The 71,454-nt window shown below is 36.3% G+C and overlaps 7 protein-coding genes and 2 pseudogenes across 8 annotated transcripts; 3 read left to right on the forward strand and 6 right to left on the reverse strand.

Moving 5' to 3' along the window:
* Positions 1-3,708: 3,708 nt before the first annotated feature.
* LOC137714422 (cyclin-dependent protein kinase inhibitor SMR9-like) lies at positions 3,709-4,119 on the reverse strand. Its single transcript, XM_068453643.1, has one exon. It carries the CDS (start codon positions 4,117-4,119, stop codon positions 3,709-3,711), a length of 411 nt encoding a protein of 136 aa, XP_068309744.1.
* A 4,380-nt stretch (positions 4,120-8,499) lies between these two features.
* Positions 8,500-12,243, reverse strand: LOC137715232 (uncharacterized). 2 transcript variants are annotated; one of them, XM_068454481.1, is made up of 3 exons: positions 12,105-12,243; positions 8,890-9,678; positions 8,500-8,740 (listed from the first exon to the last, which is right to left on the reverse strand). In XM_068454481.1, the coding sequence occupies exons 1-2, from the start codon at positions 12,116-12,118 to the stop codon at positions 8,916-8,918; spliced, it is 777 nt and encodes a 258-aa protein (XP_068310582.1). In that variant the 5' UTR covers positions 12,119-12,243; the 3' UTR covers positions 8,500-8,740; positions 8,890-8,915. The 2 variants fall into 2 exon arrangements, with proteins under 2 accessions (XP_068310582.1, XP_068310581.1); XM_068454480.1 differs by lacking the exon at positions 8,500-8,740 and having other exon boundaries at positions 8,748-9,678.
* A 3,946-nt stretch (positions 12,244-16,189) lies between these two features.
* On the reverse strand, positions 16,190-19,945 carry LOC137715651 (DNA-directed RNA polymerases II and V subunit 8A-like; annotated as a pseudogene).
* A 4,590-nt stretch (positions 19,946-24,535) lies between these two features.
* On the forward strand, positions 24,536-27,100 carry LOC137715028 (chaperonin-like RbcX protein 2, chloroplastic). The gene is made up of 5 exons (XM_068454233.1): positions 24,536-25,202; positions 25,983-26,074; positions 26,220-26,277; positions 26,623-26,688; positions 26,782-27,100. Exons 1-5 carry the CDS (start codon positions 24,864-24,866, stop codon positions 26,899-26,901), a joined length of 675 nt encoding a protein of 224 aa, XP_068310334.1. The 5' UTR covers positions 24,536-24,863; the 3' UTR covers positions 26,902-27,100.
* Positions 27,101-28,111: 1,011 nt separating this feature from the next.
* Positions 28,112-36,691, reverse strand: LOC137715027 (uncharacterized). Its single transcript, XM_068454232.1, has 9 exons — positions 36,153-36,691; positions 32,637-33,356; positions 31,913-32,008; positions 31,753-31,836; positions 30,308-30,542; positions 30,050-30,210; positions 29,019-29,297; positions 28,774-28,935; positions 28,112-28,415 (listed from the first exon to the last, which is right to left on the reverse strand). The coding sequence occupies exons 1-8, from the start codon at positions 36,537-36,539 to the stop codon at positions 28,879-28,881; spliced, it is 2,019 nt and encodes a 672-aa protein (XP_068310333.1). The 5' UTR covers positions 36,540-36,691; the 3' UTR covers positions 28,112-28,415; positions 28,774-28,878.
* A 12,030-nt stretch (positions 36,692-48,721) lies between these two features.
* LOC137715631 (zinc finger CCCH domain-containing protein 30-like) lies at positions 48,722-51,121 on the forward strand (annotated as a pseudogene).
* A 127-nt stretch (positions 51,122-51,248) lies between these two features.
* On the reverse strand, positions 51,249-55,501 carry LOC137715630 (protein DETOXIFICATION 42-like). Its single transcript, XM_068454975.1, has 14 exons — positions 55,333-55,501; positions 54,622-54,824; positions 54,061-54,182; positions 53,768-53,977; positions 53,449-53,639; positions 53,197-53,332; positions 52,995-53,091; positions 52,763-52,863; positions 52,475-52,638; positions 52,222-52,293; positions 52,020-52,136; positions 51,823-51,918; positions 51,596-51,717; positions 51,249-51,513 (listed from the first exon to the last, which is right to left on the reverse strand). Exons 2-14 carry the CDS (start codon positions 54,696-54,698, stop codon positions 51,471-51,473), a joined length of 1,548 nt encoding a protein of 515 aa, XP_068311076.1. The 5' UTR covers positions 54,699-54,824; positions 55,333-55,501; the 3' UTR covers positions 51,249-51,470.
* A 4,116-nt stretch (positions 55,502-59,617) lies between these two features.
* LOC137714423 (putative F-box protein At1g67623) lies at positions 59,618-60,247 on the forward strand. Its single transcript, XM_068453644.1, has one exon. The coding sequence runs from the start codon at positions 59,618-59,620 to the stop codon at positions 60,245-60,247; it is 630 nt and encodes a 209-aa protein (XP_068309745.1).
* Positions 60,248-60,957: 710 nt separating this feature from the next.
* On the reverse strand, positions 60,958-64,819 carry LOC137715242 (dicarboxylate transporter 1, chloroplastic-like). The gene is made up of 3 exons (XM_068454495.1): positions 63,623-64,819; positions 62,178-62,399; positions 60,958-61,665 (listed from the first exon to the last, which is right to left on the reverse strand). The coding sequence occupies exons 1-3, from the start codon at positions 64,745-64,747 to the stop codon at positions 61,303-61,305; spliced, it is 1,710 nt and encodes a 569-aa protein (XP_068310596.1). The 5' UTR covers positions 64,748-64,819; the 3' UTR covers positions 60,958-61,302.
* Between the last annotated feature and the right edge of the window lie 6,635 nt (positions 64,820-71,454).

The raw sequence follows: 71,454 nt of genomic DNA on the forward strand, positions 1-71,454 counted from the left end.
TGGATTTGAAAGATTAACCTCTCCACTTTAGGGGGGGGAGAGAGAGAGATGCAATTTCTACGTAGAATAATTAAGGGACCATATGATAATCCTTGTTTTAGTTCCTCATTCCAATGCCCACCTGCCTCCTCATCCTACTCCCTTTCCGTCAAACCCACACGTACGACAATATTATTCCATTTTTTCACTTTTAAGATGTCCCTAAAGTATAAGTGTGAACATTAACGAAATATGGTTCACCCTATATGTCCGCACGTAATGACAATATTTTTAATTTCTCTGTGGAGGATGTAAAAACGGATTCGGATTAACTTGGATCTTGTCAGCCTTGAGTAGTGACGGATTAAACTTTAGGAATCCCAATGATAAAGATCAAAAAATTAAAAAAAAAACAAACTAATGAAAATAGTTTGAAAACTTTGAGTTTTAACGATAAGGACAAAATAAAAGGTAAAGTGAATAGTACCATGATTGACATTTTAATGTAAAAATGTGGTTTTTCGTTAAAATGAACAGTACCAAGAGTTTTTTATTTAAGTTCCCAAAAATTTATAAACAAAAATAACATTGAAAAGTTAAATGATAATACATTTCATTCATAATCATACTCAAAACAACATTACAAGCTACCAAATCCTAGTTAAGTCGTTCACGACGAGGTTTCATAATTTGAAAATATTCCATGATAGCTTCATTACAAATACAAGAAAAAATATCTTCCTCAATGTAGACAACTAAGCTGTCACTCAACCATTGATGTCCCTTTTGTTGCTGAGTGGACCTTTAATGATATTCATACCGAAAAAATGCCATCTCCACTATAGTAGTTGCACTAGTAAAACCAAAGTCAACACAATAATGCAAATGTTTGATGCAACTCTTGTTTGATGCAACTCTTTCTCCAACTTTTTTTTAGCAAGATCACTGATCCTTCGCAATTGAGAAAAATCATTATCAAAATGTGCAAATTGAATATAAATATCAAGTTCATCTTCAAGTGTCAATCTATCTCAATCGTGAAATCTTTAGGATACAATTAATAAAAACATATATCAATTAACCAACAAACAAATACTATCCAAATTCCAACATATCAAATGAGTATACAAACATAAAATATCAATAATAGACTATAAATCTCCATCAATCTCTAATATAATTCAATTGAAATTGGATTAGAATACTAAAAACTTGCTTGAATTTTGAAACAAATTGTGGGGGTATGGAGAATTTAAAAACAAATTGAGGTATGAAATTGGGGCATAATTGGAATATGGAATTGGAATTGAGAATTTAGAGATGAAGGAATTGTGGAATTGGGGAATTGGAGAAATTTTTAATTGCGACGGATATACAAGTGGTACACCACGTGTTTTAATAGAAGTGGTGTGAAATTTTATTTTTTAAGTCATTAACTTTTTAGTACACATATCCCACCATTTGTATAGTAACATATGGTGTACCACCCCGTTTACCGGTCACACTGAAAAATCTCTCGGAGAATTGAGGGATTGGGCGTTGGAATTGGGAAGGGGTGGGGGGAGGGAGCGGGATCTGGGCCTTTAAAAAAATTACCCAAAAAATTAGGTTAAAATCATTATTTAATAATCTTGATCAAAAATTTTAAACTAAAATTAGTAAAAGATAAAAATTGTTTATGCGTTATAACCTAAATTTTTCAAGCTAAAGATTTAGGTTTTAAATTTTAACTTGCACCATATTGTACAGTCTAAATAAATAAAAAAATATCATTAAACTACAATACTAATTAATTACTAACGACAAAGTAATGTAGAAGAGAGAGTAACCCCTCACTTCTTAGTGTCCAAATCGATTTACAGTCTTATCATGAAGGACAAAGTAACAAAGTGTATAGGTAAAAGAATGATGAGAAATTTCTTGAGATTCTGTAATATGAAAATGATCCGAACCCGCACGAGCCCCTTCATTGGATTCTCTGTTTGATGTCGGACTCAGCTCAGACCCAAGTGTCTGACAACATGATCTCACCGTTGAATATACAACATAAAACCAAACCAATACACACAGAGTCGTAGTCCCTTTGTGTCCCTGTTAGGCCATTATGCAAGCAGTATTTTATATTATACAGAAATTACGTTTATAAATTATTTAATTCCAACCACATCATCCATTCGTGACGGTACTTCTCTCATTTTCGGGCATTATTTCATCGTATAATAAATATTATATGAATTATTATTTTATATTGAATAGTATTGAGGAGATTGAAATTTTAAATTAAATTTTGCAAGTCAAATAATATGAATGTTGATAATTGAATTATTACTTAAATGTTAATTAACGTGCTTATTTTTTATTGGTACCATATCGTTTGGTTTTTAAATTTAATTTAAAATTTTGATCTTCCTAATATTATCCTTTTGTGTTATACAGAAATTGCATTTGTAAATTATTTAATTCCAACCACATAAAACATTCATGACAATACTTCTCTCATTTCCGAGCATCATTTCATCGTATAATAAGAATTACACCAATAATTATTTTACTTATCGTGATTTTGATATTATTTTGCAAAACAATAAATTTGATTTGTAGATTTGTTTAGTTTCTACATTTGTCAAACAAATTAGCGAATATGGTAACAACTAATATTTTTTAATAATACAAATTAATTGTTTTTATTTATAAAAATTAATAAACTTCAAATTAAATGAATTTTTCTAAAAAATATGATACGAAATTAGCCAACCAGGAATGAGGAAAATATTATCCATCCATAAATCACAAGTACTGAAATATTCTCCTTGCTGCATTCCAAAAGTGACGCAGGAAGGGAAGACATGCATTTGTGGAAGTACTCTTTGACAGTAAAAAGATAGACGCCTGATCACTTGTTTTTCCATCAGAATGGTGGACCTCATCAGTTTACAATTAGCCGTTAATATAGACTATATAATTTTGTTAGACTGCAAATAGTGGTGCCAAATGATTAGTTAGTGGGGTTTAAGAGGGTACCCACAAATTGAATTTCGAAGAAATTATCACTTCAAAATTATATCTTCTCCGTAAGAATCCAACGTTCAAAGCGGTATGTCATGATGCAATATATTGATACAATATTGTCCACAAACATCCTTTTCGTATTCCTAATAATTTACACCATGCGGACTTTAGTTTAACTAAATTGGATAGAATGTACTTTTCGATCTGCACTTAAGTTCGAATTTATGGTCTACAGTTTAAAAAAAATTATTATAGAATATCACATGTAAAAGATATACTAAAAATGGCCACATAAACTTTCAATCTTCATTAACTTAAGAAGGGTTTACACACAATAAAAGAAGTGTCTATGCTTCTCTTACTAATTTGACTTAACAAACCACACTCAAACTTCGAACCCTTCCATTACATTTCACTCACCAAACTCAGCGAAGGTCAGCAATACATTAAAAAATAAGCAAAAAAAAAAAAAAAGGCTAAAATGAATTAGTTGGACAGCCCCAGCTAATTTAATTACTGATTAGTATACCCTAGAAATTGAAAACCCAACTTAGATAGTTGGCAAAGAAAAAGCAAAGGCCAATAATTTGCTTTCTCCCAACTCAAAATCTCATCCATGAGACTAAACTAAAACTAATTTGATGGTAAAGATAACAACCTTCTCTTAACTACGGAGATTATTTATGTATATATTCCACGAAATGTGACACAAAGTTTGATTTAAACTGAAATACCGCCATTTGCAAAGCAGAAGAAGAGCTCTAAATCCGGCGGAGCAAAGAAGGCGATTGGAGATCTCCGAAACAAGAAGTCTGATGAAATCACCCTTTTCTTCTTAGGCGCCGGTGGACAGGTCAAAATCTCCGGTATCCGAAATCTCTGAGCTTTCGGTGTGGAGCAGGCACTTGTAGTAGAGACATCGTCAACAGCTTCCAAATCATCTACGCCACCTTCAATCTTCGGAGCATCGTTGCAGACCACGGAAGATGAATTCCAAGGCGAAGTCGTCGGAGTTGCAATATCTTGACGAGTAGTAGTCTTTGGCCGGCCAAGCTTCTTCTTGAAATGAGTTCTTGTTTTTGCCTCTCTTGTCGTTTTTGTCTTTGATCTTGTTCTTGCAGACGGAGTCATTGGTTGAAAAGAGCAAAGAAGAATTGGGGAAGGATTTGAAGGTGGCCAAGAAGCAAGAGAGAAGAAAAAAAAACTTCAACAAACAAGTACAGAAAAACTAAACCCTATGTATTGGATGCTTTATAAAACAAGTAAAATTTGACTGGAAAAGTGTCCAAAAAGCTTAAAATGATCAAACACGCCTTTGGAAACAAAGCCTTTTCAATCAAACCTTACAACTACCTACCACTTCAAGAAACCCCACTAAGCATGGAGACTGCAACTCAGACAATTTCTGACACAAAAGGAAAAAAAAGACACAAAAACAAAATTAAACCTGATATATTTTTTCAGATGTAGAAGAAGAAAAAAAAAGGCAATCTGGTTAATTAGCAGTAATACTAAAAACCCTGGCTACTAATTTTGGAAGGAAAAAGGAACACAGAAGATAGAGAATTATTGGAGTGAATAAGGTAAGAGGAGGGGGAAAACCCACCTCTGTAAGGGTTGAAAAGCCCTAAATAAAACCCTAGAAAAAGGATGGAGGGGGAGGAGAAGAGGCGGGATCTAACACTTACGAATACATATGTTGCTGGTAGGGCTTTATATTGATTGAGAAGTTGAGAGATAGATAATTTGGGCAAAGGCTGCCCGCTGCCCGAAGCAAAGCCCAGAAACAGAGGCGGTAAGGGGACAAAAACTAATATTATTCGTATTATATTTTTGTACTATATTTTTATATTATCTTAGGTGACATTTAACGTAGACAACCACATTATTTGAATTAATCAGATTTTTAAATTTAGTTCATTATTTAATAAACTAATAATTAAGAAAAACTAGTTAGCTAAATGATGATTGTAGTATACGAAAAGTCTTTCTCTTTCATTTCTTTTGGTTTTGCAAATTTTTCAAATGATTTGGTTATTCATATCAGATGTCACCTAAAATGGTATAAAAACATAGTATGAATAACATTACTTAATCCCTTCCTTATTCATTTTAGTTTTCCTTCTTTTAATTCTGTGAACACTATTCCATTTAGAAGAACGAGTAGGTTTCAAAAGTAGATTTTATTTTTTATTTTTTATTTTTATAGCAATACAAGGGCAAGGAGAGTCTAACTCGGAAAAATGATCTTAACTAATTAAGTTACATGAAATTCATTTGGAAATACTTTTAAAATGATTGAAAGCGATTTTGGTGAATTTTTTTTTAAATCAACCTTTAGTAAAAATCCAACTAGATCCTGAAAAAACACTTTAAATACTCCATGCAAGAAGCACATATCTAGTGCTTCTTCAAAAAAGCACTCAAAGTGCTTCTTCTAACTCAAAATTAATTTCACCAAAAACGTTTTAAGTTATTTTAAATGCACTTCCAAACCAACCTACAGTCTTTTGCGTATAGTTTAATTACAAAAACTTAGTTCGGCTCGTTGTGGATTGTGCTCGGTCGAGCTTGTGTTTAACTCAACTCAACTCATAATCAAGCAAGTACAAATAAACATAATAGCAAGACGTGTCTTAAAAGAGATGTATTCCATAGATATTTTTGTTATCAATCCAAAGAAGGTTAATTATAAGATTAAAATGTCTAATCTCTATGAATTAAGTTTTAATAAACCAGGTGAACGTGAGCTATCTCATAAAAACATACGAGCTGCTCACGGGCTTTATATGAAACATGTCAAAGCTCATCAAGTTCGGCTCAATTTTTTAACAAGCCTAATATTTTGTTTGAGTTCAACTATTACTTTTGATGAACCTAGCTCGAACAAGCCAAAATGAGTCGAAAACTAGTCCCTCAAATTGTTTTGTATCAAGTTGAATTAACCTTAATTTATTTTACCAAAGTTAAAAAGGTATATTTGATATTTTCAAATACAAATTTTGATATATCATCTTCAAACGTTGAGTTTCTAGTTCAAAACCTCTATTTTTTAATTAAATTAAAATATAAATATCGTTTGTATTATTATTTTAATAATAATACAAATATATCAAATAAAAGTCTAAATTGAAAAAAAATTAGGTCGACCATCAATAATATGAAAACACGGAGATACCCAACTTTTACCTTTTGTGAAGGGATTCAAAATGAAAGATGCGAAAATAAATCAAACTAAGGTCTCTAACAAACTTGTTAAAAATGAACGAAAAATATGAGCTAGTTGGCTTAATTATGGGGTGAAGCGAGGGTTACATATTGTATTAGGTTTGGAAATGGTTAAAATATAGATCGCTTCCTCTTCACTTATAAGCAGTTACGAATTTAGGACTCTAAACTCATGGGGTCTCAATGTAAAAACCGCCAAGTGCGTACAATGCACAAATTTTTCTTTCGAGTTTTTCATTGAGGCATTTAGTCGAGCAATTGGTACGCATTATCTACCTGGTTCTATTAATATCTTCCAAGGCTTGATGCTGAGCATCACTTGCCAAGGCGTGTTGCCGAGGCTTGTCCCAAGGCTTGTTGAGCACCAGTTGTTAAGGCCTGCATAATTTTTCCTAAGAGGCATTGCATCAAACAATTTGTGCGTATTCTCAGGTCCCATAACAAATAGATATAGGGTCCTCCGGCGACCTTCCCCAATGTATTTCTTGACTTTAGGATCCCGGGATCTAATAGAACCCCTTGGATTTTTTTTACTTACAAGTGAAAGATATTAGGTTTAACTCATATATATGATTGTTGATAATGAATTATTTATGTGTTTAATTCGATAGTGATCTAGTTAGTGACTAGCCTGTTTTGTGGGGCTACTCCAATGTGCTTCCCTCTAGAGTAATTTTTACTTACTGTAAGGTACTGAGAATAAATAAGTATGAATGAAAATGAATGGGCCGGTTACCTAAAAAATAAAAAATCTCATTAGCATAGGGAGCTGTACTATATATAATTTGTATATAATTTGTATTCACCTATGCTTGCAAGTTGTTTGTTTTTGAATTCAGGTTTCCTTTATATCCCAAAAATACCTGTAGAGAAGTCAAATCTTATAAATCACTGGGTCAGTATATAAAAAATAAAGCTTAGATCTTTAATTAATAAAATTAACATTTGAATTTCTCTCCCGCCAATCTAAGAAATGAAGGAATATATGTTGATTTCCTTTGCACCCTAGGGATTACAATACAAATATATCAATTTAGAATATGGGCAAGAGCAAGACGAGCAGCTACCCAAGGAGCAGCTAATAGTTTATGTAAAGCTCTGCAAGTTTTTGAAACTCTATGTCGCTATTTAAACCAATTTAACTAATCCGTCAGCTACAAAATTACTTTATCTATGAACAAACTGCATTTAAATATTCGATTATATATTGATATATAATAGTACTAAATTCATGATTATTTTATTTTCATAGTTATCTAATTAGTTGATGAATGATGGTCACTCACTGTTTTGTCTGCAAGCCAACCTTTTTTTTATTAGGGTTTATGAGATTGATTGATTCATGCATGGTGGAGCTACCCCTGCCCCTCTTGTTTTTTCCCCTTTTTTTATTAGAAATTTTCCAAGACACTTAATGTCAGTATTTTTCAGGGAATCCTAAATGCAGGAATTTAATATTTGTACACGTGTCCCTTTATACTTGGACAAGGTCATGGCGTACAAGAAATTTGTTTGGGATTGGTTTTATGAAATTTTGAACATGGGTCAATGGAGTTTCATGTTCATGTTACTATTTAAATATGAATCTTGTTTTTGGAGGTTCCGATGGTATTTTTCTACACCATACCCTTTTGTGAGACTTTCTTCTAGTTTTGTTCCCTGTTAAGATAAAATGACTAAATGTTATGTTGTAAAATTATCATTCAAATTATAAGCGGTGTAGATTGATTAGTAGTTAAAGTTTTCATTTCTAAACAGTGTTTCACGTTTAAATAATCGTTTTATTTTTAATCTAGCTTAGAATAGTAATAAAAATCTCTCACTCGTATTAATCTGGAAACATTTCAGATCGTCAAATTAAAAATCCAATAAGTGCTTGTTTAAAGATATAATTCAAATTGACGGCTTGAGATAACATATGGTGTTGGTTTGTACCAGTAGTTGTGGGGAGAGGGGTTGACTTCGTTAAGAATTAAGCAAGCAAGGTTGGAAAAGCTGCCAAATGAGCTAGTTTTGCAGAAAATGAGGATTCCGAAGTAAAATCTCATATCAACTAATTTCTCTCTCCCTAAACAAAATAGATTTCAGTCGGCTCGAGATATTCTCTCGCAATCATTTCATAGCTTCAGTGGTATTATTCAGTCAATTAATTTTTTTCACGTGAAGATGAATCACAAGTTTAATAAATAATTCTCACATTGTGAAATAGTTGTAAGAGAGGAAAATTTTTTTATTATGACGAAAACATGAATGATACATCACGTGTTTTTATATAAGAGGTAAAAAAATTTATTTTTTAAGTTATTAATTTTTTAACACACATATTCCACAATTTGTATAATAACACGTAATGTACCAATTCATGTCCGCGTCATACTAAAAAATCTCTCGTAAGAGAGAACCCCTGTCTCAGCTCAGCGTAATTCCGACAAGTTGCCCACGAATGCCTTACAACAATTTCAGCAACATCCAAATGCAAAACATGTGTCACGTAGCAGATACAGAACGCGAGACAACAGACAACCTAAATCAGCAGAGAAAACTAAGCTAAATATGAAAAACTTCACCCATACATAAATCATACTTCTCCCAAAACAACTAGAAAATCTGGCTGAAAGTCGTCAAGCAAAATTTGAAGCAACAAAGTAAAAGATAATGGGTAGTACACAATACCAAATTGATGGCCAAGTTACAAGGAATCACCGTCCTCTGGATATTGCTTCATCCAACTCATCATGCGTGGCGGGGAACAACTCTATGTATCGACTTCCAAGCGTCATCCTATCCTTGGCCATCGCTGCCTTGGAGTCTTCTGCACTTGCAAACTCCACAAAACCTTCCCCGGTCGGCCTCCCTTCTGAATTCATTGTGAAATGAATTGAGGATTCTGACAACACATAGTCCTTAAAGAAATCCATTATGTCATCCTTCCCAGCTGAAAATGGCAATCCCCTCAACCGCAATACCCCAGTATGCTCCGCTGAGTCCTTCCCTTCATCATAAGATTTGGCCCTTGGGGCATTTCTGCGAGGGGAACCACCACGAGAATCAGATACTTCTTGGGCTATTGCCTTGTAATATTCCTGCCTCTTACTTCTGAACACTTCAACATATCTCCTGCCCATGTTCTGCCTATTCTTTTGCAGGGCAAAATCAACCTGGAGAGGATACCCCAAAACACAAAAAGCTTCCCCAGTGAACTTGCCATTCTTGTGGACAAAAAGAACATCAACAATGTCAAGACCATGGAAGAACTCAGCAACATCAACTTCTGTGCAATCAAATGGTAGACCACGAAGCTTGACAACAGGGAAAGGCGGAGGTTGTCCAACATATGCATAAGGAGTTGGATTGTACATATAACTTGAGCCGGGGGAGGACCCATAGAATGAAGATCCTGGCTCACTTAGCCGCTGACGCTTTGAACCCATTTCGCGGCCATCACCACCATCAGCAAATTTACTTTAGTCCCCAGTGACACAAGCAACAGAAAAGAGAAGCAAACTCATCAGTGCTCTTAGCACATATTGTAAAGAATCACAACTAATTACAGAACTACATTAATATGCATTCCAATTTTCCAATAACGTTTCATTCAGTAACCATTTATGATTGAAACAAGCAGAATCTTGGTGCAGGAAGAAGAAAACGTACACCAATGACTCCTCCTAGTTTGGTACTTTTTTTTTTCTTTCTAGAAAAGCATTTCTCATGCAATTTTCATTGAACCACAACTTTTAAATCACAAAATATATGACTTAGAACCTAGGACAACAGTAGTTGCATTAATATAGACTTCAAGATTAGGAATTCATTAGGTGCTGTTTAAATCTTGGCACTTTCATGTTCCTTCCGTGGATGTGGGAGAATCAAGTCCCTACGTGCCATCTCTCTTTGTGTTTCTTCTTATACATCAATTGTTCAGAAACAAGAATACATGTGCTACTCCTACAGGGATATTATCGATACATATAGAATTATAGATGCAATCATTGACATCATTCCTGCATATCAAATTTCCATACGATGTGTATTATAGGTTGTTGCATGATAACCACTATATAAAGCTCTGCCTTCACAAAATCCTCAGCCCACGAGTGCTTGAAATAAGTCACTTAGTCATAAATACAAGTGTTCTAACAGTCAATAACCCAACTCGACTTCTTTACGATTACGTAAAATGACAGCTCGGACCACTTCTGATCTTTCTAGAGGTGTATTTGTACTGTTTCCTTGATTACAGCAACAATAATGTCACCAATATAAGCATATTGTCGATTACTAGCTCCTATGATTCGGCCAAAAAGAAGCTAGCGAATTACAGTTCAGCATTACGTGACACGAAATAATGCAGCCCACAAACATTAAAAAATAGGTTGGTTTAATGTCATCCACAAATAACCCAATTTCGACACAACAAAACTGCTTATGTAACATTAGATGAAGGTATGACTATTATCTTCCATTTCTTAATATGTATTGTACTATTCCTTGTAGAATAATAAAATTTTAAGGTTTTTCAAGTATCAGGATGAATTGGATTTTGTTTTTATAAGGAATAAATAGTAATAAACTTGGTTAGAAATATGTGAAACTTAGTTTTCAGTTTTTAAGTCAAAATATATGTGGAGTTGTGGACTAACCCAAACACAACACCACTAATAAATGGGTAGTTAAGCCTTAAGTGTCAAGTCATTCCTCTCGATTAACAAAAGAGGTCGGATTAGGGACTAATAGTTAACAAGACATAACATGACAGGAAACAAACACCACCTTCTAACATCACTTGACAATGAAGTACATAAATTGACCCAAACACAGCATGATCAAGGAAAAGGTTGGGTTAAATGCCTAGTCACCTTAAAATGGTTAATAAGACAAATTGGGTGAGAGTTCTTACTAGTAAGCAACATGAACCTAAATAATACGATCATACGAGTAGAACAAGACACAAATACTACCCTTTGGGACTGAGGACCTTGTGCTACTAACTTACAAATTTTATAGGTTGGGAAACCCCTTAGGTGTAAAAATTATAAACTAAAGATAAATTTGCTCAGGAAAACCATATATGGTTGTTCACAAATATAGAAATAGGATTTTTCCCGACAAAACAAAGAAAAATCGTAATACATTTGCATTATCCGCATCGAATCTCAGAATTTGGTTCATATATTTTTCTTCCATTACCCTATACACCTACCATAAATTTAAATCATACTAGGTATTCAGCTACAGGTACTCGCTTAAGATATTAATGAGGTCAAACATTTTATTCAGGTCCTAAATAAACCTCTCGAAATTGTTTTAGTTTCGACTATAAGGTTTTGATGAACATACTTTCACATCCTAATTCCGCCTTTAAACGTGTGTCAATTTGAAAACAAGGGAAATAATCAATAGTTCCTCAAATAGAAAAAAGTTTCCTCAGCCCAAATAAAAGACAGAAAAAAAAAAATTTATGAGTCCATTTATGAAATCAACATTATCCAATTACAAATTACCAGCAAGAATGGTGTAAGGGTTTTCGAATCATCGATGACTAGCTATAGACACTAAATTTGTTGAATTTTCTTCGAAATCGAGCACACGAAGGCAAGCAAAACAAGCCCAAATAAAATTAGTTCTAATCAGATCATTTTGCATTGTTCAACCCCAAATAATCCATACAATTTCCGGAAAAATATGAACTTAAATTCTGGGCGTCATCTAATTTATACTAATCCACAATTAACAAGAACAACAGAAAGAAATCGATCAACAAAGGCCACCGACAGAAATTAATAGAGAAAAGAGCACTTATATGGATTGAAATAACCTAAATATAATGGAAAGATGAAGAAGGAAGAAATTGAAATAAGGGTTAGAAGGAAGGAAAGGCGCGTTACCCTCTGTAGAACATGTTCCTTCGTAAGTTTGTCTTCTTCGTCGTCGTCTCTCTCTTAGCGGCGCCTCTGTAGCACGAGAAAGGAGAGTCTGTCCAACTCTCCCTAGTTCACATTCTTCACCTTTAAAAGGCTATTTATATTATTATTTTTTATTACAAGCAATATTATCGAGTGTTCCTTTGTTGGCACCCAAACTTGTAACGCTGCAAGCGAAAAGAAGTTAGAGTTATTGCATGATAACGGAGGTTCGAATTTCGTCATTAACTAATTTAACATTTAAATAATAACAAAATTTTATTTCATTAAGTGGGGTTGATTGTATAAATTTTAGAATGTCATTATGCTTATTATGTGTCACGTCATCTATTTAAATCCAAGTATTCTAAGTCTTTTCTTAGAGTCTCTTGCCAAGTTTTCTTATGTCTTCCTCTACCCTTCGGCTTTGAACCTCTATCTCGTAATCGCATCTTCTAACCACAGCGTTTGTAGGCTTCATTTCATATGTCCAAATCACCTTAATCGATTTTTTCTCATCTTACCTTCAATTTCGGCTATTCTTACTTTGCCTCAGAAATCTTCATTCTCAATTCTAATCCTTTCTCGTGTGCCCACACATCCAATGAAGCATTCTCATTTCCGTTACACTCATTTGAGAAATTGAAAAATAACCAAATTTTAGGCTCTACATAGGGTTATAACCATCATTTTAATTTTATAATAATTACAACAAAAAACTTGATGTAAAAATACTAAAATACCCTTGATATTAGGGTTCCTTGCAATAAACAAAACACAATCTTTGAACTACTTTAAAATGATGAATTAATGTCATATTTTTTATTTTCATTAGTCTCTGTAATTTTTAAACTACTTTTTGCAACCTTCCGGATTTTTGTAAAAGCATACAAAAGCCATATTTTAATGTTTGGCTGCACTGTTCAATCACTTATCAATTTTAGAATCTTATTGGAGGTATTAAGATGCTAACAATTTAATCCCGAAGGCTTTATTATTATTATTATTATTAGTTTTTAATTCATGCTTTTATTCTGATTTATAGGTTGCAAACATTCAAATGTGTAGTTAAAGGTTGTAGACATCCGAAGGTAGTTTAAGGGTTACATAAAATAATGAAAAAAAATGATAGAGATTAATCACTAATTGATGTCAATTTGCCAAAAATCATGCAGGAATTCGAAAAACTCTCTCTATCTATATTCATATATGCAGTATTACTGGTTGTTGTGAGAAATCCTAATATTAAGTGTATATTAGTACTTTTACATCAAGTTTTGGTTATACTTATCAATTAATTAAAGTGGTGGCTATAATTCTACATGAGATCCAAAAATTGGTTATTTTTCCAATTTTCCCCACTCACTTTGTGTACGTGTTGATGCTTCACCGCCATACATTCAGTGCCATAAAACATTGCTAGCCTTATTGCCGTCCTATAAAAAATTTCCCTTAAGCGTTAGTGGCATATGACGGTCGCACAGTACACTTGATGCACTGTTGCACTTCATCCATTCAGCTTGTATTTTATGGTTGACGTCTCCATCCAATTCTCCGTTCTTTTGCAAGATAGATCCTAAGTAGTGAAAGCGATCGCTCTTTGATACTTCCTGATCTCCAATCCTCACCCCTAACTCATTTGAACCTCTATTCGCACTGAACTTGCACTCCTTATACTTTGTCTTTGACTAACTTGGGCGAAGACCTTTAGATTCTAACACTTCTCTCCAAAGGTTAAGCTTCGCATTTACTCATTCCTGAGTTTCATCAATGTTATATCTTCTGCGAAAAGCATACACCAAAGTAAGGTTAATGTTAAGTTCACCCAATTAAAATTTCAATTTTAAGTTCACCCAACTAATAAAAATCCTCTCTTCTACACCCATCTTCATCATCTCTCTCAGCAACTGATGTGGTAAAAGCTAACACATAAATTAAACCTGTAAATGATGTAATTGTAGTATGAATAAGTAGGAATTTTTCTATTCCAGATATTATAAAAGATGCTAATCAACACAAACTAAACTAATAAAATTGAAAATTAAGTTAAACTAACAATGAAACAATGAATAGGGGATTTTGAACGAATTTAATTAAAATTGAAATAAAAGTAAATGGCAGCAAATAAGTTAAGTTGTGAATGAAATACGAATGAAATGATAGCTAAAGGATTATTCTCCTCACATGAAACATGTGTATACAAATCAATTTCCCGTTATTCTTCCTATAAACGAGAATGACAATACCCTAAATTAACTGTGAAAAACATTAAATAACTCTCAGATTTTCTTAAGTTCATTGAATTGGACTCAGCGATGCAACCAAATTATTCTTCTCAAGTGCGCTAACTATCAAAAGCATGACAGAGATATATCTCGAAGATCATTAAGTTCTGTGAAAATTATAAGTATTGACAAAAAATTTGTACCTATGAAAAGTATAACAAACCTGGCAAGGATTATACTTAAATTAAATATGACTAGTGACTTTTACTACTTATGAATATAAGTTTATAACGTTCAAGTGAAATTCTCTTATATTTTAGAAATTCAAGCATGCAAACTAAGTTGGTCACCCTTAAAAGATATACAAGAATAAGTTATCTATAAACCAGATAAATAAATTGCATTCACGTTTAATGAAATAATAACCAGATGTAATCAATTAATATAAAACATATGTCCATATCTTCGAATTCACCTCTAGCTAAAAAGAAATATAGTTGCACATGTTCATCATAATTAAAAACCAAACTAAAATAAACATCGATATTTAAAATAAAGATAGAAAAAACTCTGAAAATTCCAACAACTTCAATGTGAATAATAGGCACAGCACGCTTGTGTAAAACGTTGGGGGACATTTTTGTATGTGTAGGGCACAACTAAATCCAAGAAAGAAATGGATGAGGCGTTTGAATTATTTTAGGATTCTAAAGAAACAGTTTGAGAGTGTTAGAATGTGACTAGGACTTTCTCTTGCAGATAGAGATATGATAAGATAAGATAGTGTTTCATTCCAAGTAGGACTTTTCTTACTTGTGTAATTCCTTGTCTTCCAAAGTTCAACTTAAATTCCTTCATACATTAGCACATGTTTAACACCTTTTAAACTCTAAAAATGTCCAGTGCATAAGCTATCCATGCATGCTATCCAATCCAAATCCAAAATTGCTCCTAATTGCTCCATTTGATCTCTAATTATCAACTTTACCAATTGGACATTCAATAAAACAAAAATAACCTATATCACTACAACAAATGAAAATTAACTTAGTGAATACAAAGAAATAAGATAACAAAGTCACATAAATATACTTCTATCAGCAGAACAAAGGTCCCTCTTATGGTGGCTATGAACCACGTCATGAGTGACGAGAAATCTAATTAAACCAAGGTTAGCAAGGGTCAAAGAAAATGAACTTAGATTGAACAACTATTTAAGCCAAATCCTATGAATGACAAAAATGTTACATTTATTAATTACATTAGATGGTCATGGGCATGAAGATAAGGAAATTACTACTTCCCTTCATTTACATCAAAATCGCACATTTGATGAATTTTTTTTATTTACTTGTTCAATTATTGTTGAACTACAATGGTTTATACTATCCATTTCGTGAGAAAAATGTAGGGGTGGGGGAGACGACTGCACCAAGAAGTTAGTTTTGATAAATATAAACTGTCCAATGTCATAGCATTTCATGTCTACATACTACCATTGTCATAACAACCGGTTCACGTAGAAAGCTCTACTCAATCCACACTTAATCCTAAACATCAAGGGTTAGCTCAAGTTCACAGAGTCATAAGCCGTAAGCCGAAGCCGCAGAGCAATCATAAGCCTGATTTGATACTGAGGTGATTCTGAAAAAAACTGGAAGTTGTTTTTGTGTTTGGTAAACATTCAGCTTTAGCTTTTTTTCACAGTTTTGGATGGAAAAAAAACCAAAAACAAGAAGCTGCAAAACCCAGCATTGAAAAATCAGTTTTTTTTTCACATCTGTTTTACATAAAAGTTTACCAAACACTATAATACTGTTTTTTTTTTTAATTTTTTTGTCAAAAGCATTTTTACAAAAAAATTTACCAAACACTCTGCTGCTTTATTTCACAGCTACTTATTTTCACAGCACAGCAGAAGCAGTTTTTTTTTTCAAAGCACAACAATACCAAACTAGTCCATAGTTTGGTTATGATCGTAGATTTTTCATAGCTTCCTTATGAGGAGAAACATCCTCTGGTCGAGTTCAAAGTTCTTGAATTGTGAGGCTTCCCCCTTCAGCATCATCAAAAGCCCGCCAAATGAAGCACTTACCTCCCTGAAGCCACAAGACAAAACCCAATAAAAACACCTCCTCGATTATATGTATAAACACGTAGTTAGACCCCAACACTTTTTTTGTCTTTCTGTATGAGAAGTAATTGGAGCAACCGATTGTTGTAGGAATAGCATCATCATCCTCTACAATTTGTTTTCGAAATAACAAGGATCATATTTGTCGAGGATATAATACCTTAGGTGGACTTTTATCAAATTCATGTGAGCTTATTGCCTTATTATACCAATTCCAGATGCCTACAGTTTAGCTTTTGTTGTCTTTGTCACGAACAAACAAATAAATAGCATCATCGTTAGATCCTACTAAGTGAAAGTTTTTATACGTACGCTTTTGGATCATGTTTAGAACCTTCTGAAATCTTAAAAAGCTTCCCTTGTATGACATACTCATATTCATCAGCCAATGTCCTGCGATTGCCCTGCAAAAAGGGTAAACTTTACTGGTCAGGCATAATGTGGCTCAATAATTTGGTAAAACCGAACACAAGCAACTACCGCTGAGAACAAAGGTCAAGAAAACACGGAACGCAATCATCTTTAGGAATCATCTACTTGTTATCATTGTCAATTCATTATTGACAAAGATGTGACCTTTCATATTGACCTTCAATGCTATCATACGTACACCTCATAATTTGATCAAATCCAAGCAGATACTATCACCAACTTGAAGTATCAGCCCCGCCATTTTATTTGTGAGTTTAAGATTAAATTTATTTGAAGGCAAGAAATATTCTAACCTAAAAGCACATAAATAAAATCTAGAAAAGAATAAGGCATTCCAATAAATAGCAATCTCAAGATGTGGCGGAAATCTGCAACTTTGAAGATTCCCATGCTCCATAAGTTAAAACCCGCCTACACAAGAGTGTAATAATAAATGATCAACCGACCATGCCACTGGCAACGTAAGTTGTAACACCATTCACCACGAATTTTCCCCTAGCAATCAAGTTCTATGAACAACTGCATTACTCTATATTTCCATCCATCCCAAAACAGTATTTAGGAGGAACCACGGAAGACCAGATGTGCTATTAATAAACTAGATTATGCTCCCAATAAATCAATAACAACATTTAACAGAATAACCACTGACCACGCCATAATTTGTCTGAAATCTCAACCCCACTCAAGCCATCAGCTATCATGTCACAAGTTTGGAAAGCCACCCATGCTCCAATCACACTTTCAAATGCCAAAGCTACATGACATCCTCACTGCCCTCTACACCAACCTCCTAAACCATCACTATATTACCTCCATCATCCTTCTCAGGTTGTCCTACAACAAATCTCCACAAACTAAGAAAAGCCTAATTGATTGGAGTATGCGGCTTAAAATCCAGATCAACAGTTAACATGAACCCAGTATTTTCCACCATACTAAATGTACCTCTACTCTTTCCCCATCCGTGTTCATAAGAAGTACCCCTGAATCTTGAATGCAATGGCACACAAAAAATAATTGATAGATCATAGACAGGATCAAAGTTATCTCTCAACCCTTAAAGAAGTAATGACTTTCTTTTCACCCTACTAATTGCTCACATTTCACAAACTTTTCATAAATCTCTCACACAAAAGGCCTTCTTAAAATATGAACCCCATCTAAGTTCAAGATAGGTCAAAAGGAAGGAAAGCCTACTCCCATCTCCATTGCATTACTAAACACGTTTCAGTTGGCACATCAAAGGAAATTTCATGTTTGAAAAGCAGAAGTACTAGTAGATGTACCTTAGATCATGGTAGAGAGTGGCCAGCAGACTCTGGGCATGTATCCGTAAAATGAAAATGCCATTGCAAATACCAAAGTTGTAACCGCAAATGTAACTTGCTGAGAATATATCCCACCTCAGGAAAACAATAGTGTTTCCTGACAATATAAGGTCATGGGCTTGTACATCTACAGCCAATTGGTTTTGAGCTGGATGCTCTAATTCTATCATTGTATCAGAGAAAACAATTCACGTATCGGGCCTAGTGAACACACGTGCTCGCATGTCACCCGATATATGTTGCCCCACGTGTCTAGCTCAAGTCAGACAACAAGTGAGGAATGGAAAGGTAAAAAATCCCCACAAAATCAAACATCCCAGTCAGTTTATTACAAGCTTATACAAATTTCAGAAGTTCAAACCCATCACAGGTCACAAAAAGTTTAAATCCATGCTGCATGTGAATGTACCAAAACCATACATCACTATGGATGTAGCTCAGGCTTCAAGTTTCTGTCCAAGTTTTTTCCAGAAATATAGTTTATTCATTTTAGTGGTAGGTGAAGTGATAGACAAGGACCGTATATTCAAATTGAGCTGACAAGAAAAAGCGTAAAAAAAATCTCAGGATATCATGGACTATGTTGGACTTTGGTGATACAATGTGACTAATGAACAGATACCACTCTGATTTACAATAATTCAAAACTTACTAGCTTGGTGATATCATCACCTAGCTAACGTTCATTAGACAATAGAAGATCTGGCACAAAGGATATACAATGCAAGATGTGCATAACTATCTAACCTTAATATGCGCTCGTTTTATCTACAACTTACGTTCACCTTCCAGTGGTCTTAATCACTAATTACTTATTACAAAGACTTCGGCATTTCCCTACGTGAAAGGACCAGGACTGCCTTTCCGAAACCACCTAATAGACTAACCATGAAATCCAAGACAAGATACACGTGACTTACAGAAACTGTGAGAGACCCCAAAAAAACCCAAACAAAAAATCCTAAATAAACCACCATTGAAATTTCAGAAAAACAGTACGGGTTTCCGGAAAAAAAAAAACCCAGTTTTGCCACTCGAGCTAAAATCACTGATAACTCTCAAGCTAATAACCCAAGTCATAAATTCACTTTCACTGTACACTGGCACATGCCTTCATACATTTCACATATTTCCAATACAGGATTACAGATACAGTAAAAAACAAGAAGGGAATCCATAAATATATAAGCAACAAAGTAAAAACAGAAGTTCGAGTAAGAATAGGTTTTACCTGGGTGAAATAACTAGTATCAGGAGTTCCATCCAAATTGATTGTGGAAGTTAAAGCCATTGAGAAATTCTCACCTTCCCTCATCGGATACACCTCTGAATTCACATCCACATGCATGAACATCTGCAAGTCTCACTCTTTGCTTCCACTCGAGTAACTTTCAAAGCGCAAAAAATTAACAAAAATTGAATAAAAATTAAAAATTTCTTGAAAAGGGTTATGTAATTTCGAGTAAGAAAATTCGAAAAGATGGATGGGAATACCCTTATCGAACTTTTTGCCATCTGGGTTCAGTCGCAGAATCTGAAATATGTCCTCGAATAGACGATCAACCATCCTTGCCGCTCTGAACGCCGAGTGTTGTCTCGCTACAAAGACGACGGTGTTTCGAGTAGTGGGCCGACAATGGGGCTTGCTTGCGGGGGATTGGCTTATAAATGCGGAGCTACCATCTCCCACCTTGACATGCTGAACGGTCCTGATCTCCCAAAAATTCCATAAGTAAAAAATAAAAAAAACTAATGAAAATGATTTGAAAATTTTGAGTTTTAACGATAAGGAGAAAATAAAGGGTAAAGTGAATAGTATCAGAATTGACTTTTAGTGTAAAAATATGGTTTTTCGTTAAAGTAAATAGTACCTGAGTTTTTCGTTAAAGTTCCCTAAAAATAAAGATTAAGTACTTAAAACCCCAACACTTTTTAATATTCCAAAAAAATACTTAATTTATTGAAAATGTAACATTAGTTAAGTCCAAGTTAATTTTCTGCTAAATTAATTAGGGCTTACTTTGTTTCCAATCAATAAAAAGGTCTTGGAACTAATAGTCACCACCACCCCCATCAGGCCACCATCACTAAAAACCAATGTGCAACCACCAACTCCACCCTACAACCCAATACCACTCTAAAAATGAGCAAAACAAATATGCTATAGCAGCTGGAAGTAGTCACGAAAGGTATGCACTTCACATCATCACCCACAAAGATCACATAGAGCTTCAGCATGTTATCAAAGAGGCAGATATGGTGGCATATGCACTTGTTGACTCAAGACTTACAACAGATTTCAAATACTAGAAATATAACCAGATTCAATCTTGTAGGTGGTGGCGACTATTCGATTGGGTTGTTCAATCTCCTTTAATGTCAAGGATTATGATGGTAATACATCAATATCAACCTATGTTCTTTCTCCCCTCCTTTCTAAGTCTTCCTCCCTTATTACCTTATCAAATTTAACTCACCTTAGGTCTTAATATTTTTCAATCAAGTAGGCCAATCAAAGCTTTCAAGACTAGTATAAAACTTGGAAAAGGGTTTCCATGGTTGGAGGTTAAGCTTGGAGTTGGCGAGGGTTTGATATTTTTGGATCTTCAATGTTTCCTGTTTTATTTGTGAATTTGTTTATTTATTTGTTTCATCTTTATGTATTTCTTGAAATTATTATTATTATTATTTGTGTCCAAGTAAGCTAAAAGTGGGACCCATTATTGCCACATGTACATTTAGTGGAAAATTGATTGGGGCTTAATGGATGTGCAATTATCAATAGGTTGGATGCTTGTTAGAAATGTTTCAAAAGATTGAGACTAATTTGGAAATAAAAGAATGGGGGACTTTAAGTATTTAATCCTAAAAATAAATAAATAGAATTGACCGCTCTATTGTAACATATTTAGAGCAACTCCAGCCCAATTTTTTAGGTTGGCCTAAAGTCCAAAAAAGAGGTCGGCACCCCCCAAAATCACTCTAGCCGAGCCTAATAGGCTGGGACCCAGCCCACGCTAGCTTTTAGGCCGGCCTAAAACATGCTGAGCAAAGGCCTAGCCTATGTGACTCACGCCGGCGTCAGCATGATGTCGTATAATCCCATCTCTAGCACCTAAGTCGTCTGGCATCACGGATCTCATCATCCTGCAAACCCAGTCACCAAATCTTGCTTTCTCCTATGTACATGAGATGCAGCCTCCTTCTCCAACCACCGAATTAGATTAAAGCTTCAATTTGAAGATTAAAGCTTATAAATCCCAAATACAGAAACACCAAAATGCGATAAACCCAGACAACTATTACCTTGGGTTGTAGTGCTTTTATCCCGAAATCCATAGGCAAAAACGAAATCAAATTTGGAGCTGTAAATCATAAATTATATTAGAAACTTGATTTCGGATTTTTGAGTAAAAGAGATAGCTCTCTCTGATTCAAGGAACAACAAGAAAGACCTGCTGGTCTTTCGATCCAAATGAAATTAGGTGCATAATTAGCTTCCTCATTTGAAGAAGAGAACATGGAGAAAAAGGGGAGAAAAAAAAGAGAGGTGGGGCGAAGGTTGGTCGGAGAAATAAGGGGAGAATGCAAAGGAGAGGGAATGGAAACATCGAGAAGGAAACAAAAATGTTAGACCCTTTCGAGAAAAAGGAAGAAATTTCCTAAAAGAAAAAAATAAATTAATGATAAAATATTAATTGATATGAATGAAATAATATAATATTAAATGAACTGGGTGCCAACGCATTTTTAGGGATGGAGTTGTATTTGGCCAATTTCGTTTATTAGGGTCAATTACTATTCATTTGAGTGGATTAAATGGGTTGGGTGTCAGTGAATTTTTAGGAGGGAAGTTGCTCTTATGGGTGTATTTTAGAGAAGCTTAAAAATTTGAGGGTATTCAATTAAGATTTAAATTTTTTTTGTAAATGTTTAGGTGTATTTTAGAGAGGTCTGCTTGACTGTGGCCACAGGCATGGCGAAATACCATAGCCTCTCCGGGCTGGGAAGGAGTGGATAATCGTGGCTTGCCACCAATTATCTCCTTTTTTTTAAAAAAAAAAAAGAAAAAAAAAGAATTAGAATGTTAAAGTTATAGAAGTCTATAGAATTTCATGTGTATGAATCTATTAAGTTTGGATGTATTCAAAATATCATTGATTTTGAAAGCATTTTGAAATTAATGGCTTTTTAGAAATTTTGTGATGTATTGTAGATAATAAAAATCTCACCTCTCATCCAAAGATTTTGGTGGATTTTTCTCTTCCATCTTCTCATAATATAATCAACTACCAATCCTCCCACCACATTTCTACCACCATCCTCCCCACCTTGCCATCGCCATCGCTGCCACCACTACCTTGTATCAAACATTACCACCACCATCCTCTCCACTGCCACCTTCACATCTACCAAGGGAAGAGTCGTGAAGGGGCTAGAATGGTCACGGGTATACCCTGACATTTTTTTTTCACCCAGGAAAATTAAAGTTATTCCTTTGATTTGAAATATTTTTCAGGGTATTCTGGCCCCAACTAGAATCTTTTCCTTATTTCCTTCACTAGGTTCGGTATGAGGTTGGTGGCTTTTATGCCGTTAACTGGGATCACTATGAGTTTTGAGTGACTCAGATGATCAGAACAGAGAGAGAGAGAGAGAGAGAGAGAGAGAGAGAGAGAGAGAAAATCGGCGAGAGAGCTGGTTTTATTTTTATTTTTGCCAATTTTTTTTTTCTCTATTTCTTGAAATATTTAAATACTAACACTTTTTCTTTTCTTTTTTCTATTTCCTCCTTCCTTCTTTCTTTCGTATAAAGGGACTTTTATTTTGAATCTTAGTCATGATACTGGGTATGAGGGTTGAGTTGAGGAAGATCATAACAAGAACGGTATTATACCAATACCAGATGATGAGGGTTGGTAGCTTAGGACAAGACATATCCTTATTTTTCTTAGATCAGAAAAGCGTTTTATGGTGAGACTTTTGACTTCTCCTGAACCACCTTGGTGAGACCATCACCACCACCATAACGCCACCACCCTTGACCAACATTGTAGCCGCATCCGCCGCCACTGAAATCATGTCACAATTATCACTATCGGCCCTACCATCACCACCACCATCATTACCTTATCACGACCCTCGCCACCACCATACCTCCACCGCCTACTCCCCACAAACATCACACATGATGGCCCGTCACTTTTTTCAAAACTAATGGAAATGTCCATTGAATTTTAATGGACATGCATAAATTCATGATAAAAGTCTCACAGACTTCATTAAAATTCACATAGAATTTACTCAAAATCCATGTCAAGGCTCAAAAGCTCTCTCAAAATTCATGGATTTATGACTCCCACAACATCTTTTAAATCTCACTTCAATATCCTCCCCGCCCCACAGTTTTGTTTTTGACCAAAACAATTTGGTTTTCATTAACTTCTGGAAAACAAAAATAACCATTACGTTTTTATTCATTAGTTCTTATTTTCTGTGTTTGAGATATGGGAATGTATATAGGAAAACGGAGGTGTCAAAATGGGCGGTGAGAGTGAAGAGAAGAAAGAACGAAAACAAAATCTTAAAAGTAAGACCAACTTAGAATGGTTTTCAGCTCCTAGTTTTCATTTTGTGTTTTTTCTATTATATTTTTTTCTACATGTATTTACTCCATCCTTCCTTTAATCTTTTTTTCCCCTACATTTGTCCCATGTCTTTCTCTTCTATCTCTAACACAAAAATAAAAACAAAAACTTGTCTGTTTCCGTTCCATCTTCCTATAATATTTAATGCAAGTTCTTTTGTATCAATCATTGATATTCCTTGCCTGAATTTTATTTTTAGTTTTGGAATTGTAGGGTCTAAATTCTTACAGTTTCATAAAGTTGTGGGAATGAATTTATGACCACCACAAATATCATTATTATTGTCCTTAACTTAACCAAATTAAATTTTATAACAAAATACTTCGATGTTTGGACCCCAATAAAAAATTACTATGAATAGAAGTCAATGCCAAAGGTAATTGTAAATGAGACTATTTTTTACCTCGTGGTTGACCACACTAATTTCTCATGTTAATAAACAAACTCATGTTGTCAAAAGCTCAATTCTAAACCACAAACGTTCAAGCAAAAGAATCTAACCTCCCTACGCAACGTGGAATATATACAAAATGCTCCCACGTGGCAAGAAGCCCACCCATTTGGAGAAAGCATCCGTCCGGTCGGTTAGATAGCAGAAAAAATTGAATATTCAAAAAAGGTGAAGAAAAGGAAGAAGCTAAGTCTGATTTGATGAGTCGTGGAACGTTTGTGTAGGAGTAATTTGGACCTCAAAATTTGTCTGGTTGATGTTCGCACACCTTCAAAACCTCCCAGATTCTCCCACACCTTCACTTGCACCACAATACCATCTTCGTTCATCACCAAGTTTTCCCTCTCCTCGTAGCTCCTGAATCTTTGGCTAGATTTTCTTATCAAAATCTCCCATTTTCTCGGAAACCCCATCACCAGATTCTTGGCATTTCCCTGAATCCAGCTGCAAAGATTGTTTTTTGGGAAAAATTCTGATCTGGGGTTTTCACAAAAAGGTCGTTTGAGCTTTTGAGAGAGAGAGGATGGTGGGAGCTGCTCTGTCTGTGGTAGGTTCGTCGGTGGTGGACTCGCACACTAGTCCTTGCCTGTGTTTGGATGCGCTGCCGACGACGGCGATGAATCTCAAGAGCGGCGGAGAAATGGTTTTGCAGAGGAATTCAATGGCCAGGAAGCATGTGGTGAAACCAGGCTCCTTGGAGTTGGGCAGTTCGTTCATTGATTTTGGCCACGACAGGCGATTTTCGATGAAAGCTCTTCCTGTTACAAGGAATAGGAGTACGAGGAAGCGAAAGAACCGGGGTTTTGTAATTGTTAATGAACTTGCTGGGCAGTATGAAGACAGTTTTGAGGATGTTAAGACGGTGAGAAACTTGTCTCCTATTGAGATTTTTGATGAACTTTCATTGGATGATGTTTTATATGTTCGACTCTCTTACGTACATGATGTAGTTTGTTGGTGTTTTGGTGCGTATGAGACCCTTAGCTGACTACTTTATCCGTTTCTGTATGTGATTGAATTAGGTATTTATTTCCTATGTTTATAGAGTTCACGCCTTTATTTTTAGTCCACTACGCAGTTTGAAATTCTCTGTAGATATAAAAGATTGATTAGTTTCTTGAGTCCATTTGATGTGGGAAGATGACCGTAATGTGTTACCGCCGTTTGCGCCACAAAACTGATTGGTGCCTCTGCACATTTCGAACGAGCCTATCGAGTTGAACACTCTTCGCATCCCTTGTAGACTAATTTGTAACATGAAGAGAAACATAGACTGATAGGTTATGCGACTCATTCATCTTTCTCTTGTTTCCCCTTTGCTTTTCATTGATTTCGAAGGATTTGTTTTACGATGACTTGTTTTCTAACGACAAAAAAAGTTTGCGTTCTCCATGCCCTCCATTGATATCAGCCGTATTAAAACAGTTGTAGCATTACATAAAACGTACCAATCAGATGCATTGTTATTTCTTCAGATCTGGACTTGCATCATTTCCCAATTTTGTGTAGACGATGGTATGTTTAGATGCTTTCGTATGCTTGTTTTTCACATACATAAACACATATACGTTCTGTCAATTGCGAACTCGCAGACGAGAGCATCTTATTGTAACTTAGCTGACTGTAATTTCTCTGCATGCAGCAATTACTCAACTATTTTACGTACAAGGCTGTGAGGACTGTTATGAACCAGCTGTACGAGATGAACCCTACGCAATATAGGTGGTTGTACGAGTAAGTGATCGACAAGTGATTGATCGGGCCGTTTTACCATTTTTCGTAATATGGACTTCACCTCATATTCCAACGACTTTGTTGTTCGAAGTATTACTACTACCACTGTTTTATCTAAATCCTGCTTCCATTTTCTTTGGGACAGTTTTGTTGCAACACACAAGCCTGGAGACGGGAAGCGTTTCCTCCGCACCCTTGGGAAGGTATCTATAAATCTTTATACTGTGGTTGCTTCGAACTCAAAAGAGGGAAGCCATTTTGTTCTGTTTGTTCTTTGTTTTGTTTCGATTCTAATTGTATTAGACGCCGAAAAGAAGGGGTTCCTGCAAACCATTCCTTTCGCAACTCGTTTGCGTGGTTGAAATCACTTTCTGGAAACCTGACTATCTAAAGCACAAGACTCGCACTTTCACACACATGTTTTCTGGCCCTTTGATGTTTTAGTAAAGAAAAGGATACACAAAATCGGGTTTGGATGTCATACATATGCTATTGTTTACCTACAAATTTACGCGAATGACGGAAATACAACCGGTGCTGATTGACAGGAGAGGCATGAACTTGCCGAGAGAGTAATGATCACACGGCTTCACCTCTACGGTAAATGGGTCAAGGTAAGCAACTTCAAGCATTTTCTTTTCGAACGAGCAAAGCACTTTGATGGAGAAATGTGAGAACCAATTTTTCTTGAATTCGCTTTGATGCAGAAATGTGATCATGCCGAAATATATCAAGGAATATCAGATGAGAACCTGGAGTTGATGCGTGAACGGCTTTTTGAGACCGTGATATGGCCCTCCGATGACAACACGGAGAAGATTGGCTGATCGTGGATCGTAGCGTTCATCGTGTACGGGTGAGGTTGAGCCTTCTGTACATTGTTGTTCCTTTGTCTAGTCTAGGTATTTTTCACGTTACATACCAGTTTGGTTCCCGGTCTGTCATTTGTATTATTTGCCACCAACTAATAAGCTGCTGAATATCTGTAAACTGTATATAAAAATGTCGTCCACCTCGTTACATTTAGCTTCCGATTGAGTATATATTTTCTTATATGAATTTGATCGAAATTATAATGCGACGTAAATGGAGATGATGAACAATTTGAATTGTCCGAACCACGGAATCTCCTCGTGCATGCAGATTCGGTTTGAACTGAACCGAAGACGAGCATTGTAGTGATGTGCCTGACTGTAGGATGCTGTCTATCGAGATATCGTTTTTGCTTTTGGTTACGTTGGAAGGGAATCGAATTTTTGACCAATTTTCTCAGATTTGACGAAACATGCCATATTACAAATTTGCTTGGCCAAAAGAACTTAGTTCAAAGCTCTATAAACGACGTGAGTAAAAACCCACTTCAGTTCTTGTCCACGCTATCAGTTAACATTGGTGATCTAATAGACGTTCAATTTCCAAAACATTCGTTAATTTATTTGGAATGATTTAAAAAGTTGAGTTTGAGGCTTTATTGGTTTATGCATTTTAACATAAATGATCAAAACAGATTTCTTGCCAAAACAGCGACCAAAAAATAACCTTTTCCCTAAATTCTAATTGCAATGTTTACATCGTCTACAAGAATGTTAACCCAAGGCCAACATGGCCCCAAATTCAAGTTCAAATATCTAGATCGGGATAATACCGAGTAATTTTTTCATATCCTCGATCCAAATCGAAATAATATCAAAGAAAGAGATAGGATGTCCGCACAAACTTAAAATCTCAATTCGTGCACCAAATGCATTATTTGTTCATATACGATCGCACTCAAAACCTCATTTATTTGTAAGATATTTCTGTATGTCCTGCAGTCAACAACATCGAATTTTCTTTTTCACAAACAAGAATAATATGTGGGCGGCATAAAGTATCGGGCAATTGTGGTACTAGTCCCCAGAGGGCTTTCTAAACTCCGAAGCAGCAGAAGTAAATCTTCTGCAACACAATCAGCCCTGCCTCAATCAAAGTAGCATCAGAGCATCCTTTGCCCGATACTCCTCAACACAGAGCTTCCACAAGGCCATCAATGCAACATGATGCCACGATTATTCTGGTCACTTTATACATTTGGAAGTAAAAGATTGCCGATGTATACATGTTTACAAATCTGACATGATACGACAGTATTGTGCACACTACGTGATGTCAGTCAGATGGTACACTAAGTTTACATAACTACATCAACCATATGATACAAGATAGTAAAAGGGGTTCAAAAGAAACAAAAATGGAACAGGAAGTATGATGGGGAAAAATGATGGGTAACCTGGTTAGGAGTACCCCCAAAATTAGCAAGCTTCCGCACCTCTCTGACTGGAAAGAAAGCAATGTGTTACACCTGCAAAAAAAAAAAATAATGATGTAAACATAAACTTGGCTAGTTACAAACATGAATTCATGTTGTCATAAGCTTTTCTCGAGGCCATAGTCGGGGGGTAGCCAGGGGGGGCGGGGGCTTCTCATGGTTGTTGATAACGGGGTTTGGGACTTGTAACATTTTGGTCCTTATCTTTAAAATTTGGCAGATGGAGGGGTCAACGGTGTAACTGTTTGTAACTTTAGGAGTGGTTTTTGTTAAATATTATTCTATTATTTTTACCACATGAGACATTTAACCTGGCTTTCAATTTATATAAGAATAGTTTTGAATTAAAACAACAAAGGCATACTAAAAGTCATTGTAACTTGAAGCTTACCATGTGGTTGCAAGCCACAAAGGACGCTGAATATACAATGAGGTCAAAACTAGTGCAACTTGATCATTACTCCTGTTCTTTGCCAGTGGTCAGAGGGTAGGAAAATCATGTTGAGCAATCACCGAAGGTTGTAAACTGCCCAATCGCTGTTCTTACTCGAAGCTGTGCCACAATGAATCAGATAATATTTAACCGAGTATTACATACAATGGATAAATAACCAATATGAGATATAAGATAATGACCTTCACATCTAGGCAAGGATCATTGACCATGCTCTTTACTTGAGAAACTATGCCAGCATCATGTAGTTTCACAAGGCGGCTAAATGCACCAGGACTTGATGGAAAAGTAAGATTCACAATGGCCCAGACAGAAGCTGTACGTAATTGGTTCTCATTACTCTGCAAAAACTTGAGAATAAAAGATTGTGTCCCATTGTCTCCTTGTGGAATGAGTTGCTGCATAACTGCTTCCTTGTGAAATTCATTCCCACTTGCAACATTGCCAAACACATACATTCCCTATATGAAAATGATTTTAAAACCTTATCACATAATGTAAAATATTTATACTAGAAACAGTAAGGTCAGCGATAACGACTAGAAAGGTGTCAAAAGCTTCAACACCTATTCCTTTCTTCTGCATATTTAGATCTCGTTACTTTAATCATGAGAAAGTAAACACTCGTGTTCTAATAACCATTGGGCCATCACACGATTCACTTCTAGATTGGTTACTCGACTTTTAAGCATAAAAATCTTTTGCACAATTAGAATTGATGGTTAAAGATGGAGATGATGTCACTTCAACTAAAGCATCTGCCCGCTTTCTGACTCATGAAAAGAAACTCAATGGCCCACTAATTGCAAGACCCAGAACTAGAAAACATCTTTTATCAATAAACCTTCAATCAAAACTTGGTATTCTGAATTATTCCCTGGTTAAACAAACCAATAAATAACTACGGAATTGGTAATTTATTATTCGCAACATTATTATATTGATACACCAAACACACGTTTCCAGAAATTTCCAGTTAAGTATATTCAACAAACTTGCAATCAAGATGAAATATCAGAATTTAGAACCTGCCATGATTTCACAACATTATTAGACTGATATACCAAATGCATGTTTCAGAAATTTACAGTTACGTATATTAACAAACAGGCAATCGGAATGAAGTATCAGAATCTAGAACTGGCACTGCATGTCACCATGGTACCTATAAGATGGCTAATTAATGTCATCAATCTATAGAAAGACATCTAACCTGTAACCAAATTTCATCTTTTGAAGCATTCTGCAGTTGCCTCCCAACAGCATCTAATAACATGCCATCTTCAGCAAAGACAAGCTCAATAGACTTCATACATCCATCAACAAGATTCCGGACCAGTGCAAGAGCCTGCTCTTGGACAAAAGGTTCAGGGTCTGCAAGGTGCAAATACATGTAAATTTGAAGCAAACATATGAAGAAAAATTATTGAAGGAAAAGTTATAAGCTGCCACCGACAAACCATCACATTACCACAGATGACACTTGCTAATGAAGAAGCTGTGAGCTCCATGAAGATCTCTTGTTTACAGGCATTGTCTGCAAGGAACGTCAAGTTCCTTAAAGCCCATATAGCATTTAACCTCACAGTTGAATCCATTGATCTGGATAACTGAACAAGCTGTTTCACACCTCCACACAGTACAAACAATGACCTACGCATAGTAAAATCAACTACTACGTTGCCAATCGCACTGAGAGCTGCAACCTGAAAAACGAAGCATTGAAGGGAGATTTTCTGTAACTTTACCATTTTTTGTTGTAAATGTCTAGGTAAAATATTTAAATTGTGGTGGATAAGCGTAATTTATTATAGGAATAGAAACGAAAATTTAAACTCTAACTGCAGGTATTATCTTGATGACCAATATCGCGGATGAGTTTGATTTTCAATTAAAATGTGTAATAATCATCTTTTGTAACATTTTTTATTCAGGTACTTGTTGAAGACATTAATTAAAGATGAATTCAGTCTGAAAAATCTGAGTTCCAAGTGTCCTACTTTTTTTAATTGGAAACTTGATCTCTTAGTTGAATGAGTTAATGTCCCCTTAAGTCCAATAGATTCAGATGAAAGGCACAAGACGCTCAAGGAACAAAAGCTCAAAGATCACACAACATATAATCTTTTTCACCATTCAACCCAACCTAGTCTGTGGCCTCATAAAAAGTCTTATATTTATGTGCTTCAATGCATCCACGCAAATTTTAACCCCTTGAACTAAATTTTTGAACACCAAATATTATGATGGAAGCCCCTAAAGAAGGTAGAATTCGGTAATTATTTTGAATATCTATTTGTTTCCCCAAAACTCTTAACAGGATTGTTCATTTGTAGTTCTTTGGCAATAGCCACCATCGAAATATCCTTTATGTGAGCAACAATCAATCAAACAACTCCTCTTTTTCCCTCTTTTTGATACGGATCAAGCAACTGAGAGACTGAAAACACAGTTAACTGTTGTAACAGAATCAAAACCATACCAAAAAGTTGATTGGATTCACGGGGTTTTTGGTGAGTTTTGGAAGCAAGTAGTAAGTACCATGTGCTAAATATGGGAAGCGGAAAACACAAAATCCAGACCACTAGTACATGTAACCAGAGCCAAAAAACATAACACATAACCATTGGCTCTACATTAGCTCTATCGTATTAACAAAAACAGCTCAAAATAATAATTGGGGAGGGGAGGGAGAGAGAAAGGGGGGGGGGGTGTGGAGGGAAGGCAAGAATCCTCTTCAACAACAATATCAAAACGGATGCAAAAACGAAGAGAAGTCCTAAGATAATTTTAGAAACCATTTGCACTGATGCAACTGCATATCTGTATTTCATTCAATGTAAATTCTTGGGAATAATATGGGACTAGACTCAGCTGACATAGAAGCAGGTTCATTAGTGAGAAGCAAGCATATACCTGGACAGATGTAGAGGGGTCATCCAGTAGCCGAACCAAGGGAGGGACAATCATTTCATTCATAAAATTACCTGCACACAAATTCTGAATGACAATTTCTTAGAAACACCTCTGTGTAATAAAATTCTAAATATTATTGACCTTAGAACTCATTGCAAACCTTGATTGACCGAGAGACAGATCTTAAACAAATGCAAGCTGCCGTACGTACTTCAAAACTATCATGAGTTAGTGCATCAGATACCAATTTCAATGCCTGTATTGAAGAAAAATATCAGAAGTTACAAACTGGCTGGAAATTTCACAAACAAAATATCAATTCTACAGCTTAGTAAGACATAAGACAAAGAAGAGAAATGAGTTCATAATGATTTGCTCACAGAAACCACTATTATTAGGGAAAAAGGGACTGTTTTTACAACTTTTATTTTTGGTCTTGAGTTTTTATTTTTATTTTTATGAAGGAGAAGTGGGCACATATGAGAGAAAATATGAAAAAAAACAATGGAAAAAGGATGGAGAAATGCTGGGGAATGGGAGATGAAGAAGAAATGAAATGAAATAAAAACGTGAAAACTGTTTGAAATTTCTTTTAATTTTCATTTTATGTATCATTTCATTTACACTTTTTCTCTCCAACCCTGTCATCTTTGTTCTCGCTATCCTCCCATTTTAATTTTTGAAAAATAAAACTAAAAACAAGTGTTACCAAAGAGGCCCTTAGAAAAAGAATATTGCTGGCCAAAAAGTAATAAACACGACCACAATGTATGATAAATAAATGTGCAAAACTAAATGAACGGAAAAATTTGAATTATTAACAAAACTGTAACAGGCTAATGGCTAACCCGGAACAAGTTAATGTGTTATATGAAGCAACAGACCTGCAATGACAGGAATCTAGACCTGCAGCTTTCCAACTTTGAGCATAGATCAGCCAGTGCAAGCAATATTCCTTCGAAGCGTTTGGGATGTAACAGACTCTTTTGCAAGTGGTTGTAAAGTTTATCAACAGCATTTGCCTCAAATGCTAGTTTCTGTAGATCCAGTTTCTCAGAAATTAAACTAGAAAATGCAGAGGGAGCTTCATCTCCAACTTGACCAGGATCATCATGAAGTTCAAGTAAGAGTTGCACCAACTTGGTTTTGATGCCTATGTCTTGCAAATAGCAAGAAGAGGAGTTCCTTATAACAATCAGGCACATAGAGGCCAATAATCTGGTACGGGGGTACCTATCCTTTGTCAATTCAATTACAGAACTCAAAGGTCTCCCATTTTCAGATCCCACAAACTCTGAAACAGCTTCGACATTGTTCTTCATAATTGTGGCTAGAGACTCTAAACTATTATCTCTCTGACTTAGAGAACCTTCAAGAAGGCTAATTAACTTCTTAACAACCCCAGAATGACACAGTGCCTTCTGTTCAGCAGTAGTCTCACAAGAACGTATGATTATACTTGTACCAAGTCCAGTAACATTTTCATTCTCACTATTCAATAACCTAAGAAGAAACTCCATGTTTTTCTCTTGAAGGAAATCACACTTTGGAGCCAGCTTTGATTGATAAATCATCCTTAAGGAACGTGCACCGGAATCGACAACCTACAATAAAACAAAACCATCGAATGGCATATTAAATGAGCAGGGAAGAAAAGGTACTCATGGAAGCAGAACATATTAGAAACACGGGAAAATTCTGCAATTAACTCAACGAGGAATAACTAGAGTAAAATGCGTACTAAGTGACACATTAATCTAACCGAAACAGACTAGATGAACAATGTCAATAAAGTATTGTCCATATACATTTAATTTTCAGTAAAGAATGGAAGGACGAGATTTCCTTCTCTTTTATCCACTCCAATGACCCCACCCCACTAGATTAGAAAGAATCATTCATAGGGAAAAGACGTCGGGAGTACATAGAGATTCATAGACAGCAGACAATTTGAAAATGGAATGTTTGGTGGTGTCAGTCTAGTGGCTCTATCTTTAATAACTTGTAGAGTTATACACATAATTATTTGTGAACTTTATTGAGCATCAGGCATTCAAAAGCCACATACATGACACCTTGACATGGATAAACTATAATTCTGGATTGTGGATTCCACAATTCTCTCAACTACCAATGTTTTGATGCAACTTCAAATCAAACTACCAAATCAGGAGAATTGTTTATATCATCAAGATAAATAGGATTTATTTATTTATATGGGAGTCACTTCTATAATCCTAATCATTTACAATTATGGCTTCTTTTTCTGTCTTGACATAGAGAAACATAAACCCATACCCATTCATTTATATCATTTATAACATTTCTTTATAAATACTTTTTTGGAGCATTTTGAATGTATAAACAAATGTCTGTTTTGCTATATATTAAAAAAAACGAAAAGAAAGTCTTTTTATTCATTTCACTATGGTCACTCAAAGCTCTTTAGTTGTTTTTGCGTAGTTTTCTTAATAAAAGAAAGGTCCTTGAGATCATCCATTGGGCATATGCATGCAGTCATCTGGTAGAAAATGGAATATATCAAGTTCTGATAGTAGTGGTCAACATAGCACAGGTTAGTGAAAATCGCCTATAGTTCTTGTACCGTAGGCTATGAGGCTGAAAAATCCTAGTATCAATTAGGCATTAAAGTACTAGACTTTAGAGGGAAAAAGGGCTAGACTTCAAGAAGAAAGGTTGCTTGAGTTCTGGGACAGCAGGTAAATACAAGATATTTAATTAAGAAAAAAAAGTTGGGATAAAAAGTTAAGAAAAGAAAGAAGATGGGTGCTGTTCTTGAACAGTAAGGAGAACCCATGAACAATGCAGAGAGAGAGAGAGAGAAAGAGAGAGAGTACGTTACGTTGACAAGTATCTGATACACCACGTGTGTATCAGAATTCACTAATACATTACGATGGGTATGGACTTAGGAGATATTATGATCCTATGTGTGTTAAAATATGGGTGAATGGTCTTAAGCACTTCAGCTACAATCCCCTTGCCATAATAAAGGTGGGTCCGATGCACCATGTACTGACGTGGTATATTAAATACATGCATACACACAATCATTCACAATCCACTTTTATGGAGTATAAACAAACATTTCCTACCAGCACTACAACCTTCAAATATAGAAGGCATTAATTATATAACCATATCAGGACCAGAACGTTCAAACACAAAAAATATTAGCTAAAAAACCAATTAAGACTACAACTTTCAAATTTTCTATAAACGAAAACACCTGATTTAAAACCCAATAAAGGACACCTAGGAAGTTTACAACTTCAATCACATTCTGTGCTCAATAGAATTTAGTTTAAATATTTGTGCAACTAACCCAGAAAAAAGACATGTAGCTCTTACACTAAAGACTCAATTAAAAACTGACATAATCCCAGGCCTAAAGCTTCAGATCCATACAAAACTTGTCAACTTCCACTTTCACACATATGCTGTACATAACACAAAAATGCCAAATCTGGAAATTGGCAAATAGGCCCTTATTAGCAAGTACTGTAGTCCATTGATTAAAAATGGAATTCTGAATAACCAAGCCTTTGCACAGCCACACGGCCCCAGAACCAATAGGCATACCCTGGGTACATTTAACACAGGCAAAGCATGTTGCATTGATCTTTGTTGTAGTATGAATAACTGTGATACCAACTAATGGTCAGGGTAAGGCTTTGATTGTATAGTAAACTTCCATCATAGTGAAGACAATTCTCCATAAGCCAAAAATCTTTGATCACTCAATAGCTTATAAACTACTAAACATAGTCTGAAGATAAAATGCAGTTAGTTTAAGGGTAGTGATTTCTGCACACCCATTTTCTCCCCCTGCAAGGCTGCAACCCATTTGTTTCTGGTCTATATCTAGCCTTTGGATTGAATAAATCAAAGAATCAAGGGACAGAAAAACATGGGTGTGCATTAGGAGGAAATGGATGTGCGGAAATCATTCCCCTGTTTAACCACAATTCTAGATTTAGTAAACCAAGTTCCCCATTCCTTATACCTGCGTTTCTTGTAATTTTTATTTTGGCCTATATTATAAACTTCACGGCTGGGGAAACCGACCTTTAGCACAAAAAACGATTTGAGCAAGTAAACAAAAAGGTAACTGAGATCACATTTACTAGTAGCACAAACACATCAATTTCCTATCTTCTTTTTGGTCCGTATTGATTTCCTATTTTTAAATTGAGTAATTCACATCACATTTCTTATAATCAGAAGCAACAAAGCAATAATTCATTTTCTTTTCTGCATTTTCTCCGCATCCAAAATCAAAAACTAGCAGAGAACAGAACGAGAATTCGATTAATTTGACATATTCGATCAGATACTTGTTTACCAAAGCAAAATTGGACAAACGAACGCAATTGTACCTTAGCATCAGGATGCGATAGAAGCAATAAGAGGTTAGGAAATACGCCGGCGTCGAGAACGGCTTGGACGCCGGCATCGAAGCCGCAAGCGAAGCTTCCGAGGGCAGCGGCCGACTGAACAAGGAGATTGTTGTCGCGAGGATGGAATTGGGATTGGGATTGGGATTGGGCTCTAGAGGCGAGGATGGCGGCGACGGGTGGGACCAGGCCGAGCTTGATGAAGGAGAGCTTCTTGGTGCGGTTGCCGATGATGCGGTTCTTGAGCTCTCTGAGAGCCTTGAGCTGGACGTCGGAGTCGGGTGACGTCAGCCGGGTCAGGAGGTCCGAGTGGGCCCCGCTGGTTGAAGAGGCGGAGGCGGAGACTGAGGGTGAGGCTGCGGTGGGCATCGTCGTCGTATCGCTGGAGGAGCCGATTCGGGTGACATGCAATGGCCACAGCGCTCCACGTAAGAGCGAGGTATAGCCTCCTCTGGAAAGGGACAGAAAAATGGATGACTTCGGGTCTTCGGCGGAAAACGAGAGAGAGAGAGAGAGAGAGAGAGAGAATGAGAGGAGAAAAGGAAATTTTCTTTTTAATTATTTATTTAAGCTTATTTATATACATTCCCCTCAACTTTAGTCATTGTTTCACTTTGGTCTTCAAATTTTTTGGTTCCGAGTTGGTCGAACTTTTTTAAAATAGGGAAACTTGTTTAATTCTAAAATTTTGTGCCAATAACTATCACTAGGTGACTTAGGGTGCGTTTGTTACACCGGACTATCTCGGACTGGACTAGCTTCAGAACTAAGTTGGACTGGCTAATATTAGACTAAACTGGACTAGCTTAGTAAAGCGTTTGATGCAGTCTCGGACTAAAAAGCAGGATAACAAAAAACCATCGCATTCGTCACCCAAAAGACTAACAAAGCAATTCAGAACAAAAATCATACATTTTTTTTATATAAAATTATAAAATTTTCATTTAATAAACAATGATATGGAGTCATCGTACTTCGTTGTGTATACAAAATGTATATATACTTTCTATATGATTTTTATTTGGCATACAATCTCAACTCAGGATCTTCTCCCTTTTTCCAGTAACTAGTATACTGGTGCACTCGAGTCTGGACTCTCAATATTTGTTCTTCGCATATCGCATACGAATAGAGCTTAACCTCGTGGCCGAAGATAAGGACACACCAACATCCCTCTATGCACCCAGCATGTGGAAATACACCTGAGGTGCCCACCCATCCAGCTGGTTTAGGAGAGGTAAGGACCGCTAGTAACAAATCGAAGCTATGACAATTCCTACAAAACCTCCGGCGAAGACGTCCTGCCAATGATTCAGTAATCATAACACGAGAGATTCCCACGAGAGCAGCACATAGTAATGGAAGAAATACAATGCAGAGCTTTATGGAAAAGCCTATGTGATCAAACACTTTGATCTTCCGGGACAAATACCATGCAAGAAAACCAAGAACTGCAAATAAAACTGAAGTATTTCAGCACAAGGAATCAGACAACAACAATTTTTTGCATTATTTACATAAGTGAGATTAAATGAACAATTGTAAAAAGCAATTGAAATAGAATCAAAGTAGATACATAGACAAACAATTAATGAATTTGGCCCCAAGTTTTCCAATTTTATTTATTAATAATTTACCAAAAACAACACCCAAACTCCAAAGCTCTGCATCTGCATCTCAATTCTTTGTCCTTAATACTAGGTTTCTAATCAAAAGCTTGCATCTACATCCAAAGCCTTGCATATACATCAAATTGTGGACGTGATAGGAATAGACAAGAGCACCACATGCTGAGGCACACAATTCTTTGTCCTTAATACTAATTTTCTAATCAAAATTTGCACCATAATTATCATTTTACTTTCCTCATATAACACCTAATTACTGATATTAATATGAACAAATGTGCAGCCCCGTGCACCAGGCTACTGCCATTGCAGAGTCATTGCAAAGTACATAGACAAACAATTTGAACGACGCTAATCACCCACACGCCTCGGACCACCTAGCCACTACTGATTTATGAAATTCAACCCAAATCAAAAACACCCAAAACCACAAAATTCAAGAAAACTAAAATTATCTACAAAATTGACAATCTTTGATGTAAAAATTCCAAATTTTCACAGTTTTTTATGTGAAAATTATATCGACACACAAATTAAACCCTATTTGTGACAATTGTAGTATAAATGCAAGTAGGGATCGTTCTAACCGGGGATTAACTAGGGATGCTAATCTACTCTAAACTGACTTAAAAACACAAAATTAAATTTTAAAACACTTACCTAGACCTATATGACTCAAAATAACTTAAAAAGACTCAAAACAGCCCAGAACACTTAAATAGACTCAAACTAGACTCTAAAGGGTGAATTGGGCGAAATTTAACTAACTTAGACTCAAAACACTAATTTGGACAGATTCAAACACTTTTCTAACTAATCTAACACACTTAATAAAATAGGGAATTGATTTAAACGAAATTAATTCAAATGGACAGATTGTAAACTAAACAGATTAGGCACTAAATTAGGTGAATTGAATGGGAAAAAGGCTAGTTAGAGGGTCCTTCTCCAGACATGCACATATGCAACACAAATTGATTTCCAGATTTTATCCCTTTAAACCATGAATGACAATGCCCCAAATTAATTGTGAAAAGCACAAATTAACTTTCAGATTTTCCTAGTTTCATTGAATTGGATGGAATACGCATCGACAATCAAATTATTCTTATCAAATTCCCTACATGAACTGCATAATAGAGATAAAATCAAAGATCATTGAGCTTTTTGAAAACCCTAAGCATTGACTAGGCATTCGTAACTATGAATTGCATGATACTCGTGCATAGAATTTACTTAATACAATCATGACTAGTGATTTCCACTACTTGTGAATATAAGTTCATAACGATTAGGTGAAATTCCCTTATATCCTAGCATCAAATTCATGTATGAAAACTAAGTATACATCCTTAATCAACACACAAGAACAAGTTCTCAATAACTCAATTAAGTAAATCACATTCACAATTCAAGAAACAAAATCTGGAGGAAATTAATTCATATAAAACATATGCCCATGGCTTCGAGTTCACCCCTAACTAAGAAAAACTTAGTTACACATGTTCATAACAATTGAGAAGCAAATTAAAATAAACATGGAAACGAAACAAGGGAAGAAAGAACTCCCAAATTCTCCAATGGGTGCAGATTTCTTGCGGCACAAGATGATCTTTCTCCTATGGAAGCCACGACACTCCTTCTTCTCCTAAAGAATTGCGGCACAAAGGTCTATTTTTGAATGGATGGTGTGTGGGTTGAATGAATGAATGATTTGAATGATGAATGGCTGCCTAGGGTGTCTAAGGGGGGTGCGGCAACTTAAGTTCTATATATATATATATAGCATGGTAAAAACCCTAGGAATTAGAATTAGGGTTAAACCTAGCAGATACAAGTGATTAGGGCCCCTAGGGCTTGTGGCAAAGGTTGGGAACTTAAGTCCTAGCCCAATTGCTTTTAGATATGGACTTATACAATCCAAATCCAAGAGGAAAAGGGCCAAATTAAATCAAAATCCAATCAGAAAAAGGTTTAGGAAATTCGTCCAAAATTGGGCCTTCTAGAAACTAAGTGTTTTATGGCTAATTTTGGGTGTTCTAGAAGGCATAAAAGGGGGAGAGGTGTGGCACCCTTTTAGGGTCAGATAAGGCTTCTAGAAATTAGGTTTTTAGGTCCACTTGCAACTAGGATTAAGGGGGAACAAGATAAGGTTAGGATAAGATAGGATAAGGTTTGGATAAGATAAGGTTGTTAGGATAAGTTTCCATATTTCTTGCTCTTTCCTTATCTTCTTTGTCTTGAACTTTCCTTTTCTGATTTGTAGCATGTTTCTAACCTCTTTTGACTCCAAATTCGTCCATCCACCTTGCTCCATATACAAGCTATCCATAATAAGCCCAAAACTGCTCTAAAAGGCTCAAAATTGCATTTTCTTGCCAACTTTGTCATTAGGACCCACAAACAAACGAAAATAGCTTAAAACACTATAATAAGTAGTAATTAGCTCACTAAATGTAAGGAAATAACATAACTAAGTAGCATAAATATGCTCCTATCAGTTTTCAAACCCAAAACAACGAATCGATAAAAACCCAGTAATAATTTAACGATCTGAAACAAAATCGAAGAAATAAATCGTCAGATTCGAAATTTACCAGACCAGGAGTAGATGATGACGAGTAGGAGATGAGGGCGAGCAGTACGAGGATGACGGAGCAGGAAGAGGAGCGAGCAGACGAGGACGAGTGACGACTCTCTCTCGACAACGGGCTTAGACAGTCCCGTGGTATTTGGGGGTCCTCGCGAAGAACTCCTAGCGAAGGAGATAGTCGAAGCGAGTGAGGGCTAATCTCATTAAACCTAGTCCCTTTGCCTACCAAACATGGGACTACACTAATAATTAGTGTAGTCCAGTCCAATGAAACTTAGTGAGCCCAAACAAACAACCAATGTATGGAGATGAATTTCAGACCCGTTTTCACACATGTCTTGAGTTTGACTTTTGATGCTCGTGAATCACATGATGGTGACCAGAGAAGACTGAAATACCTCTATGAGTCTTTCCTGCTCTTTGCCGTAGAGAAGCATCGAAGTCACTAGCTGGTCCGCTTTTTTAAGCAAAGAATATTTTGAGTCAATATTAATAATAGTTTAGTTTATTTAAATAAGTCAAATTCTTTAAGTTTAGGATTATTTTATTATCAATAATTATCTCTTTAATGATAATTTTCTTATAAAAATTAAATTTCTTCCTATTATCTCTTTAATTATTATTTTTTGTTAATTCTTGTTATTCTTTCTGCCCTAAACCCTCTTTATAGATTTTATTTTTAATTTTATAATCAACTTATATCACATTTTAATTATATTTTTATATACCTATGTGACAGATTCTTTTTATAATCAATCTGTATCACAGATTAATGTGTCTTGCTTGTAGGTAACTAGACTTAACCTAATAACCATGTTGATTTTTTGGACCTAGATCTAAATGCCCTTATAAAATATGTAATGTCAGCTACAAAAATTGACAGAACTAGTAAAACAACAATAAAGCCTTATCTCACTAAATGGGTTCAACTGTATGAATTTTAGAATGTCACTGCACTTAGTTTTGCACCAAGTCTTCTGTTAGCTCTAAGTACTCCATGTCTTTTCTTGGAGTCTCTTTCAAAGTCTTCATAGGTTTTCTTCTACTCCTTTTGACATAAGTCTCTATCTCAAAGTCACATTTCTTAACCGGAGTATCTATTCGGTTTGAAAGGGAATATTGAAATTTATGTGGGATTTCGAGTGACTAGCTGCAGACAATTCAAAATTCAAATACATAAGCAATGGAAGAAAAATATCAAAGCTATATTCATGCAAATTCTTCTAGAAGCATAGGTTTAGACTTGATGCATCAAATAAACTTATTGAAGAACAAAGTGAAGGGTTAGTTTTGTACCTCTTGATCTAGACTTTAGACCAAGGATGGACCACCTCCAAGACCTTTGCTCTTGGACCTCCTTGAGCCTAGCCTCCCTCATTGCTTCCTCCACCTTGAAGATTTGGAACTACTTGATTGTCCTTAGTCCCCAAAGTTGAAGGCCTCCAAAGATCCACACCCACTAGTGTAGTGAGATGGATGAGGGAATACCCAAAACAAAACGAGATGATTAGCTTTCTTCTTCCTTTGGTAGCCAGCCTATGTGCGTGATGGTTAGCTTTTTTTTCTTTCTCTTTCTCTTTCTTTCTTTCTTTCTCTCTCTCTCTCTCTCTCTCTCTCTCTCTCTCTCTCTCACTCCTACACAAAACAGTTGGCCTTTCCTTAGTGTTGGGCTTGACTTGGCTTGGATTTTCTTATTTCAAGTCACTCCATGCTTGAATTAAAAGCCCAATGGACCCAAAAGAACTTGAAGTTCCTTTTAAGCCCAAAAACAATGTTTCATCGCTTATACGATTTATTTAGTCTATCTAATCATCACACAAGTGTATTGGTGTACAATCTTTTTAGGTTCTAAATAGTGAGACAATGAGGTGATTGGTATCAATCCAATTGATTAGTACTAATACAATCACTTCATGAATTAAAACTTACTTTTAATTGTCCTTCTACTTTGATGACGACTTATTTAATCATCTAGAATGACCCACAAGCCATGTGAGACATCTAACCATATATCATGGCTACCTAAGCTAATGTAGAATTTGGTCGGAGAACCTATTCTATTCAGTTGGAATTACAATGTAATTCATTCCTTCTTTAATTCAATACTCCCAATCACATTACCAGGGTATGGATACTTTACGTCAAACCCTTAATGTGAGTATATTATCTTATATGATTCAATTGAGCCATATAGGAATGTCTTCCATCATTACACTCGATACTTCGGTCCAAGGCTTCTGAATCATATATTAGAGTATTCATCCTCTTTTATTGAGGATTAGAGATTCCTTGTTGAACATTTACATGCCTCTGAGAATAAATCACTGATCCCAACAATGCATAAAACACATCCAACAGAAGATGTGGTCACGTCTCATTGTGAAATGATCAACAATGTATTCCCCAAGACATCTATGATGTCTCAGGTTAAATGACTACTTACATTATTCCAACAAGTAGAGTTACTTGCTTGACATGTGAGTAGGCCTCCATGCAAGTACTCACATTTAATTGTGTTTAGCGGACTCATTCCCTTAACGAGCGCCTACATACTTGTTTTAGTATCCCTACATGAATGACTTAAGACTTTCTATCATTCCTATTGAAGCAGACATAGTACGTAATGGTCCATCTGGATTGTCAGTATTCATTTAACAATCTTATGATTAGGAACCTTTTGGACATTATGGTTATGTGAAGAAGGTCCTTGTAGTTTAACATATTTAAATTACTTCTTCCATCAATCCATTGTCCATGGATTTACTATTTGGACATATATGGTTTATTGAAATTGTCCTAATTAGTGATTGTGCGCTTTTGTTGTATTAGACTTAACTATACATTCAGACATCATCATGAAATGTTTCTTCTCAAGATTGACTCTTAATTCATATCCCCAACAATCTCCGACTTTCCCAATGAAGACTCACTTGCGACTGGAACAAGTATCAACTTTTGGAGCTAGTTCGCACAGTGTACTAAGCTTGAAACTCTTGAATTCCTAACTACACACCATACCACTTGTTGAGAAGCTTGAAATAAGTGATGATTCAAAATGATGTTGGGGTGAGATTGCAGAGAGCTAGTCCATAGCTGATGGTCACCTCTTTTGTAAAGTCTAACAAGGGAAACATCAGGCCTAAGGCTAGGTATCAAGGATTGACCACGGTGTATGGACAATTAAGGTCGGACAGATTTGGCTGCGGTGAGTGGATATCTTCGCCGGCCTCTCACCGGAGGTACATTAGTTGAAAAAGTTATGTCCAGGTTGAACATAACCATTACAGTCTTCTTGATTCCTCACCCTAAGATTAGGAGCTCAAATTGAGTATAGCTTGGGTGAGGAACATAACGAACATCAAGAATGGAAACTATAGCCATCGTTAGGAATTTAGAGAAGAAAGTTGGAAAAAAGGTTCTGGTTTTGTGAAAGTTTTTTTTTCAAAGAAGACTTGAGAAATTTTGAAGGCAATAGGAGAAAGTGAAAGAAAAGGAATGAGTATTCATAGAGGTTTCTTTGGAATGGCATGAGCGTTGAATTCGGAACGATTCACCTTGAGATTCGTGAATCCGATGGCTAAAAACTCTCGGAAACGTAAAATGTGATATATCTTCATCATTGTTGTCTTAATGGTATGACTCTCGAGATCAAATGCGTGAATTCAGAAGCTCCCCACTACCTGGCATTGATTACAGAACTGGATTGGCACGTGTTAAAGAATTACCAATGACATGCTATTTCAATTTACTCTGAAAGAAATGGTCCTACCCCTCAAGGGTACATCATTTCGGAAGCATAGTTAAGGAAATTTGTGGGACCATGAATTTTCTTGGGCCAGAGTAAGGTGGATCAGAATGTCAATGTCTTTATAGTTCGGTCATGGACTTAACGACTTCGAATCAGACTAAGCTACCTACATGGAGCAAATGTGCCATCACACCCTGTTGGGCACTAGAAATGGTAGGCAAAGCCAACAAGCCTTTCCAACCGTGCTTGTTCCACAAGACACGAGAACCTAATTCAACTAGGGATCATATTGGTTTCCTATATTCTTCGATATTTCTACAATTTAGGAATTGGCTTGTGCCGCAAGTAACCACAATCCTAAAAGGAAATAACATCTTATGCTAAATATCCTATATGATTCTCTCAGTTTAATACAAATTCAATATCCTAAAAAGAACCTCTCTCATCTAGTAAATGCATCCCTTAATTTTCAACATGGCAACGCATACTATGTTTTCTTGCCCACTGCTTGAGTTCTAAGATATTATACTAACTTGACCTCCAGAGACCCTTTGTCCAATATTACATTGGTGCCTTAGATTATTCATGGATGTTTGCTCTTTCTTGTAGGTGGTCGTTCTTGCACTCTTCTCCGTCCACGATGGTACAAAAATTCGGTTCGAATCAAGAAGCATTTGCCAAATATATTTCAGTGAAATGCAATATGTGTGTGTGTGTGTGTGTGTGTGTGTGTGTAGGAGTTGAATGGGTTCGTGTAACGCACCAACTCAAGTATTAACGTAAACCTTGTTTAGAACGTGATTCACACCTTAACTGTAAACCTTAGCAACATAATTATAGTGTGAAATGAAATATAAAATAAGAACATGAATAATTCGCTTGGAACAAATTTAGTGGAGCAACATATAATCCATTGTAAAATACAACCAAAATTATAACTTGGAAACTACTCAAATTATACACATGACTAGCTCTTTATTAAAACAAGAGAGCAAAAACCAGCAAGCTCATCTTTTTATTTCTTATACAAAGTAACATAACAGACAACAAATAAAGTAATTTTTATTGCTTGTACAAAGTCACATACATACAACAAATAAAGTAAACTTCTAGTTTTTTGGTTTCATACCTGCAAAATTTAGTTAGGATGAGCTTAAAAGGCTAGTAGGGACCTATACCTTCAACATTAAAGTAATAGAGCTTGATTAACTTGACAAAAATATTAAAGTGTGTTTTAATTCTCAAGTCTTCTATAGAGCTTTGGATCTCCGAATCGACGCTTTTAGTTGAGCAAATTTAGAAGGGTTGACTTGGGAGATTAGAGCTCCAAATACAACAATTAGTGAAAACAAACTTTAGCTTTTGTCCACCTCATCATTTCATTCTAGTAATGCCATCATTTAATGTTGGTAAAGTTGTAATACCCCATATTAAATATATATATATATATATGTATATGTATGTATGTATTTATATATGTACATGTGTATGTAGAAGTATGATTACTATTTCTAAGATACAAAATTTTTGTAATATTTTTATGAAAATCTATTCTTATGTACTTGTATTTCTCTATTTTGGATTAAGATCATTTTACATATATACTTAATTACTAATAGAACGGGAGGTGTTGTCAAAGCTTGGAATGTCTTTGTGCCTACTACTATACTTGTAAGTGATTTTTAGTGAAGTTTTATGAAAGAAACGTGGAGCTTTTACCAAACTTCATTTGTCTGCCTATTGATTGTAGATTTACCCATGTGTTTTGATCTAGGAAGAAAACTTAAGGTAAAGCTCCACGTGGCCTTAGATGCTTGTCATGCATGATATTGGTTAACTTAACACGTCTCTTTGCTATTTGAACACATACCATTGTTAATGATTAGCCTAACATTTGGTGTGTTTCTATTGGAACACATATTAGGGCTGCTAATTATCTTAACATTTTATTGTCTTTCTATTGGACCGCATATCATGGCTAATGATTGACAGAACACTTGGTTTCTTTCTAATGGCACACTTTGGAGCTTTCATTCTCAAGCTACATGGGAAGGAGGATGCCATGCAATCCTTCTAAAGGAAGGGCAAAAACCAACGGAATGAAGAAGAGAGAGGAAGAAGAAAAAGAAAAGAAAAAAGAACAACTCCAAATAGAAAGCCACTCTCCCTTTCATGTTACCTTCTTTCTTTTACATGTTGTTAAGGCTTTACGTCATATTTCATTGTTGTATATAGTGAAATACAATGAAAGCAAGCCCCAGTGGATGTAGTCGGTTTGGCGAACCACTTAAATCTTATGTTTATATATTTACATTTTGAGATCATTGCCATAAAAAGCACTCCCACCAAACCATCGAAAATCTCCCTTTACTCCACCCTGAGAATCATGTAAAATAAATGAGAGACAAATCCCAAAAAATACATAAGAACTTACCCAACAAATCTCTCCCCACCAAACTCATCATCATTTTCGTCTAGTTATCAAAAGAAAGATATCTAAAACCTAGAAATTCGTCATACCTGTTTAGCATAACCAAACACCATTTTCTGTAGCTCAAAACGTAAAGCCTTCTCCATGAAAGTTATTCATTTACTTGTGAACTACACCATATCCAAATTTGAGATCCATTGGAGTAGTACAACCTCAGAAGCTCAGGTATAACTAGTGGCTGTTCATCCTTTGTCTGTCAATCAGTCAGGCCGGTTGTGAGCTTCAAAAATCTATTTTATCTTATTCAGATCAAACTACTCTCTTCATAGAAGTTGTTATTTATCATATTTACCATAACATATCTAAATCACAGAAAGATCCAACGGTCCATTCATTGCAGATCCTCGAAATACTATCACAACCTTGAAAGTCTCACAGAAAATCCTGCAGTCATGTTTGGAGCTTCAAAACTCCAACTTCCTTAGCTCAAACAGAAATACTTCCTTTATAAAAGTTTCTCCTTATCATCTCTTGTGTAACATATCCAAAAATCACAACAATCCAATCTATATGTTGACTTGTATGCTAGTTCGAACAACTGATGTACGGTTGAGCTGGCCTTCTTGGCTAACCTCTTTGCATGGCCAACATCTCCAGTTTTCTGTCGCTCACTTTCATGGAAGTTTTTCAGCAATTCGACTCATATTACATATTTAGAATTTCAGCTACATTAAAGAAGAGAAAGGGAAACTGGCGAAGGAAGAAAGAGAACAAGAGGGAGGAAATGAAATTGAAAACAATAAAAAGGAGAAATGGTAACGTATTGTTTATCATTTGTGTTTTTAAAGATTATTACTTTGGCAAGTGACATTTTACCACAATGGTGGAAAGGAGTTGAGCCTTTACATCACGGCGTGAGTTCAAATCCTGTTGGTGTCTAAAATTTAACATAATGTAATAATATCTATCGTTTGACAAAAAAAAAAGAAAACGATTATTACTTTGTTGTTGATATTATGATTATATTACTCTTGTTGTTGATATTATTTCTATAGATAAGATGTAGCTCACACCCTAACTCATGAATAGTTCTTATTCGTGGGTCGGGACGTAACAAAAATCAGCACTTAACGCCGATGACCTAACAAATCTAAATTTTCAAAACTTGGAGTAGTTATTTAAAATATTTTAAGAAATTGAAATTAATTTGAAATCACCTCAAAAGATTGAGTAGTTATTCGCACTTAACCATACTTTTTATATCTTATTGGTAAACCTACAATGGCGGCTCCATTGGTTCTAATTGCATATGTCTACAAATTTATATGCCCTTTGTTTTGTAAGTCCATCTTCGTTTTATATGTTTTTCATTTATCTATATTGATTTATGATTTCAGATGGGAAATTATAGTGTTTATTTGAGTTGATGGTATTCAAAATTTGAAATTTGAGATGGCGTTTGTATGTAGATGATTTCAATCTTTAGTTACATTGTATTTGGTGGTCGCTTATTTTCTGTTTGGTTGCTGAGAAAGTGTCGGAAAATGAAAAATATTTAAAATTTGAATATTTTTCACTGACAACAACTGATATCATGGCGGAAGAGAAGGCAAAAAAAGAGAACCCATCATCATATAATTCAAAGTTCAACTTATGAAGCAGAGTACAAATTTCTTACCATCTTTTTCTTTTGCCCCTTAATTACTTTATAAATTTCATAACTTTTTTGTGCAATTGATAGCTGGATTTAAATGGAAGATTTTGGGTTTCTTTAAGGAATTTTATTTCCTAAAAAAAATGATATTCTTTTCACAATGAGATTTTCTAGTGATTTTGCTTTTTATGTTAAGCAAATTGTGATTTCTGGTGATTTCTGTTTTCATATTGGTAAAGAATAGTTAATGACTTTCCTGTTCTTCCTTAACAGTTCTAGTCTCAAGTCTCTTGTATTACTGATTGATTCCTCTTGCAGATCAGGGTAACTTATTTTCTCCTTTTCGAAAGGATTTGATTCCAAATTTGTTTTCAAATGTGATAAGGATATGATTCTGTATTGTCTTTTGCATTATGGTATATGATTCTGTTTCGGCCTCGTGTCTTTTTCTGGTGAATTTATTAATTGAAGCATGTGTGGTGTCCTGGAGCAGTTAAGCCTGTTCACATGATTGGACTGATTGCCATTTTGTGCATCCTAGTGAGAATGCAAGGAGAAGAGACCCGAGAAAGTTCCAGTATAGTTGTATGCCATGCTTGGATTTTCGCAAGGGGACATGCAGACGTGGAGATTTATGTGAATATGCTCATGGGGTTTTTGAGTGCTGGCTTTATCCAGCACAGTATAAGACTCGACTCTGCAAAGATGGCATAAGTTGCTTGCGTCAGGTTTGCTTCTTTGCCCACAAACTTGAGGAAATGCGACCCTTGTATGTTTCTACTGGATCTGCCATGCCATCCCCTCATTCAGCAACCTCTGCTGCTGTTTTCATGGACATGGCTGCAACTTTGAACGTGCTGCCTGGCTCGACCAAAGCTGTGCCGGCCATGTCACCTCCTTTTACTCCTCCCATATCTCTTCGTAATGGTATTTTCGACTATTCCATGGCATGGCCCCAACAACATATCCCCAGTTTATATCTACCAGGCAGCAATATTCAAGCAAGTCGTCTGAGCTCTTCTTTTAATGCAAATGATGTTCCTACCGAGGAGGTTAACATGTTGCATAATTTTGAAATGCAACAACAGCAATCATTTCATGATGGGTTTTCCTTCTCACATTCATACATCAGTGCTTCCTCAATGAGTCATCTTCACCGTCGAGAAACCTTGACACCTTCAAATCTCAATGATGTTTTCACTTCCCATCTCTCATCCCCTCGATTTGCTGACCAACTTGCAAACTCATCTGCTTTCTCACCCTCAAAAATATCTGTTGTTCGCAATCAACTCCACCAGCAACAATCAATGTTATCTCCTATCAGAACAAATGTGTTCTCTCCAAGGATGGTTGACCAGAATCTCTTGCAAGTTCCATTTGGTTTTTCCTCACTGAGGATGATGTCACCTCGAAGCATGAAGCCTCTTTCTCCAATAGGCACTAGGGTCTCTACTCTTGCTCAGCACGAGAAGCAGAAGCCGCTATACAGCCCGAACTCATGTGATGTTGGATCCAATGGTGTTGGTTCCCCTGTGCGTATGTCAAAATAGGAGTCTAGCAGTGCAAAACCAGATTGGTCTGTTCAAACAGATGAGCCAGGTCATTTAAGCAAATTAAGTTATACAGAACACAATGTCAACGAGCCTGATGTTTCATGGATTCAATCTCTGGTGAAGGAATCACCATTTGATGCAAAGGAAATTACACCTGTTCCAGAATCAGGCACACTGCTACCTATCGAGTGTTCCAATTGAAACGTCATGCAGTTTCCAAAGCAAGGATTGAGCAGTTGCAGGTTTACCAACATGTTGCTTAGTGAAAACGAAATCATGTTTACTGGGCTTGGAGTCGGAGGTAGTTACAACAGAAATACAAATTCTTGAGTGGGTTGGTAACAGTAACGATAGAAGGAGGATACTGAACATAGTCTACAGAAAAGAACCATTCATTTTTTTTGGGTTGAAAAACGGGGCTAAAAGCAAGAGTCCGAACAAACTTACTCAATAATAAGTCTAGACCAGGAAAGTCGATCCTCACGAATAAAACTCTATGAGAAGACCAACCCAGATGAAGGATCTTCTCTCCCAAGTCCCAAGTCTATCATAACTTAAGTATTTAAATTTCTTTATTACCCTTAAATTATTTGTTATTTAAAAGCAAAACTGCAGAAGCCAGAAGCTCTTGTTCTACCATTTTTTGTTTATATTATTTTGAGCAACTTTTTTCTTTCTTCCAATGTCAGATGCATCTTTGATACTGTAATGAAATTAAGGAATAAATATATTTATTTATTTTTCCTGTGTTGTGTGCTCTTTTTTTAATTGAACAAATTAGAACATATTCTTTCAAGAAAGTGAAAGATGGTGAAATTTGCACCTGATGCAATTTTCTAGTGTACTTTGGAGTATTCTATACTCTAGAGTTTTCAATCGTTGGATTCTTGATCAAAGATAAGGTTACAAGATCTAACGATTAAAACCCCGAGCAACTTAGAATCTTAAATAAATTATTGCTGAGGCAGATGGTGGTAGAGTGTGGTACACTTGGTCCTTTCTTATCTTTGATTGTCTTTGCATTGCTTTTCCTCTCCCTTCGTCTGTTTCCTTGTTATGAGAATCTAGTGGTGAGGTGGATTCCAATAGGAAGTTTTGTGGGTTGGGGCTTTTTGATTTGGATAGGTGGGAAGTTGCTTTTTGATTTGGATAAGTGGAAAGTTGCTTTACTTTTTGTATGGATTTGTTCAATTTTTTTTTTCTCTTTTCTTTGAGATGATTAGATTTGATGCTTGACCACTTACGAAATAATTTATTTTACTTTCTTTGTCTTGGGTATTCAAGCTCGTTACATTTTTTTCAACGTTGAAAACAAAAGTACTGCTAGATTACTAACCCGTTTTTCTTCTGCGTTAGCACTTGAATTTCTCCGTGATTGATTCCTATCTTGATTAATATTTCAATTACATGAAATTAAGTTCACCTTCAATTTGGTTATTCAGTCACCATGGATGCAATTGTATGAGAAATATGCAGAGAATGTGCAGTCCTTTCTCAAAACTACACTCATAAACTTATACGAAAACAAAATGCGTTGCTAAATATTTGATCAAGGATTTTCCCCAACATTGTAAGTTACATGCAGATTTGGTTTTGGTATGATTTATCTTCATGTAAATGAAATCGGCAGCACGGAACGAATGGAAGCTAAAAAAATTGTTTTAACCTTCGAATGATAAAACCGGGTTCACATTTATGCCCGGAGGAATTCCCAGGGTCCTGTTCCTGTTCCTATCCTGCACTTGCATACCAAAATTGTAAGTTATGGGAATTTTTGTGTTTGTGAGGGCGCGCGGGCAAAAAACTGTAAGATTATACCTCCAAAATCCGGCAAATGTCCGGAGACTCATATAGATGGTCAAAGCAACCCAGATTCCAATGAATCCATTGGTATAAGAGAGTACAAACAGAACTAAGATGCTGACAATAGCCACCATAACCTGGAGAGAATGGTGATCATCAAGTTAACTTGTATCCCAAGGAACTAATTAGGCTAATTAGCCCACATAATTACTTGTATTACAAGAAAGGGACTAAAGACTTGCCATGGAAAAAGCTGAGTACGCGAAATCAGATGCTCCAAAGTTGACACCGTCGAAAACAAATGCCAAGGCATTGATGGGCTGAGTAGCTGCAACAAACTGATTTTGGATTGAAGACTGTTAGTTCAAATTGAAATGCCATTTAGGATTGAAGAAGTGTAAGTCGAACATTGTGTTCTGCTTCGAGACAAGGGACTTACTGGAATGCCTATGCCAATGAGATGTAGCACATTGACATCTTTTGTGAATAATCTTGCTCCATACTGCAACCCCACTCCGAGCATGGCAGCGAGCATCAAACCCAAAACCAATCCCAGCTGCAGTTTAAATGCAGTTACGAATATTTGGAGAAACTGACATCATATGAAATCTGTACTTGATTCTTTGAAATTTTTTACACACCTGTAGCACTCGGGATGCAGTGGCTGTAGCCTTATCGTAGTCTTTTTTGGCAAATGCACTTGCAAGTATGGCCTGAAAGCGGAGCAGGAAATTTCAGCACGAAGGCAGTTGATCATCATCAGTTCTAACCAAACTCAACAGCCAAGAAGTTGATCTTTCTATCTATTTACTACATAACTCTACTGGTTATCTGCCTAATTTAGTAAATATCAGTATTTCAGTAGTTTCAAGCATTAACGAAATGATCTCCGACCTGTCCAGCAACAGCCAGCCCATCAGCTAGAAGGGAAGTTGCCAACCAGACCTGCAAGCAGACTTGAAATGCAGCCATGGGTGTCGGTCCCTGACGTGCAGCCAACGATGCAGCCAGAGTCACACAGAAAGTAACAGCAATGACCCTCATTAATAACAGAAAACCTGGAGTAAAGAAAGACTAATGGGGATAAACTTCATAATTAACATTAACTATCTTTTAACAAATGCTTCCAATGTTTTCGGGTCACTAAAAGCAAGGCCTAAGGATTACAGAATAAAATCTCACCGTTTTTAAGAAATCGACTGAATTGGAGATGTCTGATACTTGGGGGTAATAGATTGACTTGAGCCATTAATCTCCACAGGAGTATGAAACATATCAAGTACCTGCGTACAATGACCATTTTATCGATAACAGGCAAAACTGGCATACAATGTAGAATTCCATAGAAAGCACACCAAGACAACAGGACTGAACACAAACACGAAACTTGGGAAAGGAGTTAGATAACACTTACTGAGATATAACATGAGCAATAGCTGCACCGGTGACGCCCAGATGGAAAACAAAAATAAATATTGGATCCAATATTATATTTGTTACATCTCCTGCCACTAAATTCAAACAGATAGTTTATGGATTAGAACAAGCTGAAGACTGTTTTATTCTGGTGAAATAGATGCAGTCAGAAGCTAAAGTTTAACATCGTTAAGGTATACCAGTGGCGTATAAAGGAGTTTTTGTATCCTTGAACCCACGGAAGATCCCTTGCATAGCCAGTGAAAGAAGAACTGCAGGAGCACCGAGCGATCTCAGCATCAAGTACTGCTGTGCAGGTTTTAGCATAGGGGAATCCTAAACGAACAATAGTTCCTTTTGTTATTAGAAATTAGAGTACATAGCATTTTAGCGTTTGATACAAAAAATTATTTAAGTAAAACCATATGCCAAAAAGAAAATGATTAGCTTACAGAACCAACTCCCATAAAGTTCAATAGAGGTTTTGCTCCAGATATGAGGAATATGGCTTGGATGAGGCCAAGGATGCTGCCGATAACCATCGCTGACGACGCTGACGGGATATACCTTTTCTGATGATTGGTTGTAACTATTTCAAAGCTTGTAGCAACGGATTTTGAGTTGTATGCATTCTGAGTGGCATCTGAGAAATAACATTGAAGAAAAATAAAACTATCAAGTAAGAAGCATTTACAAACTTAATGCAATCACATTCTGTAAGTCTGTACACACTGCATACGAAGTACATTAGGAAAAAGATATGGAGCATACCGCTTTCTGGTATCAACTGTTTCATTTCACCATTAGTTGATGAACCTGTTTCCAGGTAATCACTGTCCTTTGCCTCGGGACTCACTGTTCCAATAGTATCTTCTTCAGCAACAAAAGATGTTGTGACACTAACAAGTGGGAATATTGCAATTCTTGATGCTTGATTAAATAGAGCAATAGAAACTCCTACAGCAGCAAGCTCCACTGGACCTTTAAACATTAAGATAATTCATTTCAGATCGAAGAACATACGCAATGTTGAAAACGAAAACACAAACAAGAAAGAAAAGTACCTATTTGGCCAATGAATGCTGTGTCGACTAGAGAAGCGATTGGATCAGCTGTCAAAGCTAGCGCCGCAGGCAATGCAATTGATGCTATTTCTAAACCAAGTTTGTCCAAATTAAGAACACATCTACACATAAAGGAGAGAGAATCCAAGAATAAGATTAGACCATCTATGTACATTAATTCACATACAATCTTTTTCGGTCGTTTCAATTGTAATTACAATTCACTTAACTTTATTAATCGAGGAAATCGCAGGACTACATGATTTGTCAGGAAAGGAGATGATAACTACATTCTCTTAATTGCAATAATAAAATCATTTGGAAAATATGGCTCATGGAGCAAACATATCAGACGTAAGAAAGTCTGAGCTGGTCTAGCCATGGATAATAAAATCACCACAGCCAATGGTTGTGAGTAAAAAGCTCGAGTTGCTTGTAGAAAGTACTTTTCACTGCTTTTCTGCTAGGTTCAGTTTAACAAAAGCTTTAATTACAAACCAAGGTGGCTCCTAAACAGGGAAAAGGAATGCAAAATGCATAAAATCGATCGAAATAATATACCTGCAATCCTTAAAGAAAACGTAGATAGGACTTTTCCTTGTGTTCCCATATGAATATGAACCATCTTCTTCTGCCATCAGTTATCAATGAATTTATTTTTCACTGGGATGTGGTTACAGAACTAGGTGCTTATTGGAAGCAGAATTATCAAAGCAATGGCGATAAAATCGATAGACGAGAATTCACAAATTGTGCTCCAGACCCTGAAGATTGTAGTATCTGTCAATTCATAACTCTTGTTTCTTTGCAAACCCAAAAAATCACAGATGAACCACCAAATAAAGTAGACTAAAAGAATGTTGGGTTCCAAAACATTTCAACACTTGAAATTCCCATCCTTCAAAACAAACATTCAAACTCAAAGACTTGTAACAGTTTCAAAACATTCCAATTAAAAACAAAACAAGCAAATGAAAGTCTTCTGCACGTTAGCTTTGGAAACTAAACACCAGCCAATTTCTCAGTCTAGGCAAACCAGGGCGGAGCCAAGGTGGCTAGAACAGTGTGCTCTGAATCCTTCCCCTAGTTTAGATTAAATTAAATCATCCTACTCTGCATAACACTTCGGATATCGCTCTAATTTAAAGGAAAAAAAAACCTCAGTCTATAAGAAAAATTAAATTCAAGAGAATTTAAAGACAGGAATTTAAAGCTCGTCAAAGAAAAAAAGAACTAACAGAAATTTACACCTGAAAACCAAAACTCACTGACCTTTGAGCCTTGAAACTTTCATTTACTTGAGCTTTGAAACTTGAAAAACAACTGTGTGTGTGTATATATATTGAAGAAGGCTGAATTTAAATCCAAATTCCAAATTCCACGAGAGAAAAGGACCTCCACAACAGAAACACACCAACTGGGGCAGACTCTTCTTCTGTACGTTACACAGAGAGAGAGAGAGAGAGAGAGAGAGAGAGCGAGAGAGAGAGCTTTCAGAGCCAGAATTTAAGCATCTTTGGTATTGAGTTATTCTGAAAAAAAGTTGATATAAAAAAAAGTTAAGAGCTATTTTTATGTTTTGTAAACATTCAGTTTTAGCTTTTTTTACACAGTTTTGGATAAAAAAAAGCCAAAAATAAGAAGCTGCAAAATCCAGCTTTGAAAATTCGACTTTTTTTCACATCTGATTTACATAAAAATTTACCAAACACTGTAATACTATTTTTTTTTTCAAAAACACTTTTACAAAAAAGTTTACCAAACACTCTGTTACTTTTTTCACAGTTGCTTATCTCACATCACAATAAAAACAATTTTTTTTCAAAACGCAGTAATACCAAACCAATCCTTAAGTTCTTCTTGCAATGCTTCCAAAATTCATATTTACACTATTACTTTTCTTTATTCGATCTTCATTGACGTCTTGAAGTAGGTTCTTCGTGGTCAATAGGTGGCCACGTGTAAATAAATTATGTTTTGAACGTTCATCTTATACAATCAATTCATTAATCGACTTGACATGTACACATCACTTGTTACATGAGATGGTACATGTTGTACAAAACTTAAAACTTATGTTGAAGAATATAATCCCAGGTTTGAAACATGACAAAAAAAATATTGCTACTTATAAATGAAGGGTTCCACTCCTAATAACTCAAGACTTTTTGTGTTAAAATTTTAACACATGTTAGATTTTGTTGGTGATTAAGTAAAAGACAATATTAGTAAGACTAGTAATGGGTAGCTGACCCGACTCGAAAATTTTGAAGACTTGACTTGACATTACAGAGTATATATACATATTACTAATAAATGAATAGTTCTATTACTAATAATACTAAGGCGTTTTGTAATAAAATTCAACACATATCGAATTAAGCAAGTAACTAAATTTGTACAATATTATTAAGAGAACTTTAATGAAAAGCTCATGTACTGTTCACTTTAACGACAAACTATATTTTTATACTAAAAAGTCAATCATGATACTATTCACTTTACCCTTTATTTTGTCCTTATTGTTAAAATTCAAAGTTTTCAAATCATTTTCATTAGTTTTCTTATTATTAAATCAAAAGTAGTCCACTAACTTGACTAAAAAAGGTAAAAATTTAACAACTTAAGCTCTCTAAATACGATCAATATGTTGGTAAACATCACCATCGCTCAAACGAAAATTTTCAAACATCACCATCGCTCAAACGAGAATTTTCCTCCTATAAAACACGTAAGTTTGGTTCAGACCGACTAGACCGACTACTCCAAGAGAACTCATCCATGCTTTTTGATGGGCTGATGGTGTGATGGCGAACTGCCAAGAGAGGTGATTACATGTGTTGATGGGTGATGAATACCAGATTCCCAGAGAGAAACGCATATTTGCATCACTACCTTAGATCATGGACAGTGGGGACACCCAGTGGCACTGCATGCATGGTTATGGCTAACAGCCAAGTGTCCATCACTTTCATGCAAAATGACTGGTGGTGGCCAAGTCAATAATAGAAAATTCTATGCAAAATGACTGGTGGTGGCCAAATCAATAATAGAAAATTCTAAGTCATCGAATTAAAGTGAAATTAAATAAAATGTAATTTTACAAAAATTCCAAGTCAGTAATATATGTTGGGTTCTGAATTCGATTCCTAATACTGGTGAATCACACAACGGTGGTTAGAGGAAGGTTAAAATACCTCTATGAATCTTTTCGATCCTGAAAAAGATAAAATGTCGTTATAAGACCACCAGATAATCCATTTTTTTATAGCACCATATATTTGTCGATATCGCAAATGGATTATATTTTACACTTGTTAATTGAAATAGGAATGCTCTTTTGGAAACCTCTGATTGTGCAAAACCATCATTTAGGAACGTATCTCAATCTAGTTTTAGATAACAAACAACGTAGTAAAGATTAGTATGAATGAAATATCGTACTCTTCTTCTTAAAAAAAAAAAAAAAAAAAAAAAAGATTAGTTTGAAGACCTAATTTTACATATCTTGTGAGTTTGATAGTATATTTATGCACCCTCTTAGTGAATACTATGTATTATTACAGGTACAATGTCCAAATCTAGTTACTTTATGTTTACTGAGGATAATTTAATTACTTGACGAAGCAATAAGCAAAGGTGATTGCTAGCTCAAACACCGAAGTTGAATATAAAGAGATAGTCAATGAATATGTTCCAACTTATTTGGCTAAAAATTTGTGGACTCAACTTGGATTTAATCTAATCTGATGATGGACCTATGTTATGAAAAAAAAGGTTGCTTATGACATTGCTCATAATCCAGTTCAAAATGATTGTACGAAATATGTTGAAGTAGGTAAACATTTTGTTAAAAGAGAAGTTGGAAGCTCAAGATGTTTGGTTTCCGTTTGTGAAGTATGAAGATTAACTAGCAAATATCTTGATGTAGGTATTGTCAGAGTAAAATGGTGTTTTACAATTCACTTAGAAAGTCAGCATTAGATATATTTATGCACCAATTTAAAGAGGAGTGTTGACATGAGTAATTTTGTTGATTAATTGTAAATAGGATTTTGTTTCCTATTGTCGCTAAGTTAGGTTAATCACTTTCTTACGGCCCGACCAAATCACAGGGTCAGGCTTTATTTAGCCATTTTTAAGATGTGATGCTATTTACACTCTTTTTTACTTTTCACACTCTTTTTTCTATTTTCAAATGACGAATCGAAAGAATTAAAAAAGGTCAAAGAATATAAATTAATAGGGATTGTATGATGGTAATATGGTATGTAGATAGCAACACCCTTTTCAAATGGGTAGGGTTAGGTGCCTTACATATTAGGCTTTGGGTTGGCCCATGGCCTAGCTCTACTGGTTAGGTCTGATTCTTAATATTACATACATATAGCCTCCAAAACTAAAGAATACTCGTTTGGAAGTATTTTGAAAATGATTAAAAACATTTTAAAGAAAAATATTTTTGTGTTCTAAAAGTATTTAAAATGCTTTCTGCAAAAAGCACTTCAACGATCCCGTTGTGTTACACTTCTTTAAGAGGGACAAGACTAAGTGGGGACTATAATCTTATGTTTGATGCAGCAAAGGATTAAGTTAAATGACGCTAACTTCGACTCGCCTCGACTCCGGAACCAGCTATACGTGCCTTAATCTAACCGTCTCAAGCAGACCTTCTCCAGTGACCGCAGTCTAAAATCTTAATCCGATTACCACCCAGAACCCCTCCATCCCAATTGCCGCTCCCCTTCCCATATCCTCATCTGCAATTTGCGCGAGAAGAAATAATAAGTTCTTCCGATTTCAACAACAGAGAAGGGTGAGGGGTGAGGGGTCAGTGGTTGAATACGTAGAAGCACTTTGTGAATTTACTTCTCGATCTCTTGTTAGAAGGGTGAACTGGTGAAGGGTCTTGAAGCAGAGCAATTTGTGAATTCTTTCTTTTTGTTTTGTTTTGTTTTGCAGACAATGAGAGAAGAAATTGAAGAAATGGTAAAAATAAAAAATGATTTAAAAGGTGTGGATCAAAAATAATAATTTGGGTCCTAAAAAATATTTTGTCCATAGCTTAATTTGACACTGTACTAAACATTTCACTATTTTTATCCTGCTCAGTCCAAGCCAAGCTGGTTCGTTAGCCTAGTTTGAGATAGTCCAATGTAACAAACGCACCCTATGGATCTTAATATTAACCAAATAATCATCATATCAATTATGTATCTAGTAATTATGGGAATATGGATTTATAAGTTAAATTCAATAATTCGAATCTGATAATCCGATTATATACGCACTATTAATTCAAATTTGGATGGAATAAATCTGATTCGAATATAGCCTTTTAAAGATATATTATAACTTTCTAAGTTGTTTGATGAATGTATGGCAATTCCCACACTGAATTGCAACATTAGGGTGCTTACATTGCACAAAGTATTCACCACGAAACATAGCATTGGAGATTATAAATAGGCAGTTGGAGTTGAGTCTATCCATATTCATTTTGCAAGCAAACATTCGGTCACTTGCGAATCAATCCAAGTAGTACATTATAAAAAAAATGCCTCCCTTCGACACAGATAACAATGACGAAAATGAGTCAATATATCGGCAGATGTCACTGGTAGATGTTCCGGACTTCCCTCAGGTTGATTTTTATGGAAACAGATACCAGGACCTCGTGGACCGTTGCCGGGAGCACGGGAACAAAGAGGCTTTGTTCCGACATGGAATGGATCACTACTTTGGTAGAGGAAGTACCAGCAGCGCGCTGGGACGAGAATGGCTGATGCGCGCAGCTAACGGCGGGCATCCATGTGCATCCCTTGCATATGGCTCGATTTTGGTGATGTCCGGAGGAGACGAGGTCCCAACAGGTCTAAACATCATGTCTAATGCAGTTAATCCATCGAATTTACAGGAATGTAGGGACAGAATGGCTGAATATGTTGGAGGCATGCCATATGTGAGTAAGGAGACGGTTTTCAGCACCATCTTGCCGTACTGTGAGCAAAAACTACATTGTAGTGCATGTGGAGCTGATTTAGAAAATGACTGGACTGTTGGAATGATGGAAGCCACCATGATTGGGCAAAAGCAAATCGAGTGGAATGGGGAATGCAAAGCCTGTGATATGCATTGGGAGGTGTTCATATTTGGTATGCTTTTCTGTAGCCGATGGATGGACTAAGTATGCATGGCAGTTGTCCAAGAGCATGCTGTGAATTGTCCTGGTGGATATGATTTTCTTTTTCAGCACACAGTGTCCCAAGTTCAAACTTTTTTTCACTCTTCCATTCCCTTAGTGTAGTTTAGAATAATGATATCGCTTGTAATAATATATGTTTTTCTTAACTTGCAATATGAATAATGCCTTATGTTTTAGTTTACAAAAAAATATGTGTTTTGTTGTGTATTTTCTCTTATATATGCAACGAAACTTTGTTTCTGTGATCCTAGAAATTACAAGAGCTACGTAATGAGCATGTCAAGTAACTATTGAGCTAATTACGTCTTTCTATTGATGTGGGCATCTCAATTTGCAAATGAGCTTGGTCGGGCGAATGAAATGAATGTGGTGATGCGGTGGTGAGTCATGTTGTTGACTACTTCTGCACTAAGAGACTTCGACCGAGAAAGAAACACGTGTTTAATACCAAAAATGCACAACTTTCTCCCACGAGTACCCAATGCCGATCCCTACTTAAATTGGACATCGTGGCACAAAGGCTGAGTAACTAAATAGCGAACTTTAATTCTTTTAAGAGAACTGACGTGACATGGGTGCAACGTCACATGGCGTTCCGTGCCATCATGTAAACAAAAACTAACACACGTCTTTATTTTATTGATACAAGATGCCATCTTAGCGGTGTGCCATGCACAGTTAATCATTCAAACTAAAAGAATTATGGCGAAGGTACGATCCCTTCGTTCTTGATATACCACGAAGAAAATAAATGCAGCACAAGATCAGGGTACATTCAAGCATCAACAAATGATGATTCTTCAATTGTATTGTCATGCCACATCAAAATTTGGGGTACATTTTATAATTTCTGCTCTAAATGGACCTCCTATGTATACCCATTTTTCACCAAAGGGTCTCAAGATTATTTCCATGTGAAAGAATTCAAGGGAAAGATCAGTGTGCCCTGGAAAGAAGTGAAACAACTGCATCTGAGTGAACAAACAGAAAAAACCATGCCGAATTTCAGGTCGGCAGGTTTTCAAGGCCAACCACTTTTACCACAAGCCGATGAACTTCCACCAAACCCCTCCAACTCCAAGCCAAATAATGATGTTGACCACGGATATAAGGAATCCGTAACCCCACCACTTGGCAAGTGGGACGTAGTTAGCACCATAGAAAACAGGTGCTGATCCAATGCCGTAATGGGTAAGACCACCCATGAGGTTGGAGAGGAATGCAAGCACCATCGCTCCAAAGAAAGGAGGAGTACCAAGGGCAGTAGAAACAGACAAGAATGCTGTAAACATGGCACCGATATGAGCAGCTCCACTGGCGAAGAAGTAGTGAGAGTAGAAATATAGAAGAACCAGAATGCCAAAAGACGCTTGCCATGAAAGACCCAATCCGCCAACAAACTGTAAAAATAGCAGAATCGTTGTTAATGATGACCAAATTAAATACAGTACTTTAGCAGATTCGTTGAGGTTGAGCCTCTTGTAAGAAGATTCATTGATGTTGAGGTCATATAGCAGGAGACACAATAATGGTGCACTGATGCATATGCTTTACTTGAAGTAGATAACCTAGCGAATTGTAAATACAGTACTTTATGCCATTAAACAAAAACATCCCGAAATTAGATGATGGGAAACCAGCAGATTGACTTTTGAGCTAGTTAAACTTAAAAACTTGCCAAAGTGAAATTACGTACGGATAAAAAACAGCAAATAACAACTCTGAAAGGACCATAAATTAAGTTACAATGAATCCTCTTTTATGTTTCTGTACTAAAGTTTTTCACCACAGAAACAAACAAAAGAATAATGTAATGCTAACCGAAACTTCAAACTACATTTATAACTTTTAGTAGTGGTGATATCAGCAGCATGCACAACTATGTGACCAGTAAGCGGAAAGAAAGCCTAACCTTAACTACAGTCTGGCTAAACCAAGAAATAAGACCATATTTGTTGAGATACCCAGCCATTGCTATGAGTGCAGCAAACCAAGTAAGTGTATCCCAGGCCACTGATTCAGCTAAGCACTCCTTCCATGTAATAACACCAGTAACGAGGAGAACAGATAATCCAAGAATAGCAGCAGTTACAGCATCCACACCCAAAATTCCTCCGAAAATCCAAAGCCCCACCTGATACGTGTTCAGATAAAAAAGGAGGGAAACTATAAGCATTAATATTTTAAACAACACACTAGATTTACATATGCATCCAAAACAGTTGTGTACACGTGTTAGTAAAGGGAGATAATTTACCACAATCAAGTGATATAATACTAATTCAAGATAAACTGCTAGAATTCATGGCATAGGAGAAATAAATGTGCGAATTATAACCCGTAACCAATGATCAAGGGGAACACCAGCAACTTGAACAAACAGCATTCAATGATCAAGCTTAAGTTAAATGCTAAACTCTGAAAGGACAGGTTAAGAAAAGTTAAACGCTCGTTTTTAACTGAAGGGGAAGGACGCCTACAAAACACACAGCAAGTAACAGCCAAAACAAGTTCCTACCCAACACCTTGAGTTGGCAGATAATTTGAGCAACTCAAAAACAAGAACACTACACAAGACTACTTCCCCTTATTTGGTGATGAGGGAAACCCTGCCAGTAAAGTTTTCAAACAACATAATGCTCGGTTCCCAAAGCACCAATTGAATCAATGCCACCTCACAACAAAACCTGAAAGTAGACAAGCCAACTTTGCAGGTGCTGAATGCATATCATGTCAAATGGGACTACCACTCTATATAAGAACCATTCTAGTATACTGAATATGGATGGTAATACTTGTAGCCATTCTACACAGTATCATAGAAAATAGGAGTCTTCAGCAAAAAATGGAAATGGATGGTATTTTATGTAGCATCATGGAAAAGGGAAAACAGACAAATGCCAACAGCAATTGATACGACGAATCAATCAAATTATCTAAGGAACATGCAAATTAAAAAACTGAAGGCACGTACAAGCTTTAGAACATCAAGCTTATTTGTCAAAGCATATCAACGGAACTGAAACCAAGCATACCGCTGATAACTAATCAAATTATTGCAGGTATTCAATCCATAAACTTGTCACAGCCTCTTTCGATAGTAACAGAGAATGGCTCTTCAACAAGCACAACCCATTAATTTAAATCTCACATACAACAGTGTAGCTCCTCGACGTTGCAAAAAATTGAAGTTATGCTAGAGTAACTCAATGCAGCCCCTGTCCTCAATACATTTATTAGTCATACCCAATTATTATCAAATTTAGCGTAGAAAGCAACTTCAAAACATACCCAAATTTGAAAAACCGAAAAGTGCACGCAATGCAGGCATTTTAACAAAAAAGAAGAAATGAGTACCGTAAGAAACAGAGTCCCGGCCATGATAATCTCATTTTTAGACATTGGCCCCATCTTCTCCAGCCTCTCCCTTGCAAGCTTTGGCGCGTCCGGGCTGCTCTTCACCTCCGGCGGGTATATAATGTACAACAGCAAAGGCACCACAATCAACGACACCAAACCTGGCACAATCGCCGCCTTGGCCCAATCGGTCCACCCAATCGTCTGCTTAATCGTGTTTAATGCCAAGTTGGCGCTCAAGGGGTTAGCAGCCATGGCCGTCAAGAACATTGCCGACGAAATCACCGAAGTCTGGAAGCACGTGAGCATCAACCACGACCCCAACTTACCCTCCGTCCCGTCGCCGACATTGCTGCCGCAGGCGACGCAGAGGGACTTCACCAACGGCAAGAAAATCCCTCCGGCTCGGGCGGAGACGGAAGGGATCGCTGGGGCCAGCAAGGCCTCGCTGAAGACCAGACTGTACCCTAACCCCAGAGAGGAGCTACCAAAGAGGGAGACAAACTGGTACGCAATTCGATTTCCAAGTCCGGTCTTGATGAAGCCTCGGGCGAAGAAGAAGGCGAGGGCGATGAGCCAGGGGATCGGATCTCCGAAGGCGGAGAAAGCAGCGCTAAAAGTCAGCGTTTTCGTGAGGACGGAGACGCCGAGGCCGAGCAAGGCGACGGCTCCGAGAGGCAGGGGCTGAGTAATGATACCGACGATGGTGGCGAGGAAAATGGAGAGAAGCTGCCACGCGTTTTTGGTGACTCCTGCTGGAGTAGGGACGAACCAGAGGATAACTCCCGTCGCGATCGACGCGATTAGAGGCTTCATCGCCGCGCCCTGCCATGGTTCCTTGGCGGGAGTGATGGAGGACCCGCCGGTGGCTACAGTGGCTCTGACGGAGAAGCCACGGCGAGAGGGAGTGAAGTCCCGGGTTAAATTGGGGAGTTTGGGGGAGGAAATGAGGGGGGAGAGGGTTTTGTTGAAACCGAAGGCGGCGGTTTTGATGGAGTTTCGGCGGGTTTGGGAGGCGGGAAGCGGCTTTAAAAGTAGCGATTTGGGGAAGGGAGTGCGGGATCTAAGGGAGGGGAGGGTGGAAGTGGGGGTGGTGGCGGCGGTGGTGAGGGCGATCGACGCCATCGGAGTGGGGGTTGGGATCTGCTGCGGCGAAGCTCAGAGAAGCAGCTGCAGCGGCAGCAGCAGCATGTGTTGTCAGGAGTAGAAATGGTCGAAATGGAGGCGCTCGGGGGGGGAGGGGTATTTAAGTCAACGTAGGGTAGAAATGTGGGCCGTTGGATCGGGATTCGACGGCCCTTTAAAACTGCGACTTTGGAAATCCCGTATGGAGTGGCTCGTAGTTGGTACTTGGAAGTTTGAAAATCGAAATGTCCGTCTAAATTCTCCGACAAGAGATTTTTGGGTGCATTGAAAACAGGGTCTGATAAAATATCACCATACACGTGAATTCACGTCGACGACGATGAACATGTTTCATGTACATCTTTCTCATCGACCTCAACTACCGGGACACTGTGCCGGTTGGAAAGTCCACGTGGCAGGATCTGAGTGGATATGTTATAGCTTTTTCTTGTTGATGACATGGGGATGGAGAAGGAGAGGAGAGGGACGAAGGGAAAGTGATCGGATCCACGTGGTGCATAGGGATTGGTCCGTGGTATTTGTCTGGTCGTCAGGAATGGGAAGGGAACTAAGGGCTTTCTGACAGTTTGAAGGAAAGGGAAAGTGGGAGACTTGTGCTGGAAGCAGCAGAGGAGATCTACGCCTCTGGGCCACTAGTTTTAGGACCCGGCTTCTCTATCTTCTCAGTTTTCATATACTTCCATCCCTTTCTATTTTGTGCGATCACAATTAAGCCACGTTAATATTTTATATTAATTTTTTTTTATAAAGATAATAAAACAAAAAGAATAGTGATATAAAATATTGGCGTGGCTTAACCGTGACCGCACAAATAGGAGGGGAAGGGAGTGTATGGGAACTGGGAGGGCAGAGAAGTTAGGTCCCTACTTTTAAGCACGTGAAAAGACATCAATGCCATTGAGAGTCCAAGAGTGGAAATTATTAGGCACCACACGAGTGCACATGGGTGGATCTCGTTGTCCGGAGTGTTTCTGCGTAACGAACTTGAACTACGGGAATTGAGATTTGTATTATTACTTATTAGCAACCTAGGAGTTGAATTATTGGGATTTGGATTCCGGATCTTCTTTGTGAATATCTAGATTCTCACATCCTATTAATTTATCATACATCGTGAGGTCATAAATTATTTTGAATTTTTTTATTTAAAATTAAACACAAATGTGCTTAATGAAAGCTGGTTGCACGATGTAGGATGAACGAATAGAATGTGAGGATTCATAAATCCTCATAAAGAGAATTCGAAGAGGATTCTCATCTGAATTATTGGGCTTGTAAATTTGTCTTGGTCTTGCTTCTCAAAGTGGGGGTAGTGATTTTAATTATGTTCCATTACATTGAGATTTTAAAATAATGTCTATACATTTCAGGTTATTTGAATGTATGATTCTTTGTTAAATTGATTAGTGATAAATGTTAGACCAGCCTTTCGTTCGACATAAAAGTCACATTTGCATTAGGAGTTGAGAACAAAAATGGGAAAAGAGTAGTCTTGATTTGTTCTATGAACTGCTGGTTGAGAGGAAGACGAAACTTTATGATGACTATTTGTTATTTAAGTAGTGCAAGTGTAGTTTTCTTGTCAGCCTAGAAAACTAATCTTGCACTTGTTATGTCATCAATTTGATTTTCAATGAAGCTGAAGAAAATTGAAATTTTATTGTCTATCTTTTGAAATTTACCCTTAAAGGCTTAAACATTGAGGCATAGATATGATTAGCTCATAAGTTTGTCAACACTTCATGCATTAGGGAAAGATCAATGAAAATCAAATCACACAGCTCAAATTTTCCATTGGCAGGTAAATATCCAACCCAGCCCAGCCCAGCCCTACCCTAGTCATTGTCAAGGCCCTAGTTCTTCCCATGCCTCCTCACCTCAACCCCGATTTTAAATAAACTGAAAATTGTAAAATATTTGAAAAGAATTTGTAGCTCGCATGGTTTTAACTTTTGAGCATTTACCATTGCGCCACCATATATGTTTGAATACTTTTTTCCTTAATCTTGTCGTATAAACATATAGTACAAATGCTTAATAGGTAATTAGATGATTAAGTGTAATTAACCTATCTATCACAGTTAAGCTTAGGTTACTAGTTTCCACCATACTTTCGAGAAACAACTCAACTGCTCTGTCAGAAAAAATGGAAATCGGATAATCAGAAAACTATAATTTTCTGAACAAGTGAACGACTCACGATGTATAGTTTATAATAAAAAGTTTAAGTGAATTGTTATCGAAGTTTCGCTTTGGCAAAGTCGTTAAGGCGTCTACTTGCTAAGACCTACTCTAACCCTTAGAGTAAAACTCAAAATTTTCCAAGTATATAGCGTTTCAACGCGAGAATTCGAATATTTTAGGCGACGATATTCTTTTTATTATTATTTTTTTTTTCAACTTTGTTTCTCTATTCTCTTTAGGCTGGACCTTTGTTGTTGTAATTACTCAATTATTCCCCACTACAAACTCATGATATGACAACCAAAATTAAAGCAAAGGTTGATGACTGAATTTGTTATTCTCCTATCATTTTATTGTATAAGTTTTTAAGCAAATTATATTTTACATGCTCAGAGTTTGATATCTATAACATATTGATTCGCGAAGTTTAAAAAGTAACAAAGTGCACGCTCAAAGTTATAGATCCTTGCAACATTAATCCTTCCATTAATTAAGTTGACGGGAGGTAACAATTACATTTGAAGGTACGCAATTCAATAATTTTTTGAAAAAGGTTATATTTTACACGCTTGAAGTTTGATATCTGTAAGGTTATATTTTACACGCTATCTTTTGGTTTCCGAAGGTTAAGAAAGAGCAAAGTGCACTCCCAAAGTTGTAGATCGTTGGAACAATAATCCATCCATTACCTTCTTGCTTTTCCCTTTCCATGATCTGCTGCTAAAACCACTAGTTTCATTGTTAAGTTTGGCAATTAATAATCTTCTAATCCTTAGTTTGGAATATAAATCATGTTTATGGACTAAAAGTGATAAAAAAAACAACCATACCTTGGTATATATTTGGTATGATACAAGCCATGCATATGTTGCACATGAACGCTAGGTTTGAAACTATCTTGATGCCAGTTCATGACACTCAAATTAATTAACCAAATATGCTTTCACGATCACGATCTGATTTTTTCATTTCTCCATTTTTTGTTCAAAACTATAACCCATTACATTCTGCACAACCACCCTTCTCACCAACACTTTCACAATCACCATTTGTTAGTCCTAGGGCTGGCCCTGAAACTAGCCAGAAGAGGCGACCACCTAGGGCCCCAAGTGGGAGGGGTCCTGAAATTCATTTACCTTATCTGTTAGGTTACGAATAATACCATAAATCTTAGGGCATGACTAACTAAGTCCTTATCAATCTCATGCCATTAAAACCCAATGAATCAACTCGCCTTGAGAACTCGACAAAAGATGATGAACTGCACTAGAAAGAACTCGAAGTCTTTTCCTCACTCCTGCATCTTAATCGCGAAAACTATATGGAGAGCTTAGGGTTTGTGATGATTGCATAATGAGTAGGGACCTCAATTATTTATAGGCTTCAATCTAATAAAGTCATACCCATAAATGGACTATCCTATAAAACACTAATAGCCTATGACTGTACTATCAAAGCCTGTGATGGTTTCTTAGCCCACAAGAAAATCCCTTAATTGCACCAAGTTAAATTTGAGTATATCCCTTAACTTGGTGCACAAGAAATAATTATAATTAAGTTCTAACCTTGTTTCCTAAGTAAACTGTGAAACCAAATATAGACAGGGAATTAGGGTTTAATCTAAATGTTGGCATGAATCAACTTTCCTATTTATTATGGATTTGTAATTAAAATGGATTTCCTCCTTGAATAGGACTTCCATGTACCAAGACTATCTTTTTACTTGTATATATATATTTCCTCCTTGAGAGAAGAATACAACACAACAATTCAAACCCTAAAATTCTAATAGTTTTACATGTTTTTCTTGGCATCAAAGCATGTTTCTGCCTGTCTCTTTCCCAAAAAAAAAAAAACACCCTAAACTCGAAAAACCTATTCTTGCCGTGTAGCTTCCTTGGCTGCCGACCCCTAAACTTGTAATTGTCTTGTGTTTAGGACAATCAATCCTACTGAAAACCAAAAAATTTTACCAAGTGCTGCTTTGTGTTTTTTAAGAAGCACAAAAATCTTGATCCTCGTATGTGCGTCTTGTTCTTGGCAGTAGGCACTGCAAATCTTAAACCTAAGCCTACCGCATCAATCTGTTGCAAATATAGGAAATAAGACAATATTATCTCTTGTTGATCAAGTATCCCTTTCTGATGATCATGATTATTCAGGAAATTCGGGAAAAGTCTTAACTGTGTCTAGAGACTGGGACTTTAGTTGGATTATTGATCCTGAGCTATTGACCACATGACGTATGACAAGTCTCTATTTCAATCCATGATTCCCCCTCCAAAAGAGAGCGTCATCACTGCTAATGGAGGTTATCTAAATAACATGGGCTGATTCTATTGCAATCAATGCATATTTATCCTTACAAAATACATTGCTTATTCTGGCATTATCAAATCATCTTTTATTAGTCAGTCAAGTTATCAAACAACTGGATCTTATCGTACTAATTTTTTCGCTTTATTACTTACTTCAGGATACCCAGACTCGGGCTATAATTGGGCATGGTACTGAGAGAAAGGGGTTGCATTATGTTGACATGTGGCTCCTGGCAAAGAGAATCAAGTAAGTAGTGGGACTTGTGAAAAAATTAAGAAGATTTTATTATGGCATTGGGCTTGCCTTGTTTCGCTATTTATGAAAGCTGGTTGTGTCTTTATTTGATGGTATTTCAGACTCTGAACTAGAGTGTCATGTATGTACTCTAGCAAAGAGTCATCAAAACTTTTACCTATTGAGTTCCACTAAAAGAATTGTTTCTTTTGAATTAGTGCATTTTGATGTGTGGGGGGGTCCTTCCCCTTTTTCTACTTTACAAGGAATTTGATGGTTTATGTTATTTGCAAATGATTATACTAGGATAACTTGGCTATATACAATGAAACACAAGAGTGATGTTACTGCAATTGTCAAGAATTTTCATTAGATCATTCAGGCTTAATTTTTGCTTCTTATTAAAGTGCATCGCTTTGATAATGGAGGTGAGTATGTTAATGTCGAATTATAACTCTTTTTTTTTTTTTTTTTTTTTTTTTTCAGAGGGCAAGGCATCATACGCAAAACCACTTGTCCTCAAACACCTCATTAAAATGGGGTGGTCGAACGGAAAAATTGACATATTTGTGAGACAACAAGGACACTTCTCATTGAAACCTTTGCTCTGTAATCTTATTGGGTCGATGAAATTACATATGTCGTTTACGTGATTAACAGAGTGCCCTCTGAATTGCTTGATTTTTGCACTCCTCTAGTTGTGTTAGCAGATCATGTGTCCTTGACTCCTTCCCTCAATCCCACCCTTCGTATTTTTGGGTGTGTGGCGTATATTCACCTTCACAATAATCAATGCTCCAAGCTTGACCATTGTGCAATGAAATGTTTTTGTTTTTTGGTGGTTTTGCTTCCCAATAAAAAGGCTACCAGTGCTATCATCCTTCATCACATAAACTCTAAGTCATTATGGATGTTGCATTCTTAGAATCAAAGATTTTCTTTTCTCCTGATAAACCTAATCGTGTCCTTCAAAGGGAGAAAATTTATGAAGGATCGGTTTGGAGTTAGAAAAAATAATTACCGAACAATAGTTGTTGGAACCAAATTTGCACACCGCATGGATCATGATGATTGCATTAGTAGAGATGAACACTAGAATGATATATTTAAACCAGTTGGGAGAGAGATTTTTAAGCATAGAATCCTTATACTAAGCCAGGAGATTCCTAAAGGATATTTAGATGTAGATATTGCATCTTCTTTAGGAGTGTGATTACTTACGGCGCATGCTAATTCCTAGATTGTACGAACTCCAAGACTTAGAGAGGAATGGTTGATTCCATACCAAATTAGAACCTCGTGTCTTGCGGACCAAGCATGGTCATTTTCAGCGAAGTCCCTCGGACTTCACCCACTACTCCGGAATAGGATGATGGTGGCACCACTATTCCATTAATCCAGCTTTGCTTAGAGCTGTTAAGTGACCGGACTTTTGAGGTAACTGTATTTCGATCTATCTTACTCTTGCCCTAAAAAATCATAGTCCCATAATTGCCCCTAACTATGTATCCCAAGGAATTTGTTGCCCTTGAAGATGGATAGTTCTCCAAAGACCATGCATTTAGGAGTAAGTTGGAATACGTATAGTTTAGTCTTCTATATTCATATGACGATCCGGCTTTGTTAAGTAGTAAAGACATTTCGTATTAGACGTGCGGCCTCGAGTGTCATTCCATAAAGGTTGCAATGATGAAATTTCCTTTGTTGTGTGTGCACAAAAAACAATAATCACCTATGATATTCTTCACTTATTTTAGCCGTCAGATTCATTGATCCCAAGAGAAATCGGTCTACATTCAACGGCTAGATGACTCTGCAACGTGCCACCTATATAACTTCAGACATTTCTCTTTATCTTTCCAAAAATCCCCATATCATTCAAAGGAAAATGCTCCAACTTTTTACTTATACATTAAAAAATTCCTCAATCCCTTTAATCTTCTTCAATG

This window comes from Pyrus communis, chromosome 14, assembly GCF_963583255.1.
Source record: "Pyrus communis chromosome 14, drPyrComm1.1, whole genome shotgun sequence".
NCBI lineage: Eukaryota > Viridiplantae > Streptophyta > Magnoliopsida > Rosales > Rosaceae > Pyrus > Pyrus communis.

Excerpts from the sequence above, each read along its gene's own strand:
- LOC137714423 (XM_068453644.1), top strand. The coding sequence starts at position 59,618 with ATGCCTCCCTTCGACACAGATAACAATGACGAAAATGAGTCAATATAT.
- LOC137714422 (XM_068453643.1), bottom strand. The coding sequence starts at position 4,119 with ATGACTCCGTCTGCAAGAACAAGATCAAAGACAAAAACGACAAGAGAG.
- LOC137715028 (XM_068454233.1), top strand. The coding sequence starts at position 24,864 with ATGGTGGGAGCTGCTCTGTCTGTGGTAGGTTCGTCGGTGGTGGACTCG. Across the intron at positions 25,203-25,982 it reads GTTTTGAGGATGTTAAGACG|CAATTACTCAACTATTTTAC; the intron begins GTGAGAAACTTG and ends CTCTGCATGCAG. Across the intron at positions 26,075-26,219 it reads CAATATAGGTGGTTGTACGA|TTTTGTTGCAACACACAAGC; the intron begins GTAAGTGATCGA and ends TCTTTGGGACAG.
- LOC137715630 (XM_068454975.1), bottom strand. The coding sequence starts at position 54,698 with ATGGCAGAAGAAGATGGTTCATATTCATATGGGAACACAAGGAAAAGT. Across the intron at positions 54,183-54,621 it reads GTTTTCTTTAAGGATTGCAG|ATGTGTTCTTAATTTGGACA; the intron begins GTATATTATTTC and ends CTTTATGTGTAG. Across the intron at positions 52,864-52,994 it reads ATTGCTCATGTTATATCTCA|GTACTTGATATGTTTCATAC; the intron begins GTAAGTGTTATC and ends CATTGTACGCAG.
- LOC137715027 (XM_068454232.1), bottom strand. The coding sequence starts at position 36,539 with ATGCCCACCGCAGCCTCACCCTCAGTCTCCGCCTCCGCCTCTTCAACC. Across the intron at positions 32,009-32,636 it reads CTAGATTCCTGTCATTGCAG|GCATTGAAATTGGTATCTGA; the intron begins GTCTGTTGCTTC and ends TCTTCAATACAG. Across the intron at positions 30,543-31,752 it reads ACCCCTCTACATCTGTCCAG|GTTGCAGCTCTCAGTGCGAT; the intron begins GTATATGCTTGC and ends TTCGTTTTTCAG.
- LOC137715242 (XM_068454495.1), bottom strand. The coding sequence starts at position 64,747 with ATGGCGTCGATCGCCCTCACCACCGCCGCCACCACCCCCACTTCCACC. Across the intron at positions 62,400-63,622 it reads CCGGGACTCTGTTTCTTACG|GTGGGGCTTTGGATTTTCGG; the intron begins GTACTCATTTCT and ends AACACGTATCAG. Across the intron at positions 61,666-62,177 it reads TTAGCCAGACTGTAGTTAAG|TTTGTTGGCGGATTGGGTCT; the intron begins GTTAGGCTTTCT and ends CTATTTTTACAG.